Below are 72,089 nucleotides of genomic sequence, written 5' to 3' on the forward strand. Positions count from 1 at the left end.
CTAATGCTGACTACAAGCAAGTAAAACCAGAAATCACTTTCTCTCACATCAGCTTTGACACCCGAGTATGCAATGCTTTTCATTACTGATTTATTTACATTGATCCATCTCTCTATGGCATATTTACATTCCATACAGTACGTGTCATGGTTCCACCTGTCACCAGAGGGCGGCAGAGGCCATCTTAGAGATATTAACGGCACTCAGGTGTGTCCTATTTACGCATTATGATTTCCCTGTTAACAGAGGTCTGTTTTCTGTTGTCCTTTTCTGAAGCTTGCATTATGTTCTGTGTGCGTTTGTCTCCTGAGAGAGTCTTTGAGACTTAATGTTTGTTGTTTTCTCAGTGTTACTCTAATCCTTCCATAACCGTTTCTCAGTAAAGTATTATGTTTATCCTTAACCTCTCTTCTCTGAACCTGGGTCCAACCTTACCATGTCACAGCAAGCTTCAGCCCACAACATGGACCATGCAGAGATCACCCAGATCAAAAATGTTGTAACCCACCAAGGAGCACTTCTGGGGCGGAAGCAAGAACAACTCTTCCAGAAATCAGAAACTCTCTGGGCACTTACCGACTCCCTCCAACCACAGTCCAGGAGGAGCCAATGCCAAAGTCTCATCGCCCAGTGCTACAGGCGTCGCCGTAGTTCCTCCAGAGAACCTGCACTGGGAACCCAAGATCCCAGCCCCGAGCTGTATGACGGCCACCCAGGAGGATGCAAGGTGTTCCTGACCCAGTGCTCTCTGGTATTCGAGCTACAGTCCTCTCAGAAACTGGGAGAGGACCTCGAGTCCCTGACAACGCTGGCAATCAGGATCGACAACGCCTCCGAGAACGCGTGAAACAGTGCTTTTTTGACACCACCCAAATATCCCGGTTTCCTTAGCTCCGTGCTAGGACAAGGGGAGAGCTTGACAAACTGTGCAGTTACATCCTGGCTACCCAGTCACCGTCTGTCACTACACGCAACCCTCCACTGGGACAACCTCTACATAGCTCTACATAACCTAGGTCTACATAACTTAGTTCTATGTCCACAAGACACCTACTAGACTGGGGTAAGAACTGCCAGACTAAATGTCTAAGACCCTGCAATGTCTAAGACCCTGCTCTGCATTTTCTCTGGCTTTTGGTCAGGTGGAATGCTACTGTCCCACATATCCCAGAGAGGTTAACAAGATGTTTATCTTTCATTTGCTGTATTGGACTTGTTAATGTGTGAAAGTTACATATTTCAATTTCTTATTTTTTATTTAGCTCGCTGCCTTTTCAGCGGTATGTTGTTGAGGGGTGCGCTAGAAAGGTTAAGATTGGACGTCAAATTACTGAGTCCAGGAAGTGAACGTTAACACTATTCATTATTATATTCACATCTGCAGGAGAGAAGTAGTGAGGGGAAGTGAAGGACAACAACTGATTTAACAGTTAACTCTAACCTATAGCACCATAACTCTAAATCATCTACAGTGATAGAAAACAGACCCTAAATCCTGTTTTGATTTTCCTCTGGGTTTTGCCTGCAATATCAGTTCTGTTATACTCACAGACAATATTTTGACAGTTTTGGAAACTTTAGTGTTTTCTATCCAATACTAATAATAATATGCATATATTAGCAACTGAGACTGAGGAGCTGGCCGTTTACAATGGGCACCTTTTCATCCAAGCTACTCAATACTGCCCCTGCAGCCGTAAAAAGTTAAGAGTTATCTGTGCTGCTTTCTATGGTCTTAGAGTTCCTGAAACCAACTAAGTTTTCATACCCCTTTTGACTCCACTCAGTAACTGTTATCTACCCATTCTGTGTCACTCCTATCTTGCTCATTTCCTGACCCCCCGTCTAAACCTTCTCCTCTCTGCTCTCAAACCCTCAAGGTCTCAGCAGTGCGGGGAGGGCTCGTCTGTCTGCCCTTCCTCCTATCTGTCTGTAGCTCTTTCTCATAACAGTCCGTAACAACTATGTGTTGTTTCCAAACATTAACTAAGTGTCTCACTGTTTGGCTTTATCTGAACTCATGGATTTAAAAAAAAACATGTCTATGCTGACAATTTCTAAAGTCCTTACATAGGTTAATTAAGGTTATCTCGATCCTATCAATAATCCTGAATCACCACAGATGTCATATATCCCTGTCCACTTTATACTATTTAAATAAATAAAAAATATTCTAATGATCAACTGAAGCCAAAACAAATGCTAACCATATCATTTGCTTTCTGTACTAATGAAATCTCTCCTTCGGGAGTCCACTGTATTTCATCTAACAATAACATGGGTTAACCTTAAATCAGTCTCATCAATCATTTAATATATGTTGCATAGTGTGGGATGCATTATCTACAGTAATTTACCATCCCTAAGAACTGCAACTTATTTATTTTCATAAATAATCTTAAGGCTTATAAAATCACTAATTTTCTATCTCAATGTATTTTCCTGCCATGTTTGCTAAAAATATGTCCTGTCCAAACCTCAAAGGACCATATCTTCCCCTATTTATTATCGATGATGAATAGGATTTCTGTTCCTGTTGTAATACCAAATCAATAGTAGCCAATTCGAAACCTTCACAGTCAGTGTTTACAACAGAATCCTGAACCTCTTCCTCCTTCTCACTAGAGTCTATCCCCCCGCTCCCCATAATTTGTCCTGCCTCAATTCCACTTTCTCCTCTGAGTCTTGCTGCTAGTGAACTGCTTATCTCTTCACCTCTCCTAGCTCGCCCCCACCCTACTAAGTTCTGTTTAATGGCACAGCTTATCTCGGGACACATTCCACTGAGGAAAGACATTTTTAATTGTTGACTATATGGGGTTTTGAGTCCCTCCACTGCAGTGGAATCTTTTAACCCAATATTCTCCCGGAGCGTCATATATATATAAAAATACTACTACCGGTCAAAAGATATAACAACAGTTTCAAATAACATGACCAGATCACATTTACTACTCTGGAACCCTCCACAAAGAGAACTTATTGTACCCTTATGGCCATCGGAAGAGAGACTCAAGAAAGTCTGCCCTTATTCCAAGTCTATGCCATTTCTTTCTTCTCATTGGTTCAAATTACAACTATGTCAAGGAACTATAAACTCGTTCATAATTATGAATTACTCAAATAACCTTAAAATCAGTATCACAAATGACCTTAAATTCCTTATCCAGATGGCACTCCCATGAGGCTGATCAGACCACAAAGGAAAAAGCCATGATAGAGGTCAAAGGTCATACCACCCTTTTACAGTCGGTGTCACTCAATTGATATATTCCCAGAACATTCCCTTATCAAAAGAATTCACATGTTTAATTAAAACTCAGAAAATAAAACTTCTCATATTCCACATGTGTGTACCCCTTTAAGATTTTGTGTCTATAGAAAAATGGAAATCTCCACAAACCCTAAAGCTAAAAACAAACACAACATATCCAGGCCTTTTAAATTTTGGGAGAAACATGCCTCTATCTCACTCACTCGCTCCCTTCAAGATTACAGCCCCGGAAGAAAATTCAGAAAGACAATGAAGCATTACTTTCCCCAAAAAATACCTTTGTCAAACTACCCCGATTCAGTAACCCAAACGTTAACTACAACCAAAACCTAATGATCATTCCATTTTACTCCTTCCAATCATCAGTTTTAGATTTCCTCAATGGTGATATATGAAACCCATTCAGTCCGTCTGCAGACGGTCTCCGAAAATTCTTAGTAGGAATATCCTGCCATTAGATACCCACAACTGTGATTAATGTGTACTGTCCCTTTAAAATAAAATTAACTCAACCTGCAATCCCCTTTACCAACCGGACAAGGTTCCACGTAATGGAAACAGATTATAATGTTTAGAATACGAATGTCTGATCTTGAACAGAACTTACAACATTAATCAACATCTCTCAATCAAAATTGTACTGCCAGAAGTACAGAAAAGAGTCTGTACCCGAACATCTGTCAGATCAATTTGAGTACCGTTATTGTGTATTCTACTTCATGACACAGTTTTACGTTATTTCTCCTGCAACGTACCCTCTACTCAAACCGAGCTCCGTTTTAAGTCTATCGCAAGCTTTCAAACTTTCTATACTCCAAATTTCAAAAGTACCATGTACTTAGCTAAATTTATAACGTATGTCAGTTAATCCATAAGAATAATGACATTTCGATGGGCACAACTCTATCGTACTCAAGTACTGTCCCTCCTATGATTCAGTATTTTAAATACGACTCCCAATACGTTGTTCCAGAGGACCGTTTAGGGAAGACAACGTATTCCATCGAAATCACCCCGCTATTATTTAGAATGGATTAGTCTTTCAATTAACCTAAACAAGCTATTAAAATGTTCAGTTTCTATCCTAAACAAACACTAACTAACCGTATCTCTCCCGGCAAAACATATCAGTAATTGAATTACAATCAGAATGAATTTGAGTCTATCGGTGCTAAGGCTGAGATACGAACACGAGTCTCCCGCGTTGTAGGCAAAAATTCTACCCCTGGACCAACAGCACTATTTAAGAGATGGAGGCACAAAGGTCCAAGCGTTTCCCCAGCGAGGAATCTCATTAATCTCGCTCTAGTTGTCCTTGTCTCTCTCTTTCTCTCCCGATTGTCGGCCTGACCTTCCCCTTATGTTTGCAATTGCGGTGTTTGCTTCCTACTCGGTCACAATGTTTACAGGGAGCCTTACACTCCCGTGGGAAATGTCCTGTCTCATTGCAATTCAAAAATTTTCTATCGTCTGATCCTTCTATCATCTGATCCTTTATGCTTGTCTAGAATTACCCCGATAGTTATGGTCAGATGCTCTGACTCAACCTGTTCTCTCTGTTTACAGGCTCTGTGATTATGGCTTATTTTATTGCAGTGTTTACACGGTGCCTCACAATCTCTAGCAAAATGACCTGGTTTGTTACGGTTAAAGCATCTATCTCCCACTTTATTCTGACTGTTTCTATCCACTTTTCTTGACTTTCTCCCTTTCTCTACCTCTATGCACTTTCTCAATACGTTTGCAAAATCCTGTCCTAGTTCGGTTAAATCTTTCCTGACTTTCCCTAGGGCAGCTAGCCCTATCTTTTTTCTTTCCTAGTTTCTGGCTGCTTACATCTTCCCTCTTACTTTTTCTTTTCTCTTTCTGCTCTCTTCCTCGCTTTGGCTAACCATACCCTAGCTGTGTCGAGCCCCTCTGCCTGCTGCTTATCTGCCCATATCTTTTATCTTTTAAATGCTCATCTCCGGTTAATTCTGGAACCTCCATTGAGCATCTTACTACTCATGTTTAGTAAAACCTTGTGGTTTCTATGCTTAATCTCAAACTCACTCTAGGTGTATCTATTCCTATGATCTATGTATGTGCTTTTTGCCAATGTCCAAGTACTATAGGAGCTCTCCTGAACCTATGTCGAGAAATACCCCATTAATTTTACAATAATTATTTGTATGAATCCTGATACATTATTTACTTCTCACACTTTATACAACTATACGTTCTACTTATTCTTAGTTTCTCCTTATGACTTTTGACTGATAAATATATCTATCTCACACGCAAATAATGATCTTCTTATTCTATGTGTGTGCTTAAAACTCTGATCTCTTATGTCACTATTCCCTATGTGTGTGCTCTTTTCGTGGAATGGTCTAACCTATTTTGCGTGCCTCCGGTAGTTCTTGCCTCCCTTCCTACTAATATACTTTAGATCAATTACTTCAACCAGTTTTACTTTTAGGTCTTACAGTTAGATCTTAGTATGTTTGATCGGCTAATGTATATTGGCCAATTTATCGTTTAGGTCTCAACATTAGATAGTTCCCATTGGTAGTGCGTGCAGATACCTTCGTGCCATTCCGGAAAATCTCTTAACCTCTGTGTTTTTCCTTTCCTGAAACTTTATCTATAGAGGTGTTTTTCGATCGGACATCCGTATTTTCCAGGGGTCGTAAATCCCTAGTCAGTAGCCTATTTTTCTGTTGTTGCTTGTTCTTTTGACGTTAATATCTAGTATCTCACTCCGCTATATTAGGTTTCCCTCTCTTCTTTAGTTTATACAGGTAGTGTAGTGTCCACTGATAGTCTTGGTGTCACTGCTACCTTGCGTCATTTACGGACCTTCTAATATATTCTTTAATATTCTTTAGTATAGTTTGGTACTGCAGATACCCGGTGTCATTACGGACCCCCTTCTATTGTTGCCTAGGTGTCTCTACACCCAATTCCTACCTCCATTTTCATAGAATACTTCGTTGCCTTTAAAACTTTTCCCTACACAAAATTCTAAAGATAGGTCATCGGGTAAGAATGCCCTCTACTACGGGAATTTAAAATCAACACCTAAACTATGCAAAGGCAATCAAATATATTTCTGAATGTAGCCCAAGCGACAATTCCCCAAATTCGTGAATAAAGCCTTAAATATAGACTGGGAAAAACAATGTAGTTTGGATCTCGTCACAACCTCTGTTGTGTACCAGTTCATCCACTGGCCTGAAATAAACCCTCAATTCAGAGGTCAGGTCTTTGTCTTACGGATCCTACGACAGAGGCAGGTATTGAGATCCGGCTCGAAGGACCAAATGATAAGAGAATTATGTTCTCCAGGTACATAACCCAATTTAAGTATATTACTCTGTCTGCAAACCAGAATTTGTAAGATCCTGGTCGAATGAAACAGACAGAGGCCCAGCTAAAGTAGTCCAAAAAGGTTTATTCGCGGGAACGTTCTTAAGTCAAAAATACAAAACAATTCATTTTATACTGACTTCTCACGCCCACACATACACAGAACCATACACACAAACATACGCACACACATGTCCTGCTACGCACACACTGTCTGTCTCACTACCCAGCCAACAGAGATAGTGACCTTGTCCTTGAGACATACTCCCTGTTCTCTCCCAAATCTCTAGTCAGGTCGGCACCAAGCTCAGACAGTCTGTGTTTAAAATACCATAAAGACATATTATTTTACCCTAATTCTGACTAGGACTACACATTTATTGATTATGATTTTATACATTCTAATCAATTCCATACAGTTATATGTTTCAGGGCGGAATATTCTAATCATTCAATTAACAGACAATTCTCACCTATCAGGTTCCAAATCAGAGGCAGCTGTCTATCGTTGTCTCTGATTGGGGATCATACTTAGGCAGCCCTTTCCCACCCTATATTGTGGGATCTTGTTTTTGCATAGTTGCTGTCTAGCCCTGCAGAACTTTACGTTCGGTTTTGTATTTTGTTGTTTTGTCGGAGTTCAGTATTAAAAATAATTTCCCACCCTGTGCTTTGGTCTCATTCATCCAACTACGGACGTAACAGTATTGTTTACGCTTTTCCAAACTGGCAGATACATTATATTGTAATCTTACAGCACCTGTTAGGCATATCATGTGAATTTGGCCTCGTGCAAAATCATTTATACTGTTGCATGACCAAAATACTTATATACAATAGGCTAATAAATAATCACATTTTTAGCTGACTCTATTGCCACTCCTATCTGTCATATCTTTAATCTGAGCCTAGAGGAAAGTCCTTGTCCTCAGGCCAAGAGCGGTAAAGCAGCCTTTACTGGTTCGAACAGCAGACCAATCAGCTTGCTGCCAGCTCTTAGCAAACTGTTGGTAAAGTTTGTGTTTGACTAAATATAATGATACTTCTCTGTAAACAAATTAACAACAGACTTTCAGAATGCTTATAGAGAAGGGCACTCAACGTGTACTTCACTGATACAAATGACTGATAATTGGTTGAAAAAATTGATAATAAGAATATTCTGGGAGTTGTACTGTTAGATTTCCATGCAGCCTTTGATATTATTGACCATAACCTAGGGAGAACAAATATTTGATACACTGCCGATTTTGCAGGTTTTCCTACTTACAAATCATGTAGAGGTCTGTCATTTTTATCATAGGTACACTTCAACTGTGAGAGACGGAATCTAAAACCAAAATCCAGATACACATCACATTGTATGATTTTTAAGAAATTAATTTGCATTTTATTACATGACATAAGTATTTGATACATCAGAAAAGCAGAACTTAATATTACAGAAACCTTTGTTTCCAATTACAGAGTTAATACGTTTCCTGTAGTTCTTGACCAGGTTTGCACACACTGTAGCAGGGATTTTGGCCCACTCCTCCATACAGACCTTCTCCAGATCCTTCAGGTTTCGGGGCTGTCGCTGGGCAATACGGACTTTCAACTCCCTCCAAAGATTTTTATTGGGTTCAGGTCTGGAGACTGGCTAGGCCACTCCAGGACCTTGAGATGCTTCTTATGGAGCCACTCCTTTGTTGCCCTGGCTGTGTGTTTCGGGTCGTTGTCATGCTGGGAAGACCCAGCTACAACCCATCTTCAATGTTCTTACTGAGGGAAGGAGGTTGTTGGCCAATATCTTGCGATACATGGCCCCATCCATCCTCCCCTCAATACGGTGCAGTCGTCCTGTCCCCTTTGCAGAAAAACATCCCCAAAGAATGATGATCCCACCTCCATGCTTCACGGTTGGGATGGCGTTCTTGGGGTTGTACTCATCCTTCTTCTTCCTCCAAACACGGCGAGTGGAGTTTAGACCAAAAAGCTCTATTTTTTGTCTCATCAGACCACATGACCTTCTCCCATTCCTCCTCTGGATCATCCAGGTGGATATTGGCAAACTTCAGACGGGCCTGGACATGCGCTGGCTTGAGCAGGGAGAACTTGCATGCGCTGCAGGATTTTAATCCATGACGGCGTAGTGTGTTACTAATGGTTTTCTTTGAGACTGTGGTCCCAGCTCTCTTCAGGTCATTGACCAGGTCCTGCCATGTAGTTCTGGGCTGATCCCTCACCTTCCTCATGATCATTGATGCCCCACAAGGTGAGATCTTGCATGGAGCCCCAGACCGAGGGTGATTGACCGTCATCTTGAACTTCTTCCATTTTCTAATAATTGCGCCAACAATTGTTGCCTTCTCACCAAGCTGCTTGCCTATTGTCCTGTAGCCCATCCCAGCCTTGTGCAGGTCTACAATTTTATCCCTGATGTCCTTACACAGCCTTCTGGTCTTGGCCATTGTGGAGAGGTTGGAGTCTGTTTGATTGAGTGTGTGGACAGGTGTCTTTTATACAGGTAACGAGTTCAAACAGGTGCAGTTAATACAGGTAATGAATGGAGAACAGGAGGGCATCTTAAAGAAAAACGAACAGGTCTGTGAGAGCCGGAATTCTTATTGGTTGGTAGGTGATCAAATACTTATGTCATGCAATAAAATGCAAGTTAATTACTTGAAAACTGTACTTTTGATAAAAATTACATGCTTTGAAAGTAGGAAAACCTGCCAAATCGGCAGTGTGTCAAATACTTGTTCTCCCCACTATATGTGTTTTGGCTTTTCAACCTTTTATTAAAAAAAATGATTCACCTTTATTTAACCAGGTAGGCTAGTTGAGAATAAGTTCTCATTTACAACTGCGACCTGGCCAAGAAAAAGAAAAGCAAACAACAACACCGAGTTACACATGGAATAAACAAGAGTACAGTCAATAACACAATAGAAATAAAAATAGTCTATATGCAGTCTGTGCAAATGGCGTGAGGAAATAAATAGGCCATAGTAGCAAAGTAATTACAGTTTAGCAAATGAACACTGGAGTGATAAATATCAGACGATGATGTGAAATTAGAAATACTGGTGTGGAAAAAAGCAGAAAAGTAAATTAAAACAATATGGGGATGAGGTAGGTAGATTGGGTGGGATATTTACAGATGGACTATGTACAGCTGCAGCGATCGGTTAGCTGCTCAGATAGCTGAAGTTTATAGTTAGTGAGGGAAATATAAGTCTCCAGCTTCAGCGATTTTTGCAATTCGTTCCAGTCATTGGCAGCAGAGAACTGGAAGGAAAGGCGGCCAAACATGTTGTTTGGCTTTGGGGATGACTGCTTGGGTGCGTGCTACGGTTGGGTGTTGTTATCGTGACCAGTGAGCTGAGATAAGGCGGCGGAGCTTTACCTAGCATAGATTTATAGATGACCTGGAGCCAGTGGGTCTGGCAACGAATATGTAGCAAGGGCCAGCCGACATACGCCGACAGAGATGGCCGCCTCGTTTCGCGTTCCTAGGACACTATGCAGTTTTTTGTTTTTTTACCTGTTATTTCTTACATTAGTACATCTTAGGTTTCAGAGCAGCGTCAACTCACCATCAGTACGACCAAGAATACGACTTTCGCGAAGCGGATCCTGTGTTCTGCCTTTCACCCAGGACAACGGAATGGATCCCAGCCGGCGACCCCAAAAAACGACTTCGTAAAAGAGTAGCGGGCTTCTGGTCAGACTCCGGAGACGGGCTCATCGTGCACCACTCCCCAATATACTTCTCGCCAATGTCCAGTCTCTTGACAACAAGGTTGATGAAATCTGAGCACGGGTAGCATTCCAGAGGGATATCAGAGACTGTAACGTTCTTTGCTTCACGGAAACATGGCTCACTGGAGAGACGCTATCGGAGTCGGTGCAGCCAGCTGGTTTCTCCACGCATCGTGCCGACGGAAACAAACATCTTTCTGGTAAGAAGAGGGGCGGTGGCGTATGCCTTGTGGCTAACGAGACGTGGTGTGGCACAAAAGCATACAGGAACTCAAGTCCTTCTGTTCACCTGATTTAGAATTCCTCACAATCAAATGTCGACCGCTTTATCTACCAAGGGAATTCTCTTAGATTATAATCACAGCCGTATATATTCCCCCCCAAGCAGACACATCGATGGCTCTGAATGAACTTTATTTGACTCTTTGCAAACTGGAATCCATACATCCTGAGGCTGCATTCATTGTAGATGGGGATTTTAACAAGGCTAATCTGAAAACAAGACTCCCTAAATTGTATCAGCATATCGATTGCGCAACCAGGGCTGGCAAAACCTTGGATCATTGCTATTCCAACTTCCGCGACGCATATAAGGCCCTGCCCCGCCCTCCTTTCGGAAAAGCTGACCACGACTCAATTTTGTTGATCCCTGCCTACAGACAGAAACTAAAACAAGAAGCTCCCGCGCTGAGGTCTGTTCAACGCTGGTCCGACCAATCTGATTCCACACTCCAAGACTGCTTCCATCATGTGGACTGGGATATGTTTTGTATTGCGTCAGACAACAACATTGACGAATACGCTGATTCGGTGTGCGAGTTCATTAGAACGTGCGTTGAAGATGTCATTCCCATAGCAACGATTAAAACATTCCCAAACCAGAAACCGTGGATTGATGGCAGCATTCACGTGAAACTGAAAGCGCGAACCACTGCTTTTAATCAGGGTAAGGTGACCGGAAATATGACCGAATAGAAACAGTGTAGCTATTCCCTCCGCAAGGCAATCAAACAAGCTAAGCGTCAGTATAGAGACAAAGTAGAATCTCAATTCAACGGCTCAGACACAAGAGGCATGTGGCAGGGTCTACAGTCAATCACGGATTACAAAATGAAAACCAGCCCTGTCACGGACCAGGATGTCTTGCCCCCAGGCAGACTAAATAACTTTTTCGCCCGCTTTGAGGACAATACAGTGCCACTGACACGGCCTGCAACCAAAACATGCGGCCTCTCCTTCACTGCAGCCGAGGTGATTAAAACATTTAAACGTATTAACCCTTGCAAGGCTGCAGGCTCAGACGGCATCCCCAACCGCGCCCTCAGAGCATGCGCAGGCCAGCTGGCTGGTGTGTTTACGGACATATTCAGTCAATCCCCATCTCAGTCTGCTGTTCCCATATGCTTCAAGAGAGCCACCATTGTTCCTGTTCCCAAGAAAGCTAAGGTAACTGAGCTAAACGACTACCGCGCCGTAGCACTCACTTCCGTCATCATGAAGTGCTTTGAGAGACTAGTCAAGGACCATATCACCTCCACCCTACCTGACACCCTAGACCCACTCCAATTTGCTTACCGCCCAAATAGGTCCACAGACGATGCAATCTCAACCACACTGCACACTTCCCTAACCCAAGAGGAATACCTACGTGAGAATGCTGTTCATCGTCTACAGCTTGGCATTTAACACCGTAGTACCCTCCAAGCTCGTCATCAAGCTCGAGACCCTGGGTCTCGACTCCGCCCTGTGCAACTGGGTACTGTACTTCCTGACGGGCCGCCCCCAGGTGGTGAGGGTAGGTAACAACATCTCCACCCCGCTGATCCTCAACACTGGGGCCCCACAAGGGTGCGTTCTGAGCCCTCTCCTGTACTCCCTGTTCATCCACGACTGCGTGGCCACGCACGCCTCCAACTCAATCATCAAGTTTGCTGACGACACAACAGTGGTAGGCTTGATTACCAACAACGACGAGACGGCCTACAGGGAGGAGGTGAGGGCCCTCAGAGTGTGGTGTCAGGAAAATAACCTAACACTCAACGTCAACAAAACTAAGGAGATGATTGTGGACTTCAGGAAACAGCAGAGGGAACACCCCCCTATCCACATCGATGGAACAGTAGTGGAGAGGGTAGCAAGTTTTAAGTTCCTCGGCATACACATCACAGACAAACTGAATTGGTCCACCCACACAGACAGCATCGTGAAGAAGGCGCAGCAGCGCGTCTTCAAACTCAGGAGGCTGAAGAAATTCGGCTTGTCACCAAAAGCACTCACAAACTTCTACAGATGCACAATCGAGAGCATCCTGGGGGGTTGTATCACCGCCTGGTACGGCAACTGCTCCACCCACAACCGTAAGGCTCTCCAGAGGGTAGTAAGGTCTGCACAATGCTTCACCGGGGGCAAACTACCTGCCCTCCAGGACACCAACACCACCCGATGTTACAGGAAGGCCATAAAGATCATCAAGGACAACAACCACCCGAGCCACTGCCTGTTCACCCCGCTATCATCCAGAAGGCGAGGTCAGTACAGGTGCCTCAAAGCTGGGACAGAGAGACTGAAAAACAGCTTCTATCTGAAGGCCATCAGACTGTTAAACAGCCACCACTAACATTGAGTGGCTGCTGCCAACACACTGACTCAACTCCAGCCAATTTAATAATGGGAATTGATGGGAAATTATGTAAAATATATCACTAGCCACTTTAAACAATGCTACCTAATATAATGTTTACATACCCTACATTATTCATCTCATATGTATACATATATACTGTACTCTATATCATCTACTCCATATTTATGTAATACATGTATCACTAGCCACTTTATCTATGCCACTTTGTTTACATACTCATCTCATATGTATATACTGTACTCGATACCATCTACTGCATCTTGCCTATGCCGCTCTGTACCATCACTCATTCATATATCTTTATGTACATATTCTTTATCCCCTTACACTTGTGTGTATAAGACAGTAGTTTTGGAATTGTTAGTTAGATTACTTGTTGGTTATTACTGCATTGTCGCAACTAGAAGAACAAGCATTTCGCTACACTCGCATTAACTAAGAGGATTTATTAAACAAGCCATAGAAAGTTGGTTGCAATTTCAGTTTAATCCACCTGAAAAAACAGAACAAAAAATACAAAACATATTGTGGTTAAACTGAAATAAACTAATTTGATTTAAAAAACGTTATTTTTCGATAACAAAAAAAGTATAATCTTTGTAAATGATATCATAAATAGGACTGGTGGAGATAAGTCACACATGCAGCTAAGAAACACATATGGAAATGTCTGCTCTACCAAAAATTAGAACCAACTAATTGCAGCATTACCGCAAAATTGGAAGAGGCATGTAGAAGGGGGAGAAAGTAAGGAACTTGTCTGTCAGCACAGCATTAAAGACCAAAATTGGTCAAAGATAACAGCTCCTCAGTTTCAGTTGCGAATATATGCATATTATTATTTGTATTGGATAGAAAACACCATGACGTTTCTAAAACGGTTTGAATTATGTCTGTGAGTATAACAGAACTCATATTGCAGGCAAAAACCTGAGAAATTCCACTTCCTGTTTGTATGTTCTTCTGGGGGTGGATTTTCAACCAAGCTCTCATTGAAATTACAGCGAGATATGGATGAGTTTTCACTTCCTACGCCTTCCACTAGATGTCAGCAGTCAATAGAACTTTGTCTCATGACTCTAATGTGAAGGGGGGTCTAATGAGACAGGAAATAGTCACCACTGCCACGAGTTGACCATGCTTTCACAATGTACGTTCACAGGGGAAGGACCTGCGTTCCACCGGTCATCTGAAGTCATTCTAATTCTCCGGTTGGAACGTTATTCAAGATATATGTAAACAACATTCTAAAGATTGATTCAGTACTTTGTTTGACATGTTTCTCCTGACTGTTACGGAACTTTTGGACATTTCGTCACGTTATAGTGGACGCGCTTTGTGACTTTGGAATTGTTTACCAAACGCGCTAACCAAAGTAGCTAAATGGACATCAATAACGGACATTTTCAAACAAATCAGGCTCCTGGCAGACTGGCGGCTTTGGCGGCTCCTTGCAGACTGGCGGCTCTGGCGGCTCCTTGCAGACTGGCGGCTCCTTGCAGGCCGGCGGCTCTGGCGGCTCAGGACAGACGGGAGACTCTGGCAGCTCAGGACAGGCGGGAGACTCTAGCAGCTCTGAACAGGCAGGAGACTCTAGCAGCTCTGAACAGGCGGGAGACTCTAGCTGCTCTGGACAGGCGGGAGACTCTAGGAGCTCTGGACAGGCGGGAGACTCCAGCAGCTCTGGACAGGCGGGAGACTCTAGGAGCTCTGGACAGGCGGGAGACTCCAGCAGCTCTGGACAGGCGGGAGACTCTAGCAGCTCTGGACAGGCGGGAGACTCTAGCAGCTCTGGACAGGCGGGAGACTCTAACAGCTCTAGACAGACAAGGCGCACTGACACATGTGGCATCAGACAGCTAACACGCTCCTCAGGGTGAATTCCGTACATACTACGCCATATCAACAGCTCTCTCTCCTCCCTCTCCTCCAATTTTACCAACAACTCCTGGAATGTCTCATAATCTCTCCTCCATTCACTCTCCTCCAATTTGTCTAATAACTCCTCCACACTCTCAGACGCCCACCTCAACTTCGCCAATTGCTCTGATTCCATCCTTGGCTCCTCACGGTAAACAGGGGGAGTTGGCTCAGGTCTGACTCCTGACTCTGCCACACTCTCCCTGTGCCCCCACCCAATACATTTTTGTCTCTCGGGCTTCCATCCACGCCGCCATGCTGCCTCCTCATACCAGCGCCTCTCCGCCTTCGCTGCCTCCAGCTCTTCTTTGGGGCAGCGATAATCTCCTGGCTGTGCCCAGGGTCCTTTCCCCTCTAGGATCTCCTCCCAAGTCCATTTCTCTAAATAGTGCTGCCTCTCCCTTCCACGCCGCTTGGTCCTATTGTGGTGGGTGGTTCTGTAACGGTTTTCTTCCATTGAAGGAGAGGAGGACCAAAATGCAGCGTGGTTAGTGTTCAACATGTTTAATATAGACGATAAATGAGAACACTACAAAATACAAAACAACAAATGTGAAAACCGAAACCGTCCTATCTGGTGCATGAACACAAAGACAGAAGACAACCACCACAAAACCCAACACAAAACAGGCTACCTAAATATGGTTCCCAATCAGAGACAATGACAAACACCTGCCTCTGATGGAGAACCATATCAGGCCAAACAACAAACCCAACATAGAAACACAAAACATAGAATGCCCACTCAGCTCACGTCCTGACCAACACTAAAACAAAGAAAACACAAAAGAACTATGGTCAGAACGTGACAGACGCCGGATTTAAAACTTAGCATTTTTTTATTTAAATTATTATACAACATTCTTGCAACCAATAGAATGTTATATATATGGGGGATACAACTTCCCAGCTCTGCGGATTTTGCTGCGAGGAGATAGGGTCATCAGATCCATATGTAGCTTGTTTTTACATTTACCTTTACAAACTATTACAGACTACAAAGGGAAGCACAGCCACGAGCTGCCCAGTGACACGAGCCTACCAGACGAGCTAAATCACTTCTATGCTCGCTTTAAGGCAAGCAACACTGAGGCATGCATGAGAGCATCAGCTGTTCCGGACGACTGTGTGATCACGCTCTCCGTAGCCGATGTGAGTAAGCCCTTTAAACAGGTCAACATACACAAGGATGCGGGGCCAGACGGATTACCAGGACGTGTGCTCCGGGCATGTGCTGACCAACTGGCAGGTGTCTTCAATGATATTTTCAACATGTCCCTGATTGAGTCTGTAATACCAACATGTTTCAAGCAGACAACCATAGTCCCCGTGCCCAAGAACACAAAGGCAACCTGCCTAAATGACTACAAACCCGTAGCAATCACGTCCGTAGCCATGAAGTGCTTTGAAAGGCTAGTAATGGCTCACATCAACATCATTATCACATAAACCCTAGACCCACTCCAATTTGGATACCGCCCAAACAGATCCACAGATGATGCAATCTCTATTGCACTCCACACTGCTCTTTCCCACCTGGATAAAAGGAACACTTACGTGAGAATGCTATTCGTTGACTACAGCTCAGCGTTCAACACCATAGTGCCATCAAAGCTCATCAATAAGCTAAGGATCCTGGGACTAAAAATCTCCCTCTGGAACTGGATCCTGGACTTCCTGACGGGCCGCCCCCAGGGGTTGAGGGTAGGTATCAACACATCTGCCACGCTGACCCTCAGCAAGGGAGCTCCCCAGGGGTGTGTGCTCAGTCCCCTCCTGTACTCCCTGGTCACCCACGACTGCATGGCCAGGCATGACTCCAACATCATCATTAAGTTTGCAGACGACACAACAGTGGAAGGACTGATCACCGACAACGACGAGACAGCCTATAGGGAGGAAGTCAGAGACCTGGCCGGGTGGTGCCAGAATAACAACCTATCCCTCAACGTAACCAAGACAAAGGAGATGATTGTGGACTACAGGTAAAGGAGGACCGAGCACGTCCCCATTCTTATCGACGGGGCTGTAGTGGAGCAGGTTGAGAGCTTCAAATTCCTTAGTGTCCACATCAACAACAAACTAGATTGGTCCAAACACACCAAGCCAGTCGTGAAGAGGCCACGACAAAGCCTATTCCCCCTCAGGAAACTAAAAAGATTTGGCATGGGTCCTGAGATCCTCAAAAGGTTCTACAGCTGCAACATCGAGAGCATCCTGACCGGTTGCATCACTGCCTGGTATGGCAATTGCTCGGCCTCCGACTGCAAGGCACTTCATGGAGTAGTGCGTACGGCCCAGTACATCACTGAGGCAAAGCTGCCTGCCATCCATGACCTCTACACCAGCCGGTGTCAGAGGAAGGCCCTAAAAACTGTCAAAGACCCCAGCCACCCCAGTCATAGGCTGTTCTCTCCTACCACATGGCAAGCGGCACTGGAGTGCCAAGTCTAGGACAAAAAGGCTTCTCAACAGTTTTTACCCCCAAGCCATAAGACTCCTGAACAGGTAACCAAATGGCTACCCGGACTATTTGCATTGTGTGCTTCCCCCCCAACCCCTCTTTTATGCTGCTGTTATTCTCTGTTTATCATATATGCATAGTCACTTTAACTATACATTCATGTACACAGTACCTCAATTGGGCCGACCAACCAGTGCTCCCGCACATTGGCTAACCGAGCTATCTGCATTGTGTCCCACCACCCTCCAACCCCTCTTTTTACACTTCTGCTACTCTGTTCATCATACTTGCATAGTCACGATACCTATAAGTACATACTACCTCAATAAGCCTGACTAACAGGTGTCTGTATATAGCCTTGCTACTCTTTTTTCAAATGTCTTTTTACTGTTGTTTTATTGTTTTATTTCTTTATTTACCTACACACACACACACACACACACACACACACACACACACACACACACACACACACACACACACACACACACACACACACACACGCACACACACACACGCACACACATACCTTTTTTTCCGCACCATTGGTTAGAGCCTGTAAGTAAGCATTATACTGTAAGGTCTACTACACCTGTTGTATTCGGCGCACGTGACAAATAAACTTTGATTTGATTTGATCATTTTCTGGAATTTTCCAGGAAGTTTAAAGGCACAGTCAACTTAGTGTATGTAAACTTCTGACCCACTGGAATGGTGATACAGTGAACTATAAGTGAAATAATCTCACTGTAAACAATTGTTGGAAAAATTACTTGTGTCATGCACAAAGTAGATATCCTAACCGACTTGCCAAAACTATAGTTTGTTAACAAGAAATATGTGGAGTGGTTGAAAAGCGAGTTTTAATGACTCCAACCTAAGTGTATCTAAACTTTCGATTTCAACTGTATGTCTAACTGATACATGCACTACATGTTAATGTTTTTAAATGTATGTCAATTGTAAAGTTTTTTTCTGTTATGTCTTTTTCATTATGTGTCGAACCGCAGTAAGACTAGCTGACGCCATTGACATCCGTTATTAATAAATCAAATCAAAAATCTAAACTCTTCTTTGTCTTTTTTCTTCCTCCTCTTTGTCTTCGGTATAATGGAGTTCCCACACATGTAATGTTCATGCCGTCACCTGCTGTAGCAGTTTATTGTCCATTTTGATAACAATTTCACAACAAAAGAGAACAAAACAGTTGATATCTAGTAAGAGCCTGTGTATTGATAATTAAAGGAATAAAAAACAATTGGTGCAGTTTGATAAACCTTTATTAGCTGTGGGCAGCTTGAATAACTGATTCATTTTATAGAACAGCACCAAATATATGTTTAAGAAAAGGGATCGCAATCTCTGGATTATGACACAACATATGTTTTATGTGTGTGCACAAAGTATTACAAGTAAATATTTGAATTGCATTGTATACCATCCTCTAACAACCATTATTAAAGGTAGAGTCAGCAAAATGTCATCGCCTCAAGCAGCAATATCTGTGCATGTGTTCAGCTGTTCACAGTGTGGTTGCCAGGTCACCAAAATAGTAGAGAATTTGAGCCTTGCGTTTCACTGCTCTACGTTGTTGTGGAAGTTGACCTACAATGCTGTTTACTTTCTGCATCTTTCTGCGTCATTTCGCTGAGCCTACCTTTAATTCAGATGATCTGTCGTTTATAGATGAGGAACTACAGACTAAGAAGAAAGGTCATAAACAAAGAGCACCATCCCTGACGTACAGATGTGATTCTACTATACAAAATGAGAACCAAACTAAACACAATCCATACATGCTTTTTTTTAAACGATTGGGAAAAAGAGAAACATCGTATTTCCCATTCATTTTGTGGGCAAGTAGACACTCTGCAGCTTCTGCCAACAGTTGATCAGTGCCCTGACGAGTCTTATCCTCTTCTTCTTCTTTCCCTTCGTTCTCTGGGAAGTCACACACTGGGCGGCTCTCTTCTGTCCTCTCACCTAAAAGAAAGCAAAACACTGAAGATCTCATGTCATTACATCGTCATTGACTGATAATACCTCATTCATGTTTATTATGATTATAAAAAATGAAAATGTAAGTGACAAAAAGTCCTGTGTTTAAGAGTGACCTCACCAGGTTAGTGTGTTTGCAGTTCTGTCTGATCAGCTGTTCCATCATCTCCACTGGTGTCTCCATGTCCCCCTGTTGTCTAATGCCCTGCCTGCGGCCCTGGCACAGGAACTGCTGAGTCATACCATGGATGGAGCGCAAAACGTGCTGCACCTGCCATTAACAAGCATTGTATACCTTCAATCAGTCATTCATTCAACAAATCAAACAACCAAATCAAGTCCTTATTGCAGTATAAGGCAAGGCCATAGGGGTAGTTGTTGTCACAGAAGGGCATTAGCTACATCCCCTGTCCATGGTGCTGAAACTTGAGGGTCCCATTCAGTATAGATGGTCTCTCTTACACACACACACACACACACACACACACACACACACACACACACACACACACACACACACACACACACACACACACACACACACACACACACACACACACACTACCTTTCCTGAGGGACAACGGTCCCTCTCTTTGGATGTGTCAAAATTGCCAGTCAGATTCTGTTCCAATAAAGCAAACAAACTGTTAGACAATAAAATAATATACTGTTCACAAGGCAAACCAGTGGAGGGCAGTCAAAAACAAGTATTCACTGTACAGACACGCCCACTTCTCTGAGTGGAGTGAGGGTGCCAACTGCATACTATTATATGGTGCCTCAAATTATAGACTTATTGAATAAGTCTTGCTCACTTGTACATTTTGCATCTGACATTTTCAGGGACATTATTAAAGGTAGAACAAATTAATATAGATTAAACTGAACTAATGGTTAAGTGTGAGATTAATCCAGTTTGATTTTATGAACAGTACGCTAACACACTTTGACGTTGTGAAGGTCCACATACCAAATTCTGAAGTTCAACGAAGATGAGTTCTCTGTATGAGCCGAGTATCTCCGAATAGTTGCACCTGTGCTTAGTGTAGGAGACACCCAACAGCAGAAACACCACGACGCTACGGAGCACAGGCCCGTTCACACACTGAAACATTTAGTAGTGCATGAGTTAGGACATACATGGCAGTTATCTTGTTTTAATTCACGTCTTAGTTTAAAGCACAGTTGGGGATGGGGTCCATTCATGTAAATAACATGTAAAAACAACTTCATGGGGTTTTCTCCACCCTAAACTGTTTCCTTTTGAACTGTTGATCATGATTAAATATATACTTATACTTATTACGCACAGTTTACTCACTCTCGTGCGCCCGACACATGTTATTATTGGGCGCACGAGAGTGACTAACCCGTGCACAATAAGTAGGCTATACGTCTGTATTTAATCATGATCAACAGAACAACATGAACCCGTCTAGGGTGGAGAAAAAACGAAACATTCGTTGGTTTTACATTTTATCTACATAAAAATAAATCACCTTTATTTCACCAGGCAGGCCAGTTGAGAACAAGTTCTCATTTACAACTGCGACCTGACCAAGATAAAGCAACGCAGTGTGACACAAACAACACAGAGTTACACATGGAATAAACAAACGTACAGTCAATAACACAATATAAAAAAGGAAAGTCTATATACAGTGTGTGCAAATGGCGTGAGGAGGTAAGGCAATAAATAGGCCATAGTAGCGAAGTAATTACAGTTTAACACTGGAGTGATAGATGAGCAGATGGTGATGTGCAAGTAGAGATACTGGTGTGCAAAAGAGCAGAAAAGTAAATAAAAACAATATGGGGATGAGGTAGGTAGATTGGGTGGGCTATGAATGGATCTCATCCCCAAGTGTGCTTCCCATTAAACTAAGACAGCACCCAACGTTACGCAGGTATGCATCATATGTCAGAAGGGAATGGCCACCTACCATTTATCATTTTCTATAAGATTTTCTTCAGACGAGCAAATCCCAGTCCTCAGGGGCCAGCAAGAGCGGTGGGAGTTATTCATGGTAGGGCTGCGTACATTGTATCCAAACGGTAAGTCGCCTATGTGGTTGTTTAAATATGGTTTAATGAAAAAAGTCAAAGCGTTGGCAAGCGGACCCAGGATGTGCCGTGGTTTTCCCGAAGATGCGTGGTTACCAACATTGCTGAATCCCTGTTGGCGTCTTTAGTTTCCCTCTCCGTCATGGGTTGCTGGCGGTGGGCTTAGGATTTCACCAAACTCCAGTCCCATCAAGTCGAGAAAAACTTCCGCGATCAATCACATTTTCACTTTCTTTCGGTTTCGTTGGAGAGAAACTATTTGCGCATGGTATCAATGTGGACAGGTTTAGGTAAGATGCACCCCAATCAATGGGGTATGGACACTTTAGAGACCTCGAAATAATTTGGGCAAAGTGTCATGCGTAATAATAGAATAATGCTGACACTGTTGTATTCAAACTGTTGCATTCATGTGAAAGGATTGTATTGTGAATTTACACTGAGTATACGGAACATTAGGAACACTTCCCAATATTGAGTTGCTTCCCCTTTTGCCCTCAGAACATCCGTAATTCTTCAGGGTTTGGACTCCACAATGTGTCAAACGCGTTCCACAGGGATGCTGGCCCATGTCGATTCCACACTCTTCCCACAGTTGTGTCAAGTTGGCTGCATGTCCGTTGACTGGTGTACCATTCTTGATACATACGGGAAACAGTTACAGCCTGGTCTAAATTTGGTATGGTTACATAAGACAGATGGTTGCAGCAACAAATCAAATGTATTTATATAGCCCTTCGTACATCAGCTGATATCTCAAAGTGCTGTACAGAAACCCAGCCTAAAACCCCAAACAGCAAGCAATGCAGGTGTAGAAGCATGGTGGCAAGGAAAATCTCCCTAGAAATGCCAAAACCTAGGAAGAAACCCAGAGAGGAACCAGGCTATGTGGGGTGGCCAGTCCGCTGCTGGCTGTGCCGGGTGGAGATTATAACAGAACATGGTCAAGATGTTCAAATGTTCATAAATGACCAGCATGGTCAAATAATAATAATCACAGGCAGAACAGTTGAAACTGGAGCCGCAGCACGGCCAGGTGGACTGGGGACAGCAAGGAGTCATTATGCCAGGTATGGTCCTAGGGCTCAGGTCCTGAGAGAGAGAGAAAGAAAGAGAGAATTAGAGAGAGCATAATTAAATTCACACAGGACACCGGATAAGACAGGAGAAGTACTCCAGATTTAACAAACTGACCCTAGCCCCCCGACACATAAACTACTGCAGCATAAATACTGGAAGCTGAGACAGGAGGGGTCAGGAGACACTGTGCTGTGGCCCCATCCGATGATACCCCCGGACAGGGCCAAACAGGAAAGATATAACCCCACCCACTTCGCCAAAGCACAGCCCCACACCACTAGAGGGATATCTTCAACCACCAACTTACCATCCTGAGACAAGGCCGAGTATAGCCCACAAAGATCTCTGCCACGGCACAACCCAAGGGTGGGCGCCAACCCAGACAGGAAGATCACATCAGTGACTCAACCCACATAAGTGACGCACCCCTCCTAGAGACGGCATGAACGAGCACCAGTAAGCCAGTGACTCAGCCCCTGTAATAGGGTTAGAGGCAGAGAATCCCAGTGGAAAGAGGGGAACCGGCCAGGCAGAGACAGCAAGGGCGGTTCGTTGCTCCAGAGCCTTTCCGTTCACCTTCACACTCCTGGGCCAGACTACACTCAATCATATGACCCACTGAAGAGATGAGTCTTCAGTAAAGACTTAAGGGTTGAGACCGAGTTTGCGTCTCTCACATGGGTAGGCAGACGATTCCATCAAAATGTTGCTCTATAGGAGAAAGCCCTGCCTCCAGCTGTTTGTTTGGAAATTCTAGGGACAATTAGGAGGCCTGCATCTTGTGACGATAGCGTACGTGTAGGTATGTACGGCAGGACCAAATCAGAGAGATAGGTAGGAGCAAGCCCATGTAATGCTTTGTAGGTTAGCAGTAAAACCTTGAAATCAGCCCTTGCCTTGACAGGAAGCCAGTGTAGGGAGGCTAGCACTGGAGTAATATGATCAAATTGTTTGGTTCAGGATTCTAGCAGCCGTATTTAGCACTAACTGAAGTTTATTTAGTGCTTTATCCATGTAGCCGGAAAGTAGAGCATTGCAGTAGTCTAACCTATAAGTAAAAAAAGCATGGATAAATTATTCTGCATACTTTTTGGACAGAAAGCAAAAGGAAGGTAGCTGGTTAGTTTAGCAACCCAAAGGTTGTGAGTTTGAATCTCGTCGGAACAATTTTGGCTAATTATAAAATGTTCAACTACTTACTACTTTTTAGCTACTTTGCAACTAGTTAGTATGTCAGCTAACCCATCCCCTAACCTTAACCCTTTTAGCTAACCATTCACATGAATCTAAACTTAATCCATTAACCTAACTCCTAAACTTAACCCTAACCCCTAGCCTAGCTAATGTTTGCCACCTAGCTAGAATTCATAACATATCAAACATTTTGCAAATTCATAACATATTGTACATTTTACAAATTCATGAGATATAATACGAATTATAATTCGTAACATTTCATATGAAATAGGTGATGGACAGCCACAAATGAATGAATACCATATGAAACGTAACATGCTGTATCACACTAAATTGAGTGTTTCAGATATACTGTACATACAGAATAATACAAACCTGCTCTGAGAGAAGGTTGCACAAACCGTTGAACCATGCACTTACTACCATTCCCAGTTCAAAAGCACTTCAATCTTTTTGTCTTGCCCATTCACCCTCTGAATGGCACACATATACAATCCATGTCTCAATTGTCCCAAGGCTTAAAGGCCTCCTCATTGCATCTCCCCATGTTCCTGTTGAGTTGGGGTTTTCTGGCTCCAAAAACATAACCCTGTTATTGACTGGACCACAAGCTCCATCATGGGTTGGAGCCCATTTTGCCATTCCCACTGTCTTCAAGCAGCACAGCCTTCCCCAGACTTCTTCCTCGGGACGTCAGCAAGGCTTTGGATGTTTCTGTCATTCCCACTGAGTACCATGACCTACTTGAAGTTTTCAGTAAGGCACGTGCAACTTCCCTATCCCCGCACTGTCCTTATGATTGTGCCATTGATCTCCTCCCAGGCGCCACACCAACTCCTGGTCCGCTATATTCTCTATCCGGCCCGGAGACCTAGGCCATGGAGGAATACATAGAGGAGTCTCTGGCTACTGGAGGCATCCGTCTGTCAGCATCTTCTGCCAGCGCAGGGTTTTTCTTCGTAGAGAAGAAGGACAAGACCCTGCATCCTTGCATTGACTACTGTAGACTTAATCACATTACTGTAAAAAATCATTACCCCTTACCACTCCTCTCCTCGGATTTTGAACCTCTCCAGGGGGACACCATTTTTCCCTAGTTGGACCTTCGAAATGCCTACCACCTGGTTCGGATACGTGAGGGGGGTGAGTGGAAGACAGCCTTTAACACAGCCAGCTGATATTATGAGTATCAGGTCATGCCGTTTGGACTCACCAATGCCCCTCCTGTCTTTCAGGCTTTGGTAAACGATGCTCAACCGTTTTGTGTTTGTCTACCTTGACGACATCCTGGATTTTTCCCGGTCTGCCCAAGAACATGTTCTTGACATCAGGCAGGTCCTTCAGCGCCTCCTGGAGAACCAACTTTTCGTGAAAGCTGAGAAGTGTGAGTTCCACCACTCTACACCACTCTAGGTCCTTCTGTGGCTCAGTTGGTAGAGCATGGCGCTTGTAACGCCAGGGTAGTGGGTTCGATTCCCGGGACCACCCATACGTAGAATGTATGCACACATGACTGTAAGTCGCTTTGGATAAAAGCGTCAGCTAAATGGCATATATTATATTATATTATTATTATTATTATTATTATACAAACGCTTTTCTGGGATATGTCATTGCTGAGGGTAAAGACCAGATGGATACTGGAAAGGTGAAAGCAGTGTTGGTTTGGCCTCAATCTACGTCCAGGGTGCAGTTGCAACATTTCCTAGGATGTGCAAACTTCTACCGTCGTTTCATTCAGGGTTACAGCACCCTGGCGGCTCCCTCTCGGCACTCGCTTCTCCCAAAGTACCGTTTCCAATGGTCTCCTGCTGTCAACAAAGCCTTTGTGCACCTGAAGCATCGGTACACAACAGCACCCATCCTCATCCACCCGGACCCATCGCATCAATATGTGGTTGAGGTGGATGCATCTGATGTTGGAGTGGGGGCCATCCTGTCCCGGCGATCTGCCCAGGACCAAAAGCTTCATCCTTGTGCCTTCCTGTCCCATCATCTCAATTCTGCAGAGAGGAACTACGACGTAGGCAACCGAGAACTGGAAGGAGCAGAACAGTCATTCTTGGTCTGGACCAACCATAAAAATCTGGAATATCTCCGTACAGCCATGCACCTTAACTCTAGGCAGGCCCGGTGGGCTTTGTTGTTTACCAGATTCAACTTCACCATTTCCTACTCCCCAGGGTCCAAAAATGTGAAGCCTGATACTCTCTCTCGCCTATACAGTTCCTCTGCAACACACTCTTGGTCACCGAAACCATTCTCCCTATCCCATGCCTAGCAGCCACTGTGGACTGGGGTATTGAGACCCTGGTTCACAAGGCACAACACTCCCAGCCTGGACCTAAAGGGGGCCTGGGTAACTGGCTGTTTGTCCCAAACTCAGTCCACTCCTGGGTCCTGGAATGGGCTCATTCCTCCAGGCAAACCTGTCATCCCGATTCCCGCCGTACCCTAGCATTCCTCCGACAACGTTTCTGGTGGCCCACAATGGTTCCTGACATCTCTGCCTTCGTCGTCGCAAGCATGGTGTGTGCCCAGAACAGGACTCCACGGTAAGCTCCTTCTGGCCTTCTTCAGCCACTACTGGTCCCTCATCATCCCTGGTCCCATATTTCTCTGGACTTTGTCACTGGGCTTCCCCCGTCTGATAGCGACACAGTCATTCTGACAGTGGTGGATTGGGTTTTCTAAGGCTGCTCATTTCATCCCTTTCCCTAAACTACCCTCTGCCAAGTAAACAGCCCAGCACGTCTTCCGGATCCATGGTCTCCCAGTGGATATGGTTTATGACTGGGGTCCGCAATTCTCATCTCAGTTTTTGGAAGGCATCGGCCAGTCTATGCTCCATCCCCAATCAAACGGCCAGTCGGAGCAAGCTAATCAGGACCTGTAGACCACGTTAAAATTCCTGGTCTCAACCAATCCCACTACCTGGAGCCGTCAACTGGTCTGGGTGGAGTATGCCTGGAACACTCTTCCCTGTTCTGCCACGGGACTCTCCTCTTTTGAGTGCTCCATGGGGTTTCAGCCTCCACTCTTCCCTGAACAAGAGCAGGAGGTCAGCGTACCCTCGGCCCAGATGTTTGTATCTGGAGAAGAGCCAGGGCGGCTATTCTCAAGACCAACTCCAGGTATCGTCGACAAGCGGACCATCACTGGTCCCCAGCTCCCTGCTACCACATTGGGCAGAGGGCATGGCTTTCGACTCGGGATCTCTTCGGGTAGAGTCCTGCAAGCTGTCTCCATGTTTCATTGGTTCTTTTCCCATCTCCAGAGTCCTGAGTACCCCCTGCTGTCCATCTTGTGTTACCCCGTACCCTCCTTATTCACCCTAACTTCCATGTGTCGAGGATTAAGCCGGTGTCTCACAGTCCTTTGTTTACTGTTTCCAGGCCCATCCCTCCCCCCGGGTCATCGATGGCCAGACAGCGTATATACGGTGAGACGCCTCCTGAGGGTTCTACCACGGGGTTTCCAGTACCTGGTTGATTGAGAGGGTTATGGCCCAGAGGAGAGGTGCTGGGTCCCTGCTAAAGACATCCTGGACCAGGCCCTCATCGCCGATTTTCACCGCCGACACCCCGGGTCAGCCAGGTATGCGCTCAGGTAGGATGCCAGGTGGCACCCCTAGGGGGGTACTGTCACACCCTGAACTGTTTCACCTGTCCTTGTTATTGTCTCCACCCCCTCCAGGTGTCGCTTGTTTCCCCCAGAGTATTTATCCCTGTGTTTCCTGTCTCTCTGTGACAGTTTGTCTTTTATGTTCGAAATGTATGTTTTCCCATACTCCTGCCTTTGCTATTCTCCTTTTTCTTCCCGGTTTGGACTATTAGGGTGGAGAAAAAAACAAAACATTAGTTGGTTTTACATTTTATCTACATGAATGGATCCCATCCCCAAGTGTGCTTTCCATTAAACTAAGACAGCACCCATGTCAGAAGGGAATGGCCACCAACCATTTATAATTTTCTATAAGATGTTCTTCAGACGAGCAAATCCCTGTCCTCGGGAGCCAGCCAGAGCGGTGTGAGTTATTCATGGTAGGGCTGCGTACATTGTATCCAAACGGTATGTCGCCTATGTGGTTGTTTAAAAACGGTTTAATGAAAAAAGTCAACGCGTTGGCCACCCTGTTCTGGACTCTGTACCCGCCTGCCTGACCACTCTGCCTGCCTTGACCTCGAGCCTGTCTGCCACTCTGTACCTCCTGGACTCTAAACTGGTTTTGATCTTTTTCCTGTCCACAGGTTTTTCTTTATTGTTACTATTTTCTACATTGTAGAATAATAGTGAAGACATTACAACTATGAAATAACACATATGGAATCATGTAGTAACCAAAAAAGTGTTCAATAAATCAAAATATATTTCATATTTGAGATTCTTCAAAGTAGCCACCCTTTGCCTTGATGAAAGCTTTGCACACTCATGGCATTCTCTCAACCATCTTCATGAGACAGTAATCTGGAATGGATTTCAACAGGTGTGCCTAGTGTGATAGAAAAATGACATACAGTTGAAGTCGGAAGTTTACATACACCTTAGCCAAATACATTTAAACTCAGTTTTTAACAATTCTTGATATTTAATCCAAGTAAAAATGTCCTGCCGCATGAAGCCATATATTTTGTGAAGTGCACCAGTCCCTCCTGCAGCAAAGCACCCCCACAACATGATGCTGCCAACCCCGTGCTTCATGATTGGGATGGTGTTCTTCAGCTTGCAAGCTTCCCCCTTTTTCCTCCAAACATAGCAATCCAAACATAGCCATTATGGCCAAATAGTTATATTGTTGTTTCATCAGACCAGAGGATATTTCTCCAAAAAGTACGATATTTGTCCCTATGTGCAGCTGCAAACCGTAGTCTGGCTTTTTTATGGCGGTTTTTGAGCAGTGGGTTCTTATTGCTGAGCGGCCTTTCAGATTATGTAGATATAGGACTTGTTTTACTGTGGATATAGATATTTTTCTACCTGTTTCCTCCAGCATCTTCACAGGGTCCTTTGCTGTTGTTCTGGGAATGATTTGCACTTTTTGCAACAAAGTATGTTAATCTATAGGAGACAGAATGTGTTTCCTTCCTGAGTGGTATGGCGGCTGTGTGGTCCCATGGTGTTTATACTTGCAAACTATTGTTTGTACAGATGAACATGCTACCTTCAGGCATTTGGAAATTGCTCCCAAGGATGAAACAGACTTGTGGAGGTCTACAATTTTTTTTCTGAGGTCTTGGCTGATTTCTTTTGATTTTCCCATGATGTCAAGCGAAGAGGCACTGAGTTTGAAGGTAGGCCTTGAAATACATCCACAGGTACACCTCCAATTGACTCAAATGATGTCAATTAGCCTATCAGAAGCTTCTAAAGTCATGACACAATTTTCTGGAATTTTCCAAACTGTTTAAAGGGACAGTCAACTTAGTGTATGTAAACTTCTGACCCACTGGAATTGTGATACAGTGAATTATAAGTTAAATAATCTGTCTGTAAATTATTGTTGGAAAAATTACTTGTGTCATGCACAAAGTATATGTCCTAACCCGACTTGCCAAAACTATAGTTTGCTAGCAAGACATTTGTGGAGTGGTTGAGAAACGAGTTTTAATTATTGATACCACCCATCCCGGATCCGGGAGCGTAATCATCGACTGACACTAATTAGCATGACGCAACGGACATAAATATTACTAGAAAATATTCCTATTCATGAAAATCACAAGTGAAACATATTGAAACACAGTTTAGCCTTTTGTTAATCACCCTGTCATCTCAGATTTTCAAAATATGCTTTACAGACAAAGCAAGACAAGCATTTGTGTAAGTTTATCGATAGCCTAGCTTAGCATTATGTCCAGCTAGCAGCAGGTAACTTGGTCACGAAAATCAGAAAAGCAATCATATTAAATCGTTTACCTTTGATGAGCTTCGGATGTTTTCACTCACGAGACTCCCAAATGTTCCTTTTTTCCCAAAATATTATTTTGTAGACGAAATAGCTCAGTTTGTTCTTCACGTTTGGCTGAGAAATCGACTGGAAATTGCGGTCACGAAAACGCAGAAAAATATTCAAAATATTATCGACAGAACCATGGCAAACGTTGGTTATAATCAATCCTTAAGGTGTTTTTCAAATATCTATTCGATAATATATCCACCGGGACAATTGGTTTTTCAGTAGGAGCGAAAGGTAGAATGGCTACCTCTGTATTTTACGCGAGAATCACTCTGAGATCCATCAGGTGACCACTTACACAATGTAGCCGCTTATGGGTATTCTTCAACATAAAGGCGTAAAACTACGCCACAATGCTGTAGACACCTTGGGAATACGTAGAAAAAGTAATCTGGTTGATAGCCCATTCACTGCTCAATAGGAACGCAGAGCTTTCAAAACATGAGTCACTTCCGGATTGGATTTTTCTCAGGCTTTCGCCTGCAATATCTGTTCTGTTATACTCACAGATAATATTTTTACAGTTTTGGAAAATTTAGAGTGTTTTCTAACCTAAGCTGTCAATTATATGCGTATTCTAGCATCTTGTCCTGACAAAATATCCCGTTTACTTTGGGAACGTTATTTTTCCCAAAATGCAAATACTGCCCCCTCGTTACAAAAGGTTTTAATGACTCCAACCAAGTGTATGTAAACTTCCGACTTCAAGTGTATTTACCTGGTTTATTTGATATTAATGGTTAACAATTGATACTTAACTTATTGTAAGACATTTCTGTCCTGCTAGTGTCTGTCTACACCAAGCTAATCTTGGTGTATGGTCACCAGAGATGGATTGAGCTGACAAATGGGTAAAAGACTACATTACAAGGACAATAATGTGTTTTATTAGAGATAGCTTAGGAGTAGAACAATCCCTCATTGTCTCAACATCATCCTTGCATCTGGGAAACTAAGTCAGGGTGTGATTAAGACAACAACCCACATGCAGATAATGACAGGAGCCAGAGTGGCTTAAGATGCCCCATCTGTATGAGGGGGGTTGAACCAACCATGACTGAGCATTGTTAGTGTCAGCTATATACAGTACTCTGCATTTGTGTAAAGGTTAGGTTACTCGGTCCAACACTCAAGGGATGGGGGTCGGCCAGCCTCCTTATTGCAATAATTAATAGATATTAAATTAAGATGATTGTCTGAAGAAGTGACCACATCTCTCTTATTACTGAATTTCCACGACACTTGTTAAAAGTTAATTTGTGGAATCTCTTTCCTTCTTAATGCATTTGAGCCAATCAGTTGTGTTGTGACAATGTCACGGCTGGCTGAAGGACTGGACCAAGGTGCAGCATGGTAAGTGTACATTTTCTCTTTATTAAAATCGATGCCGACAAAACAAAGAACAAAAGCAAACCGTGAAGCTCTGAACAAAGTCAAAGTCAACTTCAACATCCCACAAAACAGGTGGGGGAAAAGGGTACCGAAGTATGGTTCTCAATCAGAGACAACGGTAGACAGCTGCCTCGGATTCAGAACCACACCCGGCCAAACACATAGAAATAGAAGATCATAGAACATAGTACATAGAACATAGACTGCCCACCCAAATCACACTTTGACCAAAACAAAATAGACACATACAACGCTTTCTACGGTCTGGGCGTGACAGACAAGGTAGGGGTAGTGTACAGAAGATAGCCCTCTTTGGTAAAATGCCAAGTCCGTATCATGGCAAGAACAGCTCAAATAAGCAAAGAAAAATGACAGTCCTTCATTACTGTAAGACATGAAGGTCAGTCAACCCGGACATTTTCAAGAACTTTTAAAGTTTCTTGAAGTGCAGTCGCAAGAACCATCAAGCGCTATAATGAAATTGGCTCTCGCGAGGATCGCCACAGGAAAGGAAGACCAAGAGTTACCTCTGCTGCAGAGGATATGTTCAGCCTCAGAAATTGCAGCCCAAATAAATTCTGCACAGTGTTCAGGTAACAGACACATCTCAACATCAACTGTTCAGAGGAGAATGGGTTAATCAGGCCATCATGGTCTAATTGCTGCAAATAAACCACTGCTAAGATGAAGAGACTTGTTTGGGCCAAGAAACACGATCAGTGTCCACGACCAGTGGAAATCTGTCCTTTGGTCTGATGAGTCCAAATTTGAGATTTGTGATTGCAACTGCCTTGTCTTTTTGAGATGCAGAATAGGTGAACAGATGATCTCTGCATGTGTGGTTCCCGCCGTGAAGAATGGAGGGGGTGTGATGGTGTGGGGGAGCTTTACTGGTGACACTGTCAGTGATTTATTTAGAATTCAGGAAACAGTTAACCAGCTTGGCTACCAGAGCATTCTGCAGCGATACGCCATGGTTTGTGGTTAGTGGGACTATAATTTGTTTTTCAACAGGACAATGACCCAACACACTTCCAGGATGTGTAAGGGCTATTTGACCAAGAAGGAAAGTGATGGAGTGCTGCATCAGATGACCTGACCTCCACAATCACCCAACCTCAAGCCAAATTAGATGGTTTGGAATGAGTTGGACTGCAGAGTGAAGGAAAATCAGCCAACAGGTGATCAGCATATGTGGGAACTCCTTCAAGACTGTTGGACAAACATTCCAGGTGAAGCTAGTGACAGAATGCCAACAGTGTGCAAAGCTGTCATCAAGGTGGCTAGCAGGACAGAAATGTGTTACTATTAGTTAAATATCAATTGTTAACCATTTATGTAAAATAACCAGGTAAATATGTAATTTTTCTACCACACAAGGCACACCTGTTGAAATGCATGTCAGGTGACTGTCTCATGAAGATGGTTGAGAGAATGCCAAGAGTGTGCAAAGCTGTCATCAAGGCATAGGGTGGCTACTTTGAGGAATCCCAAATATAAAATATATTTTGATTTGTTCAACACTTTTTTGGTTACTACATTATTCCATATGTGTTATTACATAGTTTTGATGTCTTCACTATTATTCTACAATGTAGATAATAGTGAAAATAAAGAAAACCCCTTGAATAAGTAGGTGTGTCCAAACCTTTGACTGGTACTGTATGTAGCAGAGTTGAAGAAACTGTTTGGAGTTTGGAGTTGGTAGAGAACCTAAATGACACATTAAGTAAGGGATAGATTCTACTGTGGACTAAAACATGAATACATTCAGAAATGTTTGTTCACAGAATCAGATCTCACATTTGAAAAGGCTGTTGAAATTGCTGAGGCTTTGGAAATGGTGACCAAGGATGCAATAGAGTTGCAAAGTAAAATAAATACTGACCTCTTCACAAACTTCCATGCACAATTTCACTCAGCAGACAAGAAGAACGGAGCACCCTTGGTCATGCACAGTGTTGCTCTATGTTATTCTTGTACTGACTAGCGTGAGTAAATGTGAAGCTCCAGCTGACTTACTTGTATTCAGAGTCTTTCTTATTGTATCCATTAGTAATAATCCCTGATGTTTTCTCATGCTCTGTCTCTTGTCCCTCTGCAGCAGACATAATGCGCAATACATGTGGAACATCAAATCACAATATCAAATCACAATACATATAGAATCGTGAGATCCGCAATGCATGTTGTATAGGCACCTAAGTATCGTTATAATATTTTATTGTGAGGTCCCTGGCAATTCCAGCCCTACTACCTGTATGGCGTACATCTCGATCGAGCAAATTAAACATTGTTTTACAGAGGATTTACAGAGGATTAAAAAACAACACCATGGTCAAATTGTCATATTAACAAATGTCTTAACAGAGCTGGTGTCAGGTAACTTTGTCTGCTCTAAGCATACCCACGGGTATAAACAGTCTTTAAAAGCCATTCAAAAAATATATATAGCAGCATTTTCTGATTCAATGGAGGACATGACATTTCACAATTCAATAAAAATAAAGTTCAACAAAATGCCCAGTTTTTCTTCTCCTTTTCCCAACATGCTTTCACACGCTGTAAACATTGCAAATATGCAAATATTCTGTACTGCTCGTGAACCATTGTCAACTCTCGTCATGCCAGGCACGTGTGTGTGTCCAAATAGACTGCTACTCTCTACGACTTTAAAAGATGAGAGAAGTTGGTGTGTGTGTGTCCGTGGTTATTGGACAGAGGGACATGGAGTCAGAAACACAGTTTCCGTCTGTCCAGCCTATGCCTCAGAAGGCGACCTGTGTGAGGATCTTTCCTATCTTCTTCAGTCAGTGGAGGACCTGTTTGGACTCAGCACACCACAGCTCCCTGTGACACGGCTCAGTGTTCTCACAGCTCTTATGTACTTCCTCCTGCTGCTCCTACAGCAGACAGAGAGAGAGAGAGAGTAGAGGTGAGACACGCAAGAACACAGAGCCCGCCAAACACATGCAATTAAACTCAGCAATTCCAATTCTATCCAATGCTTCTCAATAAGGAAAATGTGGAATTGTTTTCTGAATTGACTGGAATTTAAATGGAATTGATCCCAACCCTGGTAAGGATAAAGCAAGGAGGAGTTTGTCCTACTGAATGAATGAAAGCAGAGAGAGGGAGAGTTTGTCCTCCTGAAGGAATGCAAGCAGAGAGAGGGAGAGTTTGACCTACTGAATGAATGAAAGCAGAGAGAGGGAGAGTTTGACCTACTGAGATAGTACAAAAGGGGAAGGAAGTCATAACTATAACAGTGAAAAATAGAGGCAAGAGAAGGGGAGATTTTGAGAGAGAAAAATAACGTGTGTTGTTCTTGGCAACGTCGAGCAGGATGTGTTCACACTTCATCAGAGCATCAACTCTCTTCGTCTTCCTCTGTGGCAGGCCCTCAAAAAACACTGCCTCAGCCCACAATATACCTACCACACACACACAGAGACAGAGAGAGACAGAGAGAGACAGAGACAGAGACAGAGAGACAGAGAGAGAGAGAGAGAGAGAGAGAGAGAGAGAGAGAGAGAGAGAGAGAGAGAGAGAGAGAGAGAGAGTTGTTTGTAATAAAATACAAACAACTTCAACCTTCTGATATCTGACTAAACTAAAAAGAGCAGAGTTAGAGTAAACACAAAGGAATTCTGTTGAAGTTATTGTTCATTATATTCCCTTTATTTACATAACTTTGCCATTATTATTATTTTGGGTTGTCTGCTTACAAAGACATTTCACTCAAACAGTGACCAAGCTAACTTGCATTAATACTGATTGGATCAGACTAAAATGACAGAGAATTGCTCTCCATAACATGTTACCTGCTGGGACACTCCTGTAGGAGTGCAGAGGCTTTAGCCATCAGTGTGTTGGCGATGTTCTTCAGCCATGTCCTGAACTCCAGTCTCACAAACTCCAACCTGACAACACACACATAGTCTGCTTGAAGGAGTATGTCCGTGGTTGCCATGGTGCCGTGAGGACGACCAAAGCTTACTGATGAAAAAAAACGAAACAAATCGATACAGTTAGATTTTTTACAATATATCATATAATGTTGACAATATCGCAGTAATACTTTTGCTCTGGTTGGCTGTACCTGCATAGCTTGTTCTCCATCTTCGTTATAAATAGTGAGCCAATTTGTTTTCAACACTCATTTCCATGACAGATCCAAAATAATTTTCTAAGGACTCTCTATTGTCTCTCTGCAGTAGACATATGGTGAGCAATATGTTTCCAAAATCCAATGACAATACATGTAGGATCATGAAAATCCCAATACGTCACATTGGCACCCAAGTATCGTGATAATATTGCATCGTGAGGTCTCTGGTAATTACCAGCCCTAGAGCTCTGTAAATATTGTGCATATCTAACCTGTTCGGTCATATGCCTTTCGACTGTGATATACAGGTACCAGTCAAACGTTTGAGCACACCTACTCAATCCAGGGTTTTTCTTTATTATTACAACTGTCTACATTGTAGAATAATAGTGAAGACATCAAAACTAGGAAATAACACATGTAGTAACCACAAAAAGTGTTAAATCAAAATATATTTGAGATTCTTCAAAGTAGCTACTCTTTCTTTGCCTTGATGACAGCTTTGCACACTCTTGGCATTCTCTCTCCCGGAAGGAATGCATTTCAATTATCAGGTGTGCCTTTTTAAAAGTTCATTTGTCGAATTTCTTTCCTTCTTAATCCGTTTCAGCCAATCAGTTATGTTGTGACAAGGTAGGGGTGGTATACAGAAGATCGCCCTATTTGGTAAAAGAAAACTGATCCATATTATGGCAAGAACAGCTCAAATCAGCAAAAAGAAACAACAGTCCACCATTATTTCAAATTTCAAGAGCTTTGAACGTTTCTTCAAGTGCAGTCACAAAAACCACCAAGTGCTATGATGAAACTGGCTCTCATGAGGAGAGCCAGAGGAAAGGAAGACCCAGAGTTACCTCTGCCGCAGAGGATAAGTTCATTAGAGAGTTAACAGCCTCAGAAATTGCAGCCCAAATAAATGCTTCACAGAGTTCAAGTAACAAATACACCTCAACATCAACTGTTCAGAGGAGATTGCGTGAATCAGGCCTTCATGGTCGAATATGCTGCAGAGAAACCACTAATAAAGGACACCAATAAGAAGAAGAGACTTGCTTGGGCCAAGAAACATGAGCAATGGACATTAGACCGGTGGAAATCTGTCCTTTGGATCCAACCGCTGTGTCTTTGTGAGATGCAGAGTAGGTGAACAGATGATCTCTGCATGTGTGGTTCCCACAATGAAGCATGGGGGAGGAGGTGTGATGGTGTGGGGGTGCTTTGCTGATGACACTGTCAATTATTTGTTTAGAATTCAAGGCACACTTAACCATCATGGGTACCACAGCATTCATTCCATCTGGTTTGCCCTTAGTGGGACTATCATTTGTTTTTCAACAGGACAATGACCCAAAACACACCTCCAGTCTGTGTTAGGGTATTTGACAAAGAAGGAGAGTGATGGAGTGCTGCATCACATTACCTGGCCTCCACAATCACCTGACCTCAACCCAACTGAAATGGTTTGGATTTGGGTTGAGTTTGACCGTAGAGTGAAAGAAAAGCAACCAACAAGGGCTCAGGATATGTGGGAACTCCTGCAAGACTATTGGAAAAGCATTACACATGAATTTGTTTGAGAGAATGCCAAGAGTGTGCTTTGCTGTCATCAAGGCAAAGGGTGGCTAGTTTGAATAATCTCAAATATAATATATATATTTTCATCCATGGCTAATTTCTGAAAGGGCCAATGTTAGCCACTGGAGGACAAATACACAACGACATGCAACAATTCAAGTTGTTTCTGTCAATGACGTATTTCTTCGTGATAGGAGTGAAGCCAAATCCAAACTGGCTTCCCTTTACACTTTTTTTTGGTTCACTCAGTTTACCGCACCATTGACTGGCTAATATTTTACACTTTTCTTTTATCAAGGGAGGCCAAATGCTCCAATGCATTCAATGCTCCAGGCGACAACAATGTCATACTCTTTATGACCAGACCACATCAGATTGATACACATACAGAGACAGAGGGGCGCTGTTTTGCTGGCTCGGATGCTTTCTCCGGTGACATATACTGTATTTAGCCTCTTGCAAATTGAAGGACAATTATGACAACACAGAGAATGACATATTTTCATTATAACATTTATTTGAATGAGTAAGTTAGTTTTATTTCATTCTTCCAGCAGACGATATAGTCCGGACAAAAGCCAGTTGATAGTTCTCAGGTTCTGAAGTTGCTAGCCAAACAGGCTAGTCATTAGTTCTATTGGGTTGTTTTTGACCTGGTTGTTCATTCTATTCATTCTACAATATTTACAATATTGCTATGCTAAACCAATCATTGGTATGTAACTAGCTATCAGTGGTAAAATGATGACGAGAGATGAGACAAGAACTTTAAGAAATAATGATTTAATAAATAATTTATACTAGGGTAGGGGGCAGCATTCGGAATTTTGGAAGAAAAGCATGCCCAAATTAAATGGCCTGCTACTCGGGCCCAGAAGATATGATATGCATATAACTTGTAGATTTGGATAGGAAACACTCTAAAGTTTCCAAAACTGTTAAAATAGTGTTTGTGAGTATAACAGAACTGATTTGGCAGGCGAAAATCTGAGAGAAATCCATTCAGGAATTTTAAAAAATATATATTTTTTTAGGTTTCTATTCAATGCCATTACAATATCCATTGACATAGGACTCGATTTGCAGTTCCTATGCCTTCCACTAGATGTCAACAGTCTTTAGAAATTGTTTCAGGCTTGTAATTCTGATAAATGAGAGAGTAAGACCAGTCTGAATGAGTGGACCCTGACGTGTCACAGAGCTTTTTCATGCTCAATCCCGAGAGAGTGCATTTCTTGTTTACCTTTTATATTGACGACGTTATTGTCCGGTTGAAATATGATAGATCATTTAGGTTAAAAACAACCTGAGGATTGAATATAAACATCGTTTGACATGTTTCTAAGAACTTTACTGATACAATTTAGATTTTTTTTGTCTGCCTGTTTTGACTGCGTTTGAGCCTGTGGATTGCTGAAGAAAACGTGTGAATAAAACTGAGGTTTTTGGATATAAAGAGACTTTATTGAACAAAAGGAACATTCTGATTGCCACCATATGAAGATCATCAAAGGTAAGGGATTAATTTTATCTCTGTTTCTGAGTATTATAACGCTTCTGCTTGGCTGGTTACTGTCTGTAATAATTTGTCAACTGGGCTATGTTCTGGGCTAGGTATGTTCTGGGCCAGGTATGCTTACGCCGAAAAGCATTTTATAAATCTGACACCGTGGTTGGATTAACAAGAAGTTAATTTCTGGTTGTAGGCCTCTCTGGCCTTCTCTCCCCTACTCTCCCCTCCTCACCCCCTGATTGTAGGCCTCCTCTCCCTTTCTCTCCCCCTGGTTGTAGGCCTCTCTGGCCTTCTCTCCCCCTGGTTGTTTGCCTCCCTGACCTTCTCTCCCCTCTCTCCCCCTGGTTGTAGGCCTCCTTGACCTTCTCTCCCCTCCTATCCCCCTGGTTGTAGGCGTCTCTGGCCTTCTCTCCCCCTCTTCTTCCCCTGGTTGTAGGCCTCTCTGGCCTTCTTTCCCCTCGTCTCCACCTCCTGTCCCCCTGGTTGTAGGTCTCTCTGACCTTCTCTCCCCTCCTGTCCCCCTGGTTGTAGGCCTCTCTGGCCTTCTCTCCCCCACTCTCCCCTCCTCACCCCCTGATTGTAGGCCTCCTCTCCCTTTCTCTCCCCCTGGTTGTAGGCCTCTCTGGCCTTCTCTCCCCTTCTCTCCCCTCCTCTCCCCCTGGTTGTAGGCCTCTCTGGCCTTCTCTCCCCTTCTCTCCACTCCTCTCCCCCTGGTTGTAGGCCTCTCTGGCCTTCTCTCCCCTTCTCTCAACTCCTCTCCCCCTGGTTGTAGGCCTCTCTGGCCTTCTCTCCCCTTCTCTCCCCTCCTCTCCCCCTGGTTGTAGGCCTCTCTGGCCTTCTCTCCCCTTCTCTCCACTCCACTCCCCCTGGTTGTAGGCCTCCCTGGCCTTCTCTCCCCTCCTCTTCCCCTGGTTGTAGGCCTCCTCTCCGCTCCTCTACCCCTGGTTGTAGGCCTCTGCACCTGATTGTAGGCCTCTTCTGGCCTTCTCTCCCCTCCTCTCCCCTGGTTGTAGGCAGCCTTCTCTCCACTCCTCTCCCCCTGGTTGTAGGCCTCTCTGGCCTTCTCTCCCCTTCCCCCTCTCCACTCCACTCCCCCCCTGGTTGTAGGCCCTCTCTGGCATTCTCTCCCCCCTCCCTCCTCTCCCCTGGTTGTAGGTCCTCTGGCCTCCCCTCCTCTCAGGCCTCTCTGGCCTTCCTCCCCTCCCTCCCCCTGGTTGTAGGTCTCTCACCCCTTCTCTCCACCTGGTTGTAGGCTTCTCTGGCCTTCTCTCCCTCCTCTCCCCTCCTCACCCCCTGGTTGTAGGCATCTCTCCCCTCCTCTACCCCTGGTTGTAGGAAGGCTAGGTAGGCCTACTCCCCAGGGGAGGAGGAGGGAGAGAATGCCAGAGGGACTAGAACCAGGGGTAGAGGAGGGGAGAGATGCCTACAACCTGGTTGTAGGAGGAGAGAAGGCCTGAGAGGTCGACAACCAGGGGGAGGGGGAAAAGGCTCTCCCCTCCTCTCCCCCTGGTTGTAGGCCTCTCTCCCCTCCTCTCCCCCTGGTCGTAGGCCTCTCTGGCCTTCTCTCCCCTTCTCTCTCCTCCTCTCCCCCTGGTTGTTCGCCTCTCAGGCCTTTTCTCCCCTCCTCTCCCCCTGGTTGTCGACCTCTCAGGCCTTCTCTCCCCTCCTCACCCCCTGGTTGTAGGCATCTCTCCCCTCCTCTACCCCTGGTTGTAGGCCTACCTAGCCTTCTCTCCACTTCTCTCCCCCTGGTTGTAGGCCTCTCACCCCTTCTCTCCCCTCCTCTCCCCCAGGTTGTAGGCCTCTCTGGCCTTCTCTCCCCTTCTCTCCACTCCACTCCCCCTGGTTGTAGTCCTCTCTGGCATTCTCTCCCCTCCTCTCCCCCTGGTTGTAGGTCTCTCTGGCCTTCTCTCACCTCCTCTCCCCCTGGTTGTAGGTCTCTCACCCCTTCTCTCCACCTGGTTGTAGGCTTCTCTGGCCTTCTCTCCCCTCCTCTCCCCTCCTCACCCCCTGGTTGTAGGCATCTCTCCCCTCCTCTACCCCTGGTTGTAGGAAGGCTAGGTAGGCCTACAACCAGGGGGAGAGGAGGGGAGAGAATGCCAGAGAGGACTAGAACCAGGGGTAGAGGAGGGGAGAGATGCCTACAACCAGGGGGTGAGGAGGGGAGAGAAGGCCTGAGAGGTCGACAACCAGGGGGAGAGGGGAGAAAAGGCTCTCCCCTCCTCTCCCCCTGGTTGTAGGCCTCTCTCCCCTCCTCTCCCCCTGGTCGTAGGCCTCTCTGGCCTTCTCTCCCCTTCTCTCTCCTCCTCTCCCCCTGGTTGTTCGCCTCTCAGGCCTTTTCTCCCCTCCTCTCCCCCTGGTTGTAGGCCTCTCTCCCTTCCTCTCCCCCCGGTTTTAGTCCTCTCTGGCATTCTCTCCCCTCCTCTCCCCCTGGTTGTGGGTCTCTCTGGCCTTCTCTCCCCTCCTCTCCCCTCCTCTACCCCTCGTTGTAGGTCTCTCTGGCCTTCTCTCCCCTCCTCTCCCCCTGGTTGAAGGCCTCTCTCCCCTCCTCTCCCCCTGGTCGTAGGCCTCTCTGGTCTTCTCTCCGCTTCTCTCCCCTCCTCTCCCCCTGGTTGTAGGCCTCTCTCCCCTCCTCTCCCCCTGGTTGTACGCCTCTCTGGCATTCTCTCCCCTTCTCTCCCCTCCTCTCCCCCTGGTTGTAGGCCTCTCTGGCCGTATCTCCCCCTGGTTGTAGTCCTCTCTGGCCTTCTCTCCCCTCCTCTCCCCCTTGTTGTCGGCCTCTCTGGCCTTCTCTCCCCTTCTCTCACCTCCTCTCCCCCTGGTTGTAGACCTCTCAGGCCTTTTCTCCCCTCCTCTCCCCCTGGTTGTCGACCTCTCAGGCCTTCTCTCCCCTCCCCTCCTCCTCCTCCTCTCCCCCTGGTTGTAGGCCTCTCTCCCTTCCTCTCCCCCTGGTTTTAGTCCTCTCTGGCATTCTCTCCCCTCCTCTCCCCCTGGTTGTAGGTCTCTCTGGCCTTTTCTCCCCTCCTCTCCCCTCCTCTACCCCTGGTTGTAGGTCTCTCTGGCCTTCTCTCCCCTCCTCTCCCCCTGGTTGTAGGCCTCTCTGGCCTTCTCTCCCCTCCTCTCCCCCTGGTTGTAGACCTCTCTCCCCATCTCTCCTCTCCTCTCCCCCTGGTTGTAGGCCTCTCTGGCCTTCTCTCCCCTCCTCTCCCCCTGGTTGTAGGCCTCTCTCCCCTCCTCTCCCCCTGGTTGTAGGCCTCTCTGGCCTTCTCTCCCCTTCTCTCCCCTTCTCTCCCCTCCTCTCCCCCTGTTTGTAGGCCTCTCTGGCCTTCTCTCCCCTTCTCTCCCCTCCTCTCCCCCTGGTTGTAGGTCTCTCTGGCCTTCTCTCCCCTCCTCTCCCCCTAGTTGTAGGCCTCTCTGGCCTTCTCTCCCCTCTCCCCCTGGTTGTAGACCTCTCTCCCCATCTCTCCTCTCTCCCACTGGTTGTAGGCCTCTCTCCCCTCTCCCCCTGGTCGTACGCCTCTCTGGCCTTCTCTCCCCTCCTCTCCCCCTGGTTGTAGGCCTCTCTCCCCTCCTCTCCCCCTGGTTGTAGGCCTCCCCTTCTCTCCCCTCCTCTCCCCCTGGTTGTAGGCCTCTCTGGCCTTATCTCCCCCTGGTTGTAGGCCTCTCTGGCCTTCTCTCCCCTTCTCTCCCCTCCTCTCCCCCTGGTTGTCGGCCTCTCTGGCCTTCTCTCACCTCCTCTCCCCCTGGTTGTAGGTCTCTCAGGCCTTTTCTCCCCTCCTCTCCCCCTGGTTGTCGACCTCTCAGGCCTTCTCTCCCCCTCCTCTCCCCCTGGTTGTAGGCCTCTCTCCCTTCCTCTCCCCCCGGTTTTAGTCCTCTCTAGCATTCTCTCCCCTCCTCTCCCCCTGGTTGTGGGTCTCTCTGGCCTTCTCTCCCCTCCTCTCCCCTCCTCTACCCCTGGTTGTAGGTCTCTCTGGCCTTCTCTCCCCTCCTCTACCCCTGGTTGTAGGCCTCTCTCCCCTCCTCTACCCCTGGTTGTAGGCCTCTCTCCCCTCCTCTCCCCCTGGTCGTAGGCCTCTCTGGCCATCTCTCCCCTCCCCCTGGTTGTAGGCCTCTCTCCCCTCCTCTCCCCCTGGTTGTAGGCCTCCCGTTCTCTCCCCTCCTCTCCCCCTGGTTGTAGACCTCTCTCCCCTCCTGGTTGTAGGCCTTTCTGGCCTTCTCGTTGTGCTCAGACTGCTCCTCCTTAGTGTTTCAGGGCCTCGGTATATGTTTTAATGTTCCCCAACACCCACTCCAGCCTCACTTCATAAACACCAACATAGGGACAAACACACACACACACACACACACTTTACATTCACTTTTCATCTTAGTTCTTACATTAGAACACTCTTATCGTCAGAAACAACATTTCATTGTGAATAAAAGCATGCAAAGAAATAACATCAAACAAAAGTAGGCAGTGTAAAGACAACCATTGTTAAAAAGTAATTAAACTTTCTCGCGCGGTGTCCCTCGACAATATTCCGCTGAAATGGCAACGCGCGAAATGCCAAAATATTTTTGGGAAATATGTAACTTTCACACATTAAGAAGTCCATTACAGCAAATTAAAGATAAAGATCTTGTTAATCTACCCACAGTGTCCAATTTCAAAAATGCTTTACAGCTAAAGCACAACACATGATTATGTTAGGTCAGAGCCAAGTCACAAAAACACACACAGCCATTTTTCCAGCCAAAGATAGAAGTCAAAATAAGCAGAAATATAGATAAAATGAATCACTAAGCTTTGATGATCTTCATCAGATGACACTCATAGGACTTCATGTTACACAATACATGTATGTGTTATTCGATAATGTGCGTATTTATATAAAAAAATCTCAGTTTACATTGGCGCGTAACTTGCAGTAATGTTTTGATTCCAAAACATCTGGTGATTTTGTTATTCAAAGAATTAAAGATCGACATCTCCTTAACTTCTTGTGACTCTCAAACCCGGATCCGGGAGCGTAATCATAGCCTCAAACTAATTAGCATATCGCAGCGGACATAAATCTTCCTACAATATCTTCCTATTCATGAAAATCACAAATGAAATATATTGAGACACAGCTTAGCATTTTTTTAATCACACTGTCATCTCAGATTTTCAAAATATGCTTTACAGCCAATGCTAGACAAGCATTTGTGTAAGTTTATCATGGCATAAGGCTATGCTAGGCTCTGCCTGCAGCAGGCAACATTTTCACGAAAATAAGAAAAGCAATCAAATTAAGTAATTTACCTTTGAAGAACATAGGATGTTTTCACTCAGGAGACTCCCAGTTAGATAGCAAATGTTCAATTTTTCCAAAAATATTATTTTTGTAGGCGAAAAAGCTCCCGTTTGTTCGTCATGTTTGGCTGAGAAATCGACCGGAAAATGCGGTCACTACAAGGTCAAACTTTTTTCCAAATTAGCTCCATAATATTGACAGAAACATGGCAAATGTTGTTTAGATGTTTATGTTTTTCACATATCTATTCGATAATATATCCGTCGGGACAATTGGTTTCTCATAAGAAGCGATTGGAAAAATGGCTACTTGTGTACTTTACGCAAGATTTTCTGATGGAGCCATCATGTGACCACTTGCTCAATGTGGTCCCTTATGGCTATTCTTCAACATAAATGCGTAAAAAGACGCACAATGCTGTAGACACCTTGGGGAATACGTAAGCTCATTCGTAGCTTATTCACAGCCATATTCACAGTCATTGGCATGAAGCGGTTTCAAAAAATGTGTCACTTCCTGATTGGATTTTTATCTGGGTTTCGCCTGCAACATCAGTTCTGTTGCTCTCACAGACAATATCTTTGCAGTTTTGGAAACGTCAGTGTTTTCTATCCAAAGCTGTCAATTATATGCATAGTCGAGCATCTTGTTGTGACAAAATATCCCGTTTAAATCACAGACCACTGACTCAAAGAGGTCTCATGAGCCCCTCCTTTATAGTAGAATCCTCATTCAAGTTTCAAAAGACGGTTGACATCTAGTGGAAGCCATAGGAAGTGCAACCTCATCCATATCTCAATGTGTAGGCCAAGCTTTGAAAAACTACAAACCTCAGATTTCCCACTTCCTGGTTGGATTTTTCTCAGGTTTTCGCCTGCCATATGAGTTCTGTTATACTCACAGACATCATTCAAACAGTTTTAGAAACTTCAGAGTGTTTTCTATCTAATACTACTAATATTATGCATATATTAGCATCTGGGACATAGTAGGAGGAAGTTCACTAAGGACACGCTATTCATCCAAAAGTGAAGATGCTGCCCCCTATCCCAAAAAGGTTCATGTCATGTTTCAAAGTTGCAAGTGCTAACATCGTCAGGCATAGCCTCAGTTCTTGACAGTTTCTGCTGACTACAGCAGTGAAACTCGGTTTTTCTTGCCAAACAAGGGCATTGATCGATTTCCTGGTAACAGAGAGCACTATGGTGGTTTCCTATCTAGTTATGAATCTAGCAAGCCTGGGCATGGATGTATGGAGAAGACTGCTACTGTATAACGCCCCATTAACTTCACATAATACTTCCTCTCTGAGGTCAGGTTCATCTCACCAATTCCTGCTGTTCTGCCTGACTAAGAGGCAACCCCTGCACACCTAACACAGCCACCAGCTTCCAGATTGAAATTGACCTTTTATAGTAAATGACTGAGAACTGTATGCGGTTATAGGCCTACAGTATATTATTTATATCTCCCAGTGGGCCCTTCTGATAAGCCAAATTATCCCCTTGGGGCCCTCAATCTCTTCTTTAACTCCCCACCGCCACTGATGTTGTGGAAACTAAGATGGATGACTAAGGGGACTCGCTCTGATTAACCTTGCTGTATCAATAGTGGAGTCTTGGCTAAGGCTAACAGTTAAAGGTTATAGTTACATATAGTGGAGAAGCAGGACATTCCCCCCCACTCAACTCAAATCCCTGTCATCTCTCACACATGTGAATATGCACACACCATCTTGTATATCTTCCATCACACACCGAACCACATTTGGGACTCACCCTGGAAGTAGGAGCACTGCTACAACCTTGGCCAGTAGCAGCTTCACAGCAGCCGACCATATCTCTTCACTGTTAGGGTTAGCCTGGACACAAAGGGAGAAATGTTTTGCTTGTATCAAATCTTGGTTTGCACTTTGCTGTGTACCCTATTGTTAAGAAAGAAAGATAACATTGGAATAAGCATGTTTACTCAAACTAGCAAGCTCATTGTTCCTCTCTCACCTGGAAGGCCAGAGCCAGAATGCTGCAAGCAGCAGGCAGTTCTCAGCCAGCCACTTGAACTTGGTCCCCAACAGCCACAGGACAGTGAGCCACCACCCTCTGCAGCCTCCAGAGACTCCCTGGGATGGGGGGTAACAAGGAGGGATGGAGGAGAAGTAAGAGGGTGAGGTATGGAGAGATAGAAAGGAGGTGAAATGAGAGGGAGATGTGGGGAAAGATAGAGGGAGGAGTGACGAAAGGGGGAAGAGGGAGAGATTTAATAAGTAAATGAGAGAGTATGAGAGGAAAGAGAGGCTTTGAAAAGTGATTGACCACAACTAACCAAATGGGATCATTAAGAGGGTGAATATAAACACTATTATACATTAAGACAAGACGGACTCCTAGATAAGCGACCAATCAAATTATTTGGCTTCTATTGAGTCACCTGCCAATAAAAAATTGCCACAGTGAAGATATCCACTCTGAAATATTCTAGTTTACAATGCACGTAGTCATTTGATTCAACTTCTGCTTACACGCACACGCACACACACACACACACACACACACACACACACACACACACACACACACACACACACACACACACACACACACACACACACACACACACACACCTGGTGCCATGGTTCTTTTCGAAGTAAGATGACCTGAGCCACACACTCATTTTTCTGAGGAACATCTGCATGGCGTGGGCATAGATGGCACGGGCACACTCCAGTACCCATGGGACACACACTGAAACACAACAACAGTCACATTACACACACCAACACCCCGTGGGAGACACTGAAATAAAAACAAATTACATTTACATTTAAGTCATTTAGCAGACGCTCTTATCCAGAGCGACTTACAAATTGGTGCATACACCTTATGACATCCAGTGGAACAGCCACTTGCATCTAAATCTTTTTTTTTTTGGGGGAGAAGGATTACTTACCCTTACTTACCCTATCCTAGGTATTCCTTGAAGAGGTGGGGTTTCAGGTGTCTCCGGAAGGTGGTGATTGACTCCGCTGTCCTGGCGTCGTGAGGGAGTTTGTTCCACCATTGGGGGCCAGAGCAGCGAACAGTTTTGACTGGGCTGAGCGGGAACTGTACTTCCTCAGTGGTAGGGAGGCGAGCAGGCCAGAGGTGGATGAACGCAGTGCCCTTGTTTGGGTGTAGGGCCTGATCAGAGCCTGGAGGTACTGAGGTGCTGTTCCCCTCACAGCTCCGTAGGCAAGCACCATGGTCTTGTAGCGGATGCGAGCTTCAACTGGAAGCCAGTGGAGAGAGTGGAGGAGCGGGGTGACGTGAGAGAACTTGGGAAGGTTGAACACCAGACGGGCTGCGGCGTTCTGGATGAGTTGTAGGGGTTTAATGGCACAGGCAGGGAGCCCAGCCAACAGCGAGTTGCAGTAATCAAGACGGAGATGACAAGTGCCTGGATTAGGACCTGCGCCGCTTCCTGTGTGAGGCAGGGTCGTACTCTGCGGATGTTGTAGAGCATGAACCTACAGGAACGGGACACCGCCTTGATGTTAGTTGAGAACGTCAGGGTGTTGTCCAGGATCACGCCAAGGTTCTTAGCGCTCTGGGAGGAGGACACAATGGAGTTGTCAACCGTGATGGCGAGATCATGGAACGGGCAGTCCTTCCCCGGGAGGAAGAGGAGCTCCGTCTTGCTGAGGTTCAGCTTGAGGTGGTGATCCGTCATCCACACTGATATGTCTGCCAGACATGCAGAGATGCGATTCGCCACCTGGTCATCAGAAGGGGGAAAGGAGAAGATTAATTGTGTGTCGTCTGCATAGCAATGATAGGAGAGACCATGTGAGGTTATGACAGAGCCAAGTGACTTGGTGTATAGCGAGAATAAGAGAGGGCCTAGAACAGAGCCCTGGGGGACACCAGTGGTGAGAGCGCGTGGTGAGGAGACAGATTCTCGCCACGCCACCTGGTAGGAGCGACCTGTCAGGTAGGACGCAATCCAAGCGTGGGCCGCGCCGGGAGATGCCCAACTCGGAGAGGGTGGAGAGGAGGATCTGATGGTTCACAGTATCGAAGGCAGCCGATAGGTCTAGAAGGATGAGAGCAGAGAGAGAGAGTTAGCTTTAGCAGTGCGGAGCGCCTCCGTGATACAGAGAAGAGCAGTCTCAGTTGAATGACTAGTCTTGAAACCTGACTGATTTGGATCAAGAAGGTCATTCTGAGAGAGATAGCGGTAGAGCTGGCCAAGGACGGCACGCTCAAGAGTTTTGGAGAGAAAAGAGAGAAGGGATACTGGTCTGTAGTTGTTGACATCGGAGGGATCGAGTGTAGGTTTTTTCAGAAGGGGTGCAACTCTCGCTCTCTTGAAGACGGGAGGGACGTAGCCAGCGGTCAGGGATGAGTTGATGAGCGAGGTGAGGTAAGGGAGAAGGTCTCCGGAAATGGTCTGGAGAAGAGAGGAGGGGATAGGCTCAAGCGGGCAGGTTGTTGGGCGGCCGGCCGTCACAAGACGCGAGATTTCATCTGGAGAGAGAGGGGAGAAAGAGGTCAGAGCATAGGGTAGGGCAGTGTGAGCAGAACCAGCGGTGTCGTTTGACTTAGCAAACGAGGATCGGATGTCATCGACCTTCTTTTCAAAATGGTTGACGAAGTCATCAGCAGAGAGGGAGGAGGGGGGATTCAGGAGGGAGGAGAAGGTGGCAAAGAGCTTCCTAGGGTTAGAGGCAGATGCTTGGAATTTAGAATGGTAGAAAGTGGCTTTAGCAGCAGAGACAGAGGAGGAAAATGTAGAGAGGAGGGAGTGAAAGGATGCCAGGTCCGCAGGGAGGCGAGTTTTCCTCCATTTCCGCTCGGCTGCCCGGAGCCCTGTTCTGTGAGCTCGCAATGAGTCGTCGAGCCACGGAGCGGGAGGGGAGGACCGAGCCGGCCTGGAGGATAGGGGACATAGGGAGTCAAAGGATGCAGTAAGGGAGGAGAGGAGGGTTGAGGAGGCAGAATCAGGAGATAGGTTGGAGAAAGTTTGAGCAGAGGGAAGAGATGATAGGATGGAAGTGGAGAGAGTAGCGGGGGAGAGAGAGCGAAGGTTGGGACGGCGCGATACCATCCGAGTAGGGGCAGTGTGGGAAGTGTTAGATGAGAGCGAGAGGGAAAAGGATACAAGGTAGTGGTCGGAGACTTGGAGGGGAGTTGCAATGAGGTTAGTGGAAGAACAGCATCTAGTAAAGATGAGGTCAAGCGTATTGCCTGCCTTGTGAGTAGGGGGAAGGTGAGAGGGTGAGGTCAAAGAGGAGAGGAGTGGAAAGAAGGAGGCAGAGAGGAATGAGTCAAAGGTAGACGTGGGGAGGTTAAAGTCGCCCAGAACTGTGAGAGGTGAGCCGTCCTCAGGAAAGGAGCTCATCAAGGCATCAAGCTCATTGATGAACTCTCCGAGGGAACCTGGAGGGCGATAAATGATAAGGATGTTAAGCTTGAAAGGGCTGGTAACTGTGACAGCATGGAATTCAAAGGAGGCGATAGACAGATGGGTAAGGGAGAAAGAGAGAAAGACCACTTGGGAGAGATGAGGATCCCGGTGCCACCACCCCACTGACCAGAAGCTCTCGGGGTGTGCGAGAACACGTGGGCGGACGAGGAGAGAGCAGTAGGAGTAGCAGTGTTATCTGTGGTGATCCATGTTTCCGTCAGTGCCAAGAAGTCAAGGGACTGGAGGGAGGCATAGGCTGAGATGAACTCTGCCTTGTTGGCCGCAGATCGGCAGTTCCAGAGGCTACCGGAGACCTGGAACTCCACGTGGGTCGTACGCGCTGGGACCACCAGATTAGGGTGGTCGCGGCCACGCGGTGTGGAGGTTTGTATGGTCTGTGCAGAGAGGAGAGAACAGGGATAGACAGACACATAGTTGACAGGCTACAGAAAAGGCTACGCTAATGCAAGGAGATTGGAATGACAAGTGGACTACACGTCTCGAATGTTCAGAAAGTTAAGCTTACGTAGCAAGAATCTTATTGACTAAAATTATTAAAATGATACAGTACTGCTAAAGTAGGCTAGCTGGCAGTGGCTGCGTTGTTGACACTACACTAATCAAGTCGTTCCGTTGAGTGTAATAGTTTCTACAGTGCTACTATTCGGGGCTAGCTGGCTAGCTAGCAGTGTTGTTTACGTTACGTTGCGTTAAAAGAACGACAATAGCTGGCTAGCTAACCTAGGAAATCGCTCTAGACTACACAATTATCTTTGAAACAAAGACGGCTATGTAGCTAGCTACGATCAAACAAATCAAACCGTTGTACTGTAATGAAATGAAATGAAAATGTGATACTACCTGACCGGTGATTGAATTCGAAACAGTAGACGTTGGCTAGCTGTTAGCTGTTAGCTGTTGGCTAGCTAGCAGAGTCTCCTGCAGAGCGAAGTGCGAATGCGACCGCTCGCTCCAACCCGGAACCGGAACCAACCAAATTACTAATAATGTATCAAACTGTGGATATACCAAATGTTCCTGATGTAATCTGAGTATTGGGCATTTGGTACATTTGGTTAGTGAGAGGTTACAGGTATATGGTCATCATTCTTACGCTCTCTGCGTCCTCCATCCAGGTGTGTTTACAGCTCTCCTCGATGCCGATACCAATTATCGCCCGGGTCACCGCCTGGCACGTTGCCTGCCTTGTCACACTCAACCCAAGAATACATTACTTGATAGTAATAGTGCTCACTGTTGAGCCTAGTGAAGGAGAGAGAGAACTTGTGACCCGTGCCTAGTACAGTCGTGCAGGCCAGTGGAATGGTGGAGCCACTTGAGTGAAGAGGCCTACAAAACAACAGAATGAATCATGTGGAAACATCATGTCCCCATCCTCTTACAATGACAAGCATTAAATAATCTCCGATTTATGGGTTAGACGTTTAAAATCAGCTGTGCTGGGGGACATTATGACATGATCTTTTCTCTTTTGAGATGGATCAAGCCAGTGTTTGATCTTGCTCTGCAGTGCCATCTCCTTGTGCTTAATGTTTCCCCCTGTGCACTCCAATAAACTGTAACTCCCATCCCTGTGCCAGAGAACAGTAGATGGCCACTGTACATCCACTTTACTTTAGAGCCATGAAAAGTCAGAAGGAAAAGGATAATAAGTAAAAAAAAAAAAAAAAGGATAGGAATTAGAGAGATAATTGCGGTCAAATGCTTAGTTGCGAAACAGTAAGTGCAAGTTGAGGGGAATTGCACTGAACTGCACAGAGATCAGTAAGACATCAGTCACTGACCTGCACACACACGCAGGTCAGTGTTTTAAGTGCAGTCTGCTGCTGCTTGTTATGTGCTGCAAAGATAAAATAAGATAGAGGAAACAGTTGTGCCATATTACTCTGGCATGCCAGCGCCTTGGAAGAGAGGGAGTGGCCGTAGTATCATTTTACATAGTGGAGTCAAGGGCAACGCAGAAAACATTTGGGTAAAAAGTGAAGAGAATTAGACTGAATTAGAGGTTTTGTAAATGCTGGGTTGCAGCAGAAGGCTTTTGGATTATGGCTGCTCAAGACTGTTTGGTTTATTCAGTGGGTCACAGGAAAATACCAAGAGCTGGAAGTGGACCACACAGAACTTTGGAGCACACCTGTGTTTCCTGCTCTAGATTCTCACCACTATACACTGTTCTCTTCTCCACCATTTGAGTGTTCTCTTTGGCCTCCTCCAACTTGGCGGCAGTGATCCATATGTGACAGTCCATAGGGATGTTTATCCTGGGCCTTGTTCACGACACGCCTGTTCACGACACGTCTAGCGTTCTCATACATTCCAACCGTGCCAGCCACAGCTCCACAGCAGTCTTCCACAGATACATTCTCCAGAGCTGTTACACACATACTGTGTACCATGTGTATCCTGTGCCAAACAGGCAGGCCAGTGAAATGCAAGTGCCACTTGAGTGAAGAGGCCTATAAAATAAAACTACAGATCTATATGGATACACCATGTCCCCAGTCTTCTTACAAAACACGACCAGGGCTCCTCTACCATTTAAAGACGGATCTCTTCAATCATCTCTGATTTATGAGTGGGTAGACCTTTAAATAGACTGTGCTGGGGGACATTATGATATGACCTCGTCTCTTTTAAGCTGGATCAAGTCAGTGTTTATTTCAGCTCTGCAGTGTCTACTCCCTGTACTCGACTTGACACACATCGCTGCAGAAACACTTTATTTCGTAATGTAATCATGGCAATTGCCATGCTAATATCAACACATTGCCTAATAGCCTGGAGAGGCACACTGTGATGGAGAAATCTTTTTTGTCTTTCTTTGGTGAAATACAGTCAGACAGACAGAGGGCAGCCCAGACATGTATGTAGGCTGCTAACACCTTCATAGGATGCATAACATCCATCTCTGTCACAGAGGAATGCTGCTGGGAACTGCACTGTGTAATGGATCAGGGCTTGCACGGCATTGACACCATGACGGGGTGTACATGGGGGGGCATCAAACACTACAAGTGTCATTTGGGATAAGAAACTAATTGAACTGGAGCGTTGGTTTGTGGAACTATTTATTTCCCTCTTCTCTCAGTCTTCCTTTCCTTCTAGCGATAGTCCAAGCTCAACAGCAGACAATAAGCTCTCAGTCGCATTGCAGAATTAGACGCTTTTCCACCTTTCTCCAAACAACATATTTCAGAGTTACAAAATCAAGTGCCTATTACTGGGATTGAACGCACAAACCCTCGGGGCCGGAGCTTATGGCTTACGCCCATCAGCCATCCCCATCCACAACGCCCGAGCAAAACCCAACAATACAGTAATTGATGGTATTAGTGCTCACTGAATGGGTTAAGAGATTTTCTGGTACTTTACGGTTGTAAAGTCATTCATTGAGAATGGGTTAAGAGATTCTCTGGTACTTTACGGTTGTAAAGTCGTTCATTCAGAATGGGTTAAGAGATTCTCTGGTACTTTACGGTTGTAAAGTCGTTAATTCAGAATGGGTTAAGAGATTCTCTGGTACTTTACGGTTGTAAAGTCGTTAATTCAGAATGGGTTAAGAGATTCTCTGGTACTTTTGTATACTTTTTAGCCTGTAGTTCTGAAAGTAGTGCTCACGAGTCCCTGAAAATTGCATATTTTGTGCATATACGTGCATCACATCATCGTTCTCTTACTCTGCTGTGTGTTCATCTAGCTGGCGGTCACTCAAATGGCAGGGGGCTGAAGTTCATTGGCTGAAACTCAAATTGCTAGGGGGCTGGCCCACATGGAGAAAAATGTAGGGAAAATTGCAGCACACAGCTTCCAGAAAACAGTCACTTTCAAACTAGGGATTTTGTGGCTAATTGAGTGTGAACTACACATTTACACATCCAGTCCAAAGCTGGAGGTTTGAAAAATACTTACACTGTTGCCGAAGTTCCAGGCGACTAAAATCCTGTCTTTAATGATTAAGGTTTTTCGATAGGGCTAAAACAAGAAATACAGCTTCATGGTTTAAGTTGAGCTATTTATTAAGACTTGCCTTGATACCTCACCAATGCTGCAGTGGTCTAAGAAGCAGGCTCCTGCTCCACAGACCATTGGTTCAATCTGGGCACTCATCATGAGCTGTTTTTTATTGTTGCCTCTAGTGGTTTTGATGCCAAATTTGACTTGAATCTGGAGTGATCTCGCTGGACAGGTGTGAGAAACTGGTTTGCATCATTGTAGCTTTGTCGGGGCACAGACAGTCACTCACCCTTCCTGAGGACACGTTTCTTGGCCCTGACATCGGTCTCCAGCACAGCTCTGATGTAGATGCGTACAGACGTGGGGAGGTGACACAACGCCTAGGCCACCACGGCCTTGGCCGTATCCCCTAGCTCCAGCCTGGCAGACTCCAGCCACACATCCTCACTCTGGGGACAAAAAACACACACATTAATCTCACACACACAGCCTGGACCATCACTGCCTTGGTTGAGTCAAGTCATGTTTATTTGTCATATGCACATGATACACATGGTACACATTACAATTAAATTCTTACTTGGAGGTTCACTCTTGACAATGCTGCTGATTCACCTGGTTGTAGCCTAGCAGTCACATCAATTATTGCCACCACCAATGAGGTAAAGCAGTTTGAGGTACAGTATATCATAAACCTGTAGTACTTTGCACATTCCAGACAGCCAGAGAGGCCTAGACCGATAATCTAACGCAGGGTAGTCAGGCCAGCCCACCCCTAATGTCTGTAGATCTAACCAGACCAGAACTGACACTGACTGGTGGAGAAACTGAAGGCCTCATTTAATCTCATACATCAACCAAAATATACAGATACACACCATGGGAAGCCAGAAGTCTATTTCAAAAAGCTACTATACATTGTGTGCGTGCGCATGTTACCTTGGGGCACATATCGATGCCCTTCATGATGAGGTTCCTGGTCATCTGTAGTTTACCAGTCACCTCCTCTAACCTGGCCAATGTGATCCACACAAACACACACAAAAAGACAGTCAACAATACAGACAGAGATACAGATACGCAACAAATGTGTGTGTGTGCTTATTCTCTGGGGCTACTCCCCTGATGTCTCCTCCGTGTGTGGGGATCATAGAGTTGAGGTCAGTGAGGTAACCTTTAGGATCCACCACCGTCTGTCCACTCACTGAGTCAGACACCTGAGAGGGGAGAGATGGAGAGAAGATCAGCACAAATACACATACCAGGAAAAGTGGTACTGGCATGCTTACTGGAAACTTTTGATACCATCTGATAGCATTTGATAGCAGCTGACCAGTCCCTACCATAGCATATAGGTTGGTGCATAACAGTCAAACTAGACACAAGCTTTTAAGTCAGTAGGTCTAAGTGGTGTGTTACGTGGCTGAGCCTCATGTCCATCAACTACCTCCATCAAAACATGAAATACAGCTGGGTGGGCATTCTATGTTGTGTGTCTGGTTTGTCTATGTCTATGTTAGGCCTGATATGGTTCTCAATCAGAGGCAGGTGTTAGTCATTGTCTCTGATTGGGAACCATATTTAGGTAGCCTGTTTTGTGTTGGGTTTTGTGGGTGATTGTTCCTATCTTTGTGTTTGTGGCACCAGATAGGACTGGTTTGGTTTTTCACGGTTCTTGTTTTGTAGATTGTTGTACTTTCATCTTTATTAAAGATGCACAAAACTAACCACGCTGCATTTTGGTCCGCCTCTCTTTCCCCAGAAGAAAACCATTACACCCTCTGCCTTTTACTTGGTACATTCTTGCAAACAGCAACAGAGGTGACCTCTTTATGCATGAATAAGGACTGATTGAACAATTGTGCAAAGAAGTTAGGCACATGTGCAGACCGAGGTTCACATTCATGAGAGTAATTTGTGTCAGCTGTGACCAAATGTTACATTTTGTTTGTCATGATTTACTCAACTGAGTTTTGCGCCTTTTGTAGAGTTGTATTTACTGTTTTGCTAAAATGTGTGTATGAAAGCAATGAGAAGTGACTTACAGTTTTGCAAAATATAATACTGTTGTGCTCATTAAGTTATGATGGAGATCAAGTGGACGCCAGTTTAATTAAGTGTCTTATCAATCATTAAAGTGTAAAATCCCTTAGAATGAATATGTTGCCATTCTAGGGTCAGTCACTACTCATAAAACATACAGTGCCTTGTGAAAGTATTCGGCCCCCTTGAACTTTGCGACCTTTTGCCACATTTCAGGCTTCAAACATAAAGATATAAAACTGTATTTTTTTTGTGAAGAATCAACAACAAGTGGGACACAATCATGAAGTGGAATGACATTTATTGGATATTTCAAACTTTTTTAACAAATCAAAAACTGAAAAATTGGGAAAAAAATACTGTAAAATACCACAATACTGCCAAAAATAAGAAAAATATTGTGATATATTTTATCCATCTTGCCCAGTGGTCAGGTGTTTGAAGAACAAGCTGTCTGGTATAGAGGTGAGTTTCTCATCGCGAGTGTTCCTCTGACGCTTGTTCCTGGCATTGTCAATCACTGGGATACTCAGCAATTCCTGAGAGAGAGAGAGAGATTATTGAAACATTCTCAATTCATTTAAAACTCACCCCCCCACTCCTAAAATAAAAATATATCCTGTACTGCATACATGTACCATACTCACCTTTCCATCTACCACATGATACAAATCACCATACAGAAAAACCCTCTCCTACAACCGTATATCCAAAACATCTTCCCCAGCAATACAGACAGCCCCCCCAACACACCATATCTCCTCAAACATCTCCACACATTTGATCATTTTATTGAACTCAAACTCAACCCTAAGGCGCGCAGAGACCATCTCATTAAACAGTAGTAAAGGGTCTGTTATCCCCCCCACCTTTGACCCTGTTCCTCCTTGTTAGCCAAATAGCTAACTTTGCCTGAGCAAACAGAAAATTCAACAAAACACATTTTTCTGAGACGTTATTCCTGTTTGTTGCGCCAAGACCTCCGGGGTTTTCCACCCCTCCTCTCCCAGCAGTCTCAGGTCACCCAGCCTTTGTAAACCCCCTGCCATCAGTTGCCTCTGCAGGGTGGCCGACTGAACCGATCTCAAAGGGATGGCTGGGTTGTGGAAGATAGGCTCCTCCCACACCCACTGCCCAGGCTCCACACCCCCTTCTCGTGTGGGCCTTAGCAGCTGCCAGGCCCTCAGCACCGCAGAGTAAAACTCTGAGAGACCTGCTGTACTCAGCCTCTCCAGCTTCATGAGGAACAGCTGCCGGTCCAACCCTAATCCACCAGCTCTCCTCAGCAGCGCATGCTGGTTCCCTCCAGCCAACATCAGTGTGGTACAGCAGTCTCTGCACCGCCTTTAGTCGGAAAGCAGCCATCCTGCTCTCCAGTTCCACCAGGCCCTGTCCTCCTTCGTGGACGGTCATGTACAAAACTGCTGCCTTCAGCCAGTGATGTCCCGACCAAAGAAGTCCACCAGCTTGCGTTGCAGGTCTGCAAGACCGGTGGGGGGGTTGAGGACAGCCAGTTTATGCCACAAGGAAGATGCCACCAGGTTGTTGATTATCAGCACCCTCCCTCTATATGACACTTGGGACAGGAGCCACCTCCACCTGGCCAGTCTTGACACCCCTGCCTGACAGCCCCTCCCAGTTCTTGCTGACCCACCTCTCCGAGCCCAGGTACACCCCCAACACTTTAAGCCCTTCACAACCCCACTGCAAACCCCCTGGAAGCAGAGGAGGAGCCCTATCCCCCCATGCCCCACATAACAGAGCTTTGCTCTTTCCCCAGTTTACCTTAGCTGATGAAGCTCCCTCGTACACCTTCAGACTGGTCTCTAGTTCCTGCATATCTTGCCCATCACTGACCATCACAGAAACATCATCTGCATATGCTGAGACTGCTATTCCTATCACCACATCCATGCCTGTCCAGCACACTCCCCGCAGTCTCCTGCGTAGCAGTCCTAAAAAAGGCTCAATGGCTAGTGTGTACAGCTGCCCAGATAGAGGGCATCCTTGTCTAATGCCCCGTCTCACCCAGACTGGCCTACTGAGCCCCCCTCCCACCTTAACCATACATGACGCCTCAGCATACAACAGCTTCACACAGGTCACAAAACTCTTCCCAAACCCAAACATCACATTAAACAGATACTCATGATCCACTCTATCAAAAGCCTTCTCTTGATCTAAAGAGACCAGTCCAAAGTTCACATTAGAACCTCTCGACAAGTCCAACATGTCCCTAATCAAGAACAAGTTGTCCGTGATTGAGCATCCCGGTACACAATATGTTTGGTCCTTGTGTATTATAGAGTCCAGATGGGACTTCAGTCTGTTAGAGAGGACCTTGGCAAAAATCTTGTAGTCCGCACAGAGTAATGCCACAGGCCTCCAGTTCTTAAGTTCACACAAGACCCCTTTTTTGGGCAGGAGAGTCAGAGCCGCCCGACGGCAGCTCATCGGCAACTCTCCTACCCCGACGCATTCACGCAACACGCAAAATAAATCCTGTCCAATTGTTCCCCAGAATTTTTTGTAAAATTCCACTAGAAGTCCATCGACCCCGGGTGCACGACCGGGGGACATCTGGGTTACTGCCTCTGCCAGTTCATGTGACAACAGAGGAATGTCCATTTCATCCCTCTGTGCCCGAGAGAGCTTAGGGAGTCCTGCGAACAAGACCTGAGCACACATAGGATCACACATTTCTGCCCTATACAATTCAGTATAAAACTCCACAGTCCGCTCCCGCATCTCCCCCACCACAGAGGTCACCCGCCCACCAGACAGCCGTAGACAATGCATACCCTTGGCTTCACTGCTCTGTCTTTCCAAACCAAAGAAGAAGGAGCTGGGAGCATCCATCTCCTTGAGCATGGAGAACCTAGCTCTTACAAGTGCTCCCTTTGCTTTAACCTGGAAAAAACTGCCCAGGTCCCTATGTAATTCGGCTAAGTTAGCCTGGAGGCCTACATTGCCTTGCCCCACCATCTCTACCTCCATCTCACTAATACACCACTCTAGTTCCCCCAATACTCTCCTAGCCTCTGAGGATGAGAGAGCTGTGTACTGTTGACAGAAAAGCCGAATTTGCACTTTCCCCACATCCCACCATTGACTCAGAGACTCATACTCCTCTCTTCCCTGCCCCCATCTTTCCCAAAAAGTCTGGAAACCTGAGCAAAAAGTGGCATCTTGTAAGAGCTTTACATTGAACTTCCAATAAGATGCCTGCCGGGGCCCTGGTGAAATAGACAGCCGAGCCATGGTTATGTGGTGATCCGAAAACCCCACTGGGAGAATGGTAGCACCCAGCAGCCTATTGCTCTGATTCCTGGACATGTAAAAACGATCAAGTCGAGCTGCACTCACCCTAGCCCCAAAAACCTTCACCCACGTATACTGTCTTGTGTTTGGATGTTTAGTTCTACAAACATCCACTAGGTCAAACTGATTAAAGATGTCCCTTAACACTCCCACTGACACTGAATGAGGCTCTTCCCCATTCCTGTCTTTTGTAAAATCCATTGTACAGTTCCAGTTGCCTCCGATCACCAGCGTCTCCTCAGGCGCTACTTGTGAGAGTTCCTGTCTAAGACTCCCAAATAGAACCCCTCTTTCTCTCCCTGTGTTAGGCGCATACACATTTATAAAGACAAAACACATGTTGTTAATTTCTGCTTTAACAACAAGCAACCTACCCCTACACACCTCCTTTGAGGAGCAAATTTTTACAGCCAGACCCGGTGCAAAAGGACTGCCACCCCTGCACTAAGATTTGTCCCATGGCTCAACACACTTGCCCCTTTCCACCAGAGCCCCCAATCAACTTCATTCACCACATCACTATGCGTCTCCTGCAGAAACAACACCTGTACTTTTTTTTGTTTTACATATTCACCCAACACACTCCTCCTTCCCGCATCTCTGGCGCCATTTATATTGAGCGAGCCTACCCGAAGAGTCTCCATAAGAAGTGGGAGAAAAGCCAGCAGAGAAATAGACCAATAGCAAAGCTCAAAAAACCCCAGTGTCAGTAAGAAATTAAACATTTAAACAGTGTCTGAAGGTAAACCTTTATGCACTGTTGTGACCCACTTCCTCAACCTAAACCGTTTCCTGGGTGAGAGGACACCATGCCCCTCATTTCTCATATCATGTTGTACTGATCTTACAAACTTTCTAGGATCACAAATATTCCGCTAGCAATTAGCCTACCGACCAAATTAGCCCTTTTCATGAACACAACCACAGCTTTGTTCATTCTAGAAGCAGAATGTATAAACTCAGCTCCTACCTGTTCACCGACCACGAGCAGAACCTCCTCCACCTTAACTCCGTTCTCAGGAACACACCTGAATCCATGCTGTATCGACAAGCTAGGCTGAGAAGCCATAGCGCACACTGATTACCAGACCCCCAGGAAAGTTACTCTGTCCTCTTCCACCTAACTTTGAAAAAACAAACAATTTGGATAGCTAAAAACCCTCCACCATAGAAAGAATCAAGAAGGTTACCAGTTAGGATAGAGCTTTCCACACCAAACACTCAAACCCCTCAGAGAGAGAGAGAGAGACCCTTCCTGAGAGAGAGAGAGAGAGAGAGAGAGAGAGAGAGTGAGTTCTTGAGAGCTGCTGAGAGATGTTCTTGAGAGACCCCCTGATGAGACCTGATTGGTGGGAGATCCTGTGACATAGATCTCGTCAAGATGTTGATGACATGTTGCCCTATGCTGGGAGAATGGGGATCCGATGATGGAACTTCAGTTGGTGGTGGTGAGAGGTCGTTGAAAGGAAAGTGATTATTGCACAAGTGCCTACTATGCTGATGAGGTACCATAGATACCTGCTATGCTGATAATGTACCATAGATACCTGCTATGCTGATAAGATACTATAGATACCTCATATGCTGATAAGCCCACCCTTCCTGTGTACCAGTGAGAGCCCACCTGCTGAGTGATGATGTGGCCCACCATAAATGACTTGAGCCCCCCTCCTGTGACAGTGATGTGGTACCATGAGATACCTGCCGATGCTGAGACATTGATACCATAGATCCCTCCTGCTATGCTGATGAGGTACCATTATGACAATACCTGAGACAGTGATATTCATGAGCCCACCCTTACTGTGACAGTGATGTTCTTGAGCCCACCCTTCCTGTGACAGTGATGTTCTTGAGCCCACCCCTCCTGTGACAGTGATGTTCTTGAGCCCACTTTCCTGTGACAGTGATGTTTTTGAGCCCACCTTCCTGTGACAGTGATGTTCTTGAGCACACCCCTCCTGAGACAGTGACGTTCTTGAGCCCACCTTCCTGTGACAGTGATGTTCTTGAGCCCACCCCTCATGAGACAGTGATGTTTTTGAGCCCACCTTCCTGTGACAGTGATGTTCTTTAGCCCACCCCTCATGAGACAGTGATGTTTTTGAGCCCACCCTTCCTGAGACAGTGATGTTCTTGAGCCCACCCGTCCTGTGACATTGATGTTCTTGAGCCCACCCTTACTGTGACAGTGATGTTCTTGAGCCCACCCTTCCTGTGACAGTGATGTTCTTGAGCCCATCTCTCCTGTGACAGTGATGTTCTTGAGCCCCCCTCCTGTGACAGTGATGTTCTTGAGCCCCCCCCTCCCGTGACAGTGATGTTCTTGAGCCCCCCCCCTCCTATGACTGTGATGTTCTTGAGCCCACATGTCCGGAGACTATGATGTTCTTGAGCCCACCCTTCCCGAGAGAGTGATGTTCTTGAGCCCACCCTTCAGGTGGCAGTGATGTTCTTGAGCCCACCCCTCCTGAGACATTGTTCTTGAGCCCGCCAATCCTGAGACAGTGATGTTCTTGAGCCCACCCTTCCTGTGAGAGTGATGTTGAGTCCACCCCTCCTGTGAGAGTGATGTTCTTGAGCCCACCCTTACTATGACAGTGATGTTCTTGAGCCCACCCTTCCCAAGACAGTGATGTTCTTGAGCCCACCCCTCCTGTGACAGTGATGTTCTTGAACCCACCCTTAATGTGACAGTGAAGTTCTTGAGCCCACCCTTCCCGAGACAGTGATGTTCTTGAGCCCACCCTTCCTGAGACAGTGATGTTCTTGAGCCCACCAATCCTGAGACAGTGATGTTCTTGAGCCCACCCTTCCTGTGACAATGATGTTCTTGAGCCCACCCTTCCTGTGACAGTGATGATCTTTAGCCCACCCCTCCTGTGACAGTGATGGGAACAGTCTCTCTGTCTTCAGCGCAATCTCAGCTTTCAATGGGGCTTCTCATTGTGAGAATCGCACGCTCACGAGAGTTTTGGTGGGCCGAAACCTTTCGGTCACACGAAAAAACAGGTCACTTTTATGCGCGCTCTGCTCAGGTCCTGTCTTTATACAATGCATGCGTTTCTGTTCGTCCTCACGATTGCTGTACACCTTTATAACATGTTAAAGCTTGATTATGAAGTTAGTTTGACAAGTTTAATCGACATATAATATGTAAGTTTGACGTTTTGGTGCGCATCCACTTGACTTTTGGCTACATTTCAACCGACATGTGTCGTGTTTGAGAACGGAAAGACACAGACAGCAAAACTAAATGCTGTTTTTGGTAAGTATAATTCCTTCCAGGTCTTCTGATGGAAGAACAGCAAAGGTAAGGGAATATTTATGTGGTACATTTGGGTTTATGTGGACTCCAAGATAGAGGAGCCATAATGCTACTTTTTGAGCGCCGACTCATAGTATAGCCTAGTGAACGAAACCTGTAACGTTAAAAATAAATGTAACACAGCGATTGCATTCAGAAGAAGTGTATCTAACTATATATATGTAGAACATGCATATTTAGTCAAAGTTTATGATGTGTATTCCTTGTTAGCTGACGTTATATCGTCATTTCTCAGGACATTTGAGTAGCATTTTTGAACGATGCATCATTGTAAACAGAGATTTATGGATATATATAGCATATTATTGAAAAAAACATAAATGTACTGTGTAACATGTTATATTACTGTCATCTGATGAAGATTTCAAAAGGTTAGTGAATTATTTTTCTTTTAATCCTGCGTTTGTTGATTGCATATTTTTTTCAACTTGGCTATGCAAATTAGCTGTGTCTTCGGTGGTGGTTTGACATAAATATGTGCTATGTTTTCGCCGTAAAACATTTTAGAAATCTGACTTGCTGGTTAGATAAACAAGGTGTTTATCTTTCATTTGAGCCATTGGACTTGTTAATGTGTGGAGGTTAAATATTTTTAGGAATATTTTTGCGTTCCATGCGCCACCTTTCAGCTGAACGTGGGGAGGGGGGTTCCAAAATTGGAACCCTAGTCCCCTTCTGGTTAACTGACTTGCCTAGTTAAATAAAATAAATAAATAAAAATGTTGTGGAGTCAACAAAAGTCAGAAATAGCATTATAAATATTCACTTACCTTTGATCTTCATCGGAATGCACTCCCAGGAATCCCAGGTCCACAATAAATGTTCCTTTTGTTCTACAAAGTTCAAAAAGTTATTACAGTTCGTAGAAACATGTCAAACGATGTATAGAATCAATCTTTAGGATGTTTCAACCGGACAATTCTTTGTCTTTAGAAATGAAAAGGAACAGAGCTCGGCTCACGGCTGCGCGCATGACTAAACTAAAGGCTTTCAACCAGACCACTGGTTCAAACAGCTCTTATTCGCTCCCCTTTCGTAGTAGAAGCTTGAAACAACGTTCTAAACTGTTGACATCTAGTGGATGCCTTAGGAAGTATGACCCCATAGACACTGTATATTGGACAGGCAATCACATGAAAAACGAAAAACCTCAGATTTCCCACTTCCTGGTTGGATGTTTCTCAGGTTTTCGCCTGCAATATGAGTTCTGGTATACTCACAGACATCATTCTAACAGTTTTAGAAACGTCAGAGTGTTTTCTAACCAAATATACTAATAATATGCATATCTTCCGGGCCTGAGTAGCAGGCAGTTTACTTTTGGCACGCTTTTCATCCGAACGTGGAAACAGCACCTCCCAGCCATAATATGTTAATGTAATGATGGACTGTCGTTTCTCTTTGCTTATTTGAGCTGTTCTTGTCATAATATGGACTTGATATTTTACCAAATAGGGCTATCGTCTGTATACCACCCCTACCTTGTCACAACATAACTGATTTGCTGAAACGCATTAAGAAGGAAATACATTCCACAAATTAACTTTTAATAAGGCACACCTGTTAATTGAAATACATTCCTCATGAAGCTGGTTGAGAGAATGCCAAGAGTTTGCAAATATGTCATGAAGGAAGAGGGTGGCTACTTTGAAGAAACTCAAATATGATTGTTTAACACTTCTTTGCTTACTACATGATTAAGTGTTATTTCATAGTTTTGATGTCTTCACTATTATTCTACAATGTAGGAAATAGTACAAATATAAAGCAACCCTGGAATGAGTAGGTGTTTCTAAACTTTTGACTGGTAATGTAGATATTGTTTGCTATGGCTAAACAGGTCTATAACAAAGTTCATCCCCTGGATATCAAAGCATTATCTAACTTAATATAATTACCTAGCTAAGAAAGTCAAAAGACAATCAGGTGATTTAAGTCTGACAGCTCCCCCATTGAAAGTGACATAACGTTTTTCCAGGTGGTTGGGTTAATGTCATTCCCCTCCCCCGGTATATATACTGTACTGTACTGAACTACCCTCCTGTACTGAACTGAATTATACTCTACTCAAGTTTATTCTACTGGATCTTGTTTTTCCTCATTTAAACAGTTTTTGGTCTGGTCATGGTTTTGATACACTGGTCCTTTTTCTGGGTCTCAGACCAGGTCTTCTTGGTCTGGATCTAAATGATTTATGTCTTGACTTCATCTCTGGTACTGGCACCAATTTTATACTTTTGAATTCATATGGGACAAGTGCACACTTCAGGATACAGTGTTGCATTGAGGTGCTTGGCCAGCAGGGGTCTCCATTCCCTCCAAGACTTGAAATGTCAGGCCTAACCTCACTCAATTAGGCTTACAGCGGCAATGATGTTTAAGATATTAACTTAATTTACAATGCATTTAACAATCTTGGTCTATAGATGCTGTACACTAAGTTTCAGAGATTGGTTTTGTGGTATCCGGGGGGATGGTTAAAAATGTTGAAACATTTACACCATGTTCAGAATGCCAGATGATCCATCATGATGACATCATCGGTCCTAGAGGCAAATGTATTCCTTGGGTAGAGAGGAACCTTTGTGCTGTACTGAGCTATATTGTACTAAGCTTTACTATAATGTACTGAACTTTATTCTACCTTACTGTAATATACTGTACCGTAATTCATTCTTCCAAGGTAATATAGAGAATGGAGACGTTTCTCCCATTTATACCCCAGTTGCCAAAGAAAACAATACTAAAACACACATTTCCCAGTAGAAATGGTTGGTCTGTTTCGCAAGCATTCCTGGGAAGTCTCTTGATGTTGCGCCTCTTGGTTTAGAAACTGAAGTCATCTGTGTCATCAACACCAAACTTTGGGAAACTGACACGCTACTATCTTATCATATAATGCAATGGGCTCATCTAGCTACTCCAGCAAACATGCTATATATTATTTTCGGATGTTCAGAGGACACTGCGTGAATCAGGCCTTCATGGTCGAATTGCTGCAAAGAAATCAGTACTAAAGGACACCAATAAGAAGAAGATACTTTCTTGGGCCAAGAAACACGACAGTAGACCAGTGGAATTCTGTCATTTGGTCTGATGAGTCCAGGTTTGAGGTTTTGGGTTCCAAACTGTGTCTTTGTGAGACACAGAGTAGGTGAACAGATGATCTCTGTATGTTTGGTTCCCACTGTGAAGCATGGAAGAGGGGGTGTGATGGGGTGGGCATCAAATGCCCTGGCCTCCACAATCACAGACCTCAACCCAATTGAGACGGTTTGAAATTAGTATGGCCGCAGAGTTAAGGAAAAGCAACAAACAAATGCTCAGCATATGTGGGAACTCTTTCAAGACGGAAAAGTATTCCTCATGAAGCTGGTTGAGAGCATGCCAAGAGTGGGCAAAGCTGTCATTAATAAGGTAAATGGTGGCTACGTTGACATCAAATATGAAATATATTTTGATTAGTTGAACACTTTTTTGCTTACTACATGATTCCATGTGTTATGTGTTATTTCATAGTTTGTCTTCACTATTATTCTACAATGTTGAAAATAGTAAAAATAAAGAAAAACCCTTTAAGGAGTAAGTGTTTCCAAACCTTTCACTGGTACTGTATATACTTATGAATTTGTTTATGAATTATAATCAGTCAGTCCATGATATAGCCTAGCGGATATAGCCTAAATTGACTCATTGCCATAATGCTGGATTAGGCTACTTGCTTGAATACTGACGAATTTCCCAATACCATCATGTATTCTTGTAGGCTGACTATGCTAGCCTAGTTTACATTAGGTTTGCCATGTTCTACTGATTGCTCTTGTGGTAGTGTGATACATTCATCCTGCTGGTTTCAGATGTCTACAAATACCCATAAGGGAGAGGAAGTCCCGCTTGCAGACCACAGGAGTTTGGCCTGCCGATGTGGGCAACAGGCCAGCTCTGAGGCAGAGGTGGTATGACCTCTTTCAGCAGGTTTGTCTTATGACAAGAGATAATGACATTTGAACTTTGTGTTCATCTAGAAAACGTGCTGTGTTACTATAATACCTGCCATTAATGCAAATTATTATTGTGACAAAGTAAAAGTGTGAACGAAATAACCACGACAACAGAAATCTACCGTCAAACTCTAGGTTTATTTATAAACACACGGTAATGGGGGAGCAGGAAAAGGGGCTGAGCTGGACCCAAGGAAAGAAACAATAAGTATTACAAAAACACCCCTAAGCTAGACTAGCCTACTTTAACAACAGCTAACTAACTAACCAAAAATACAGTGGGTGGTCCGCCCAGTTCTAACTAGTGTATTTAACAAAGTTCACCTACGGGTAGTGTATGCCCATGGGCGACTTGTCTTGGTTTCCCCCTTTTCCCACCAGCAACAAACAAACACCATAACCAAAAACAATACTCACAGGTGATGACAAAGTGCTATGGAGGTGCTTTAAACAAAAGAGAGGTTTAAGACACAAAGCGAGAGTGAAACACAGAGACCTACAGACATGGCATTTACAGAGAGATTGAGCTGAGCTCGAGATTGAGCTGAGCCGAGCTCTAGAACAAACAAATGATGGGGTTTTTAAACCATGGGGAAGGAACTGTGATAGGTCAGGAAATAGGAGGTGTGTCTTCTGATTGATGATTGATTGGGGAGTGATGATTTTCACCTGTGAGGGGAGAAGGAGAGAAAAGAAACACACACAGGATACACACAGACACAGGATAACTGTATCCGTAACACTCCCACCCTTAAAAGAGCAACCCTAGGGGTTGCGACTACAGTATTTCAATGAATACTCACAACAAAGCAACAACCTTGCAAAACATACAGAAATCATTTTCACACACGAGACAAAGCATCTGCCAACACATTATCAGAACCCTTTTTGGGTTATATTAAATTAAATTATAATTTTGTACAATCAGCGCCCAACGCATAAGGCGCTGGTTCTGGTTGTACATTCAGTGGAGAAAAACTAAGGGGTTATGGTCAGTATATACAATCACGGGAAGGGCACTGGAACCAATATATACTTCAAAGTATTGCAGAGCCAACAACAAAGCAAGAGCTTCTTGTTCTATTGTCGCATAGTTTGACATTTATTAAATTTACGTGAAAAATAACAAACGGGATGATCCACTCCACTCTTGTCCTGCTGCAGTAGAACAGCACCAGCACCTCTGGCACTGGCATCTACCTCGAGTTTGAACGGTTGTTCAAAATCTGGAGCAGCAAGTACAGGTGTACTACATAAGAGTGCTTTCGCTGATTCAAAAGCTCTTACAATCAGCGGACCACACAAATGATCTAGCCGGACTAAGCAAATCGGTCAATGGAGCAACTACCACAGAGAAATTTTTACAGAAGCTACGGTAGTAGCCAACCATCCCTAAAAAGCGGCGTAGCTCTCGTCTGGTGGTAGGTGCAGGGAATGCAGTTATAGCCAAGACCTTGGCACCAACAGGGCGCACCTGTCCATGGCCAACCTCTTTACCGAGATAGGTAACAGTAGCCTTCCCAAACTCGCACTTTGCCAAGTTCAGGGTTAGAGAAGCAGCTGCCAACCGTTCACATACTACCCTTAGTGAGTCAACATGATCTGACCACTCAGACGAATAAATCATTAGGTCATCAAGGTATGCACTACAATTAGGAACGCCAGCTAATACGGAGTTAACCAGTCGTTGGAAGGTGGCTGGTGCATTTCGCATCCCAAAAGCCATGACTGAGTACTGTAGGAAGTTGTCTGGGGTCACAAAGGCAGAAATCTCAGAAGCACGTGAAGTTAACGGAACCTGCCAGTAACCTTTTAAGAGGTCTAACTTAGTTACATACTTAGCAGCACCAATAGTGTCGATACAGTCGTCCAGTCGGGGTAACGGGAACGAATCTGGCATTGTGACAGAATTTACCTTTCGATAATCCGTACATAACCTGGACGTACCATCAGGTTTAGGAACCAAAATGCAAGGAGAACTCCAAGGGCTTGAACTTGGCTTAGCCAGGTCATTCTCCAACAAATATCTCACCTCATCCCTCAGTATCTTCCTCTTGGAAGCATTGATACGATATGGGTGTTGCTTGATAGGTGTAGCATTTCCAACATTAATGTCATGTTCCAACACATTTGTGCGAGTAGGAACGTCATTAAAGAGACATGGAAAACTGTGTAGTAGCCTCACAATATCATTGGCCTGTCCATCCGTTAAATGAACCAGACCGGATTGGATAGACAGCAGCATTTCTGAGTTGGGCAATCTAACACACTGCTGCTGAGTATTGCGCAACTCCAAGCCATCAACATCATCAATATGACAGTCCACTATCATAGCAGTAGTAGCAGAAGAGACAGCAGTACCTTCCTCTGTTTTTGAACTCTCTAACTGTGTGATGGGTCGGGTGTGGTAAGCTTTCAACATGTTAATGTGACACACACGAGATTGGCGTTGTCTATCAGGAGTTTGAAGCACATAGTCAGTTTCACTTATTTTCTTTTCAATTAAATAAGGACCCGAGAAACGAGCTGACAGTGAAGATCCTGGAACAGGTAATAACACCAGTACTTGGTCACCTGGCTGTAGTGGACGAGAAACAGCCTCTTTATCATAGTGTCTTTTCATGCTCCTCTGTGAGGAAGACAGAGCTTCCTTTGCGAGAGCACAAGATTGGTGTAGGCGCTCACGAAAGCGACTAACGTAGTCCAACACATTCTCATCTCTGGTACACAACTCTTGGGACAAGAACTGTTCTTTAAGGACTTTCATTGGTCCTCTCACTGTGTGACCAAACACCAGTTCAGCCGGGCTGAAACCTTGGGACTCCTGCACAGTTTCACGAGCAGCAAACAAAACTAGAGGAACTCCCTCATCCCAATCTTTCTCAGATTCCAAACAATATTTACATAGCATGGACTTCAGTGTCTGATGCCATCTTTCAAGTGCACCCTGAGACTCTGGGTGATAGGCGCTTGACACACGGTGCGTAATTGACAAGGATTTTAACACCTGCCTGAAGAGCTTGGATAGGAAATTGGTTCCTTGATCGCTTTGTACCACCCTAGGTAACCCGAATGTCGTGAAGAATTTTATTAAGGCTTTACTCACTACCGGGGCTGTAATCCTTCTCAGAGGAATGGCCTCGGGGTATCTTGTAGCCATACACATTATCGTTAACAAAAACTGGTTACCCGATTTTGTCTTCGGTAACGGTCCGACACAATCAACCACCACATGCTCGAATGGTTCACCTATGACAGGTATGGGACAAAGAGGAGCGGGAGGAATAACCTGATTTGGTTTTCCTGTTATCTGACATGTGTGGCATGTCCGACAGAACTGAGCCACATCTTGTTTTAAACCCGGCCAAAAGAAATGTCGAAGGATCCGATCATAAGTTTTTGTGATTCCTAAATGACCAGACCACTGGTGATCATGAGCAAGGGATAACACATTTTGTCGAAAGGCTGTAGGAATCACTATTTGGTAAACAGCATTCCAATCTCCATCCGCGTCAACATGGGATTTCCATTTACGCATGAGGAGATTACCATCAATGAAGTAAGCCACGTTCTTCTTCTTCACATCTTCCAATGAGACAACACTAGAAAAACATTTAGCAAGCTTGTTGTCAACCTTTTGGTTAGCAATCAGCTGCTCACGAGTGACTGGTAACTGTATTGCATCAGCAATAAGTTCAACGTTCTTTGCTTCTTTCCTGGGCTGTTTGTCAGAGGTGATCAGCTTCTCAGAGGTATCACACAATCCATCCTCTTGATCAACCACTTTGAACAGAACAGTGTTCGACAAATCTATCTCGTCACCCTCTTGTCGTGCCTGAGCACGAGTGACAGCACAAGCGGGGAACACATGTGGATAACTCTGTGCCAGCTCATTAGAGAGAGTGGTCACTTTTATCCAATACTTCCAATACGGGTACTACCTTTCCTCCGGCAATATCGTTACCCATTATAAAGGTCACACCTTTCACTGGCAACATAGGACGTACCCCCACTCTGAATATTCCACTGATTAACTCAGAGTGTACTTTCACAAAGTGCAATGGCACAAAACCCATTTCAATACCCTGCACTAACACACTGGAACCACAGTATGTATCGTCAGATAAGGGCAACACATCAGACAATATAAACGACTGCGCAGCACCAGTATCTCTAAGGATTTTAACCGGTCGCTGAGACGCTTCGTCATTCGTTAGGGACACAAACCCCTCGAAAATGAATGGTTCATAACGGCGGTCGGGGACTGAGACTTTCAAACTACAGTTACCCTGAGGCACCTGTTTTGTTGCCGACCTCTTAACCGTACGAATTAGAGCAACACCTGTTGGTGGCTTGGCACGAAGAGGCATCCCCTGTTTGCGTTTAAGCAGGAAGCAATCATTAATCATATGTCCTACTTTATGGCAATAGAAACAGGGACGCTCATTCTTCTGGCGTGCTTGATATACTACTGCTGGCCGACTAGGGCTAAAGGTAGGAAACTCAGTGGCTCTACTCTCGGTTTGAGCCGAAAACACCCTCTTGTGCGTTAACACAAACTCGTCTGCCAACACACTCTTCTGCCAGACAGGATACTTTCTGTTCGTTTAGGTAAACTACAATGCGTTCGGGTAAGCAATTTTTAAACTCTTCCAACAAGATTAACTCCCGGAGAGAGTTGAAATCAGTTCCCTTACTAGCAGCATGCCATTTATCAAACAGATTTCCCTTGTCTCTAGCAAATTCCACATAAGTCTTACTAGAAGACTTTCTATGAGACCTAAATCTCTGTCGGTATGCCTCAGGCACAAGCTCATAGGCACGAAGAACAGTAGCTTTGACCACTTCGTAATTCAAACTGTCCTCCAGAGGTAACGCTGACAAAACCTCTTGGGCTTTACCAGTTAATTTACACTGAAGTAATAGGCACCATACCTCTTCAGGCCATTTCAATGCTACGGCTATACGCTCAAATACACAAAAATAGGAGTCAACCTCTGACTCTCTGAACAAAGGTACTAAGGCAATCTGCCTACTAATGTCAAACGTGTTTGAGGACACAGCAGGTGAGGACGGCTCACAAACAGGCACAGTAGGACCGGAGGCTAGCCTCGCTGTCTCTGCCTCCAGTTCCATCTGGCGCATTTTGAACTCCAACTGCCTTTGTTCTCTGTCTGCCTCAATTTTACATATCTCCAAATTCCGTTGTTCTCGTTCTTTTTCTGCCTCTATTTTACACATCTCCAACTGGAGAGTCTCTCGCCTAATTTGGGCTCTCTCTTCCACCTCCAGTTGGAACTGTGCTAAACGGACATCCCTCCTGGCATCACCATTTGACAGTGGGGAGAGTGGATCAAAACGGGACAATGTGGCTGGTGTTTTAGCCTCTCCCTCATTATCAGACACCAATGGGCTTACAGGAGCAGCAACATCCGCTACAGGGGTAGTAGACTCAGGCAGCGGTAACACAAGCACCTGCTCTTCCAACAAAACATTTAACACTAGCTGTTTAACCTCCGCCTTAACTAAACTCTGCGGAATCGATACTGAATAATGGTCAGCCAAGGTCATTAAATCAACTCTACGACATTTGTCAAAAACCTCCCACGAAGGGTTATCCAAAAAGGATTTCAAATCAAAAGTAGTCATTTTACACTACTTCACAAGTGCCAAAGAAAATAGCAAACACTAATGCTACTTCAGCTATGACGCTCAACACTGAACTATACCACTACAACAATCTACATGAGCGGCATGGGTGTCAGTTATGACAGATCCCAGATGAGCCCGCACTTATGTTACGAATCCCTTTTGGCCCGACGGTCTAGGGGGGATGGTAATGAGACCCGTAACATAACTCATGCAAATTATTATTGTGACAAAGTAAAAGTGTGAACGAAATAACCACGACAACAGAAATCTACTGTCAAACTCTAGGTTTATTTATAAACACACGGTAATGGGGGGAGGAGTAGGAAAAGGGGCTGAGCTGGACCCAAGGAAAGAAACAATAAGTATACAAAAACACACCCCTAAGCTAGACTAGCCTACTTTAACAACAGCTAACTAACTAACCAAAAATACAGTGGGTGGTCCGCCCAGTTCTAACTAGTGTATTTAACAAAGTTCACCTACGGGTAGTGTATGCCCATGGGCGACTTGTCTTGGTTTCCCCCTTTTCCCACCAGCAACAAACAAACACCATAACCAAAAACAATACTCACAGGTGATGACAAAGTGCTATGGAGGTGCTTTAAACAAAAGAGAGGTTAAGACACAAAGCGAGAGTGAAACACAGAGACCTACAGACATGGCATTTACAAAGAGGCTGAGCTGAGCTGAGCTCTAGAACAAACAAATGATGGGGTTTTTAAACCATGGGGAAGGAACTGTGATAGGTTAGGAAATAAGAGG

At 44.8% G+C, this 72,089-nt stretch overlaps 1 pseudogene; it reads right to left on the reverse strand.

The window, feature by feature from the left end:
* Positions 1-31,082: 31,082 nt before the first annotated feature.
* On the reverse strand, positions 31,083-54,422 carry LOC118395237 (pre-mRNA-processing factor 6-like; annotated as a pseudogene).
* Positions 54,423-72,089: the final 17,667 nt, after the last annotated feature.

This window comes from Oncorhynchus keta, unplaced genomic scaffold, assembly GCF_023373465.1.
Source record: "Oncorhynchus keta strain PuntledgeMale-10-30-2019 unplaced genomic scaffold, Oket_V2 Un_contig_26588_pilon_pilon, whole genome shotgun sequence".
Classification (NCBI taxonomy): Eukaryota; Metazoa; Chordata; class Actinopteri; order Salmoniformes; family Salmonidae; genus Oncorhynchus; species Oncorhynchus keta.